Genomic DNA, 62,067 nt, shown 5'->3' with positions numbered 1-62,067 from the left:
GAAAACAACACGGTTGTGTGGGGCTCCGCCCACAAAGTCACGTCATTCATTCATAGAGCTCTGTGTATCAAACTACAAATCCCAGCATTCCTTGGGGCTGTCAGCTTGTAGTTTATAATGTATATTAAAAAAGAATAGCGCACACATGCAAAAGAAAAGGCTCTCAAATATGGAGACAATCCATAAATAAAAATGGGGGTTTAGTCCCACCATATGGCCATATCGTGCTCAAGCCCACCACTGCGTCAAAGTACCCCATTATCAGTGGGTCCTACACTATCCATAAAAAAGGGGTGAATCCAGCCTCTCTAACCCTTGGAGACAACACTCCTTGCTGGGAGAGATGTGATAATGGAGTACTTTGACGCAGTGGTGGGCTTGAGCACGATATGGCCATATGGTGGGACTAAATCCCCATTTTTATTTATGGATTGTCTCCATATTTATTTGATAGTCATTTCTTTTGCATGGTTGCGCTATTCTTTTTTAATATACATGTTGCTTGGTCCATAGCTGCACCGGCTTTAGATATACATGTTCAGGGTTTGCTCCCCCAATTTTTTGCTTGTTTATTATGATCACAGCGCTGTGGTAGCTCATCGATTCACCCGGTCAGAAATGATCTACTTCCTCGTACAAAGTACAAGCAGATACACTGACAGCTCTGCTGATCACCGATTCAATGCTTTCCAGGTTTTCCGCAAAAACAAATGCACTTTTTTTTTTTTACCTGCAAATAAAAAAGTGCATTTATTTTTTAAAGTGAACTTATCCTTTAACCTCTTCCTGCCAGCTGTACGTATGTATGCGGCCTCTCCGCAGGTGGGCTTTAACACCGAGCAGCGGCACATATGGGGCCTTATGTAAACATTTCACCCCCCCCCCACGTGCCTAGACACATCTGCCCCCCCCAACAACACATAACACCCCCCCTGACCCCAATCCCCCCACACACCTACCTCCTAGAAACACACCCCCATTGCCCCAATCCTCCCACACAACCACCGCCCCCCCCCCCCCCTGACCCCCATATACATCTACCTAGATACACATCCTCAATTCCCCCCCCCAATCCATCTACCTAGACATGCCCCAAACATCTACCCAGACACCCCCACTCCAACCCCAATCCCCCCGCATCTACCTAGACACCCCCAATCCCCCCGCATCTACCTAGACACAATCCCACAACGCCCCCCCCCCCTCTGCTCCCAATCCCCCCCCCCAACCCAACTACCTATACACACCGCCCCCCCCCCCCTCACCCCTCTAGACACCCATGCAATCCCGCACAGACCAGCCCCCACACACCCCCCCGCCCTGCTGCCAATCCCCCATCTACCTAGACACACCCCCATACCGCCCCTAATCCCCCCACCTCTGCCGCCAATTCGCACACGATCTATAATGGAGCACGTGACCGCACACCCCCTGTAATCAATGATCAGGCTGAGCTCCGATAAGAGTAGAATATTCTATGTGAGGTAGAGGGGGAGGTAGGCCGCACTATCACCCCCGTGCGGGGCCCTCAGGCTGTCCCGATACAACACGTCTCTCCATACAACCTTTGTATGAGGCCTCAACTCCGAGCCCCGGCCCACCGACCTACCTACCGGCAGCAGAGCGCCTCTCCTCCGTCACACCGTCTATCCTCGCAGCCCGGGCTTCTCCGCGGCAAACACCGTCCGTATTGCACGCGCCAACACCACAGGGCTACTCCGCCCAGCGCACCCGCGCACGTTACGTCTGACGTTGCAAGCGAGTGCGCGCACATGGGATGCACGCATGGGGCGCGCTGACGTCGCGCTTGTTTATGCACGTTAGGAGGCGGACGTGGACGGAGTGGAGTTCATGTTGGAGGGTGCCGGAGCCGCCCCTCGGGGCCCTGCGGGCGTTCTTCTGGGCTGAGCGCGCTCCACTGCAGCGGGTGAGATGCTCGGGGGGTTAACGTGAGTGCGGGACCCGGGCCGCAGTGTCCTGGGGGCTTTCCCTCAATACTATTGGCTGGACGCTGAGCCAATGGCTGCTACGTGTGACCCCAGCATCAACAGTTTCGTGTTCTCCTGACTGACATGACCCCCACCTATCAGATAAAGCTCCACCCCTTCTGTGTGCATGACCCCCCCCCCCCCATGCTGCTTATTACACTCCCTTTGTGTACATTACGTCACCTCTTCTGTTTACATACCCCCCCCCCCTATACACCATACCCCCCACAGCTTATCACCCCCTCTATTTACATATCCCTCCCCTATACATCTTATCACCCCACTTTGTTTACATACCCCACCCCTATACATCATACCCCCTCCCCCTACAGGTTATCACCCCCTCTATTTACATACACTCTCCCCAATACATCTTATAACCCCACTTTGTTTACATACCCCCCTACAGCTTATCACCCCCCTTTTTTACATACCCCCCTATACATCTTATCACCCCCACTTTGTTTACATACCCCCCCTATACATCTTATCACCCCCACTTTGTTTACATACCCCCGCCCCTTTACATATTATCACCCCCACTTTGTTTACATACCCCCCTACAGCTTATCACCCCCTCTTTTACATACCCCCTATACATATCACCCCCACTTTGTTTACATACCCTCCCCCCTACAGCTTATCACCCCCTCTATTTACGTACCCCCTCCCCTTTATATCTTATCACCCCCACTTTCTTTACATACCCCCCTACAGCTTATCACCCCCCTTTTTTACATACCCCCCTATACATCTTATCACCCCCACTTTGTTTACATACCCCCCCCCTACAGCTTATCACCCCCCTCTATTTACATACCCCCTCCCCTTTATATCTTATCACCCCCACTTTGTTTACATACCCTCCCCCCTACAGCTTATCACCCCCCTCTTTTACATACCCCCTATACATATCACCCCCACTTTGTTTACATACCCTCCCCCCTACAGCTTATCACCCCCCTCTATTTACGTACCCCCTCCCCTTTATATCTTATCACCCCCACTTTCTTTACATACCCCCCTACAGCTTATCACCCCCCTCTATTTACATACCCCCTCCCCTATACATCTTATCACCCCACTTTGTATAAAATACCCTCCCCCCTACAGCTTATCATCCCCCTCTATTTACATACCTGCCTCCCCTATACATCTTATGACCCCACTTTGTTTACATACCTTCCCCCCACAGCTTATCACCCCCTCCATTTACATATCCCTCCTCCCCTATACAGCTTATCACCCCCACTTTGTCTAGACACCCCCACCTACAGCTTATGACACCCACTTTGTTTACATACTCCCCATGTAGCCTATCAGCCTATCTCCCCACTTTATTTACATCCCCCACACACACACAGCTTATCACCTCTTCTATTTGCATAGCTCCTCCTATACAGATTTTCCCCCCTGTTTTGTTTACATACCCCCCCCCCCACCTACAGTTTGACATCCGCTTTGTTTACAAACCTCTTTCTCAAACAGCTTATTACCCCCACTTTGTTTACTTACCCCCCCTTCCTTATAACCTATCACCCCCACTTTGTTTACATACACCTCCTATACAACTTACCATCCCCATCTACAGCTTATCACCCCTACTCTGTTTACGTTATCCCCATGCAGCCTATCTCCCCACTTTGTTTACATACCCTCCCACAGCTTATCGCCTCTCCTATTTACATAGTCCCCCATAAAGCTTGTTACCACCACTTTGTTTACATACCCACCCACTTACAGATTATCACCCCCTTTATTTACATTCCCCCTCCCCTATACATCTTATCACCCCACTTTGTATAAAATACTTTCCCCCTACAGCTTATCACCCCCCTCTATTTACATACCTGCCTCCCCTATACATCTTATGACCCCACTTTGTTTACATACCTTCCCCCCACAGCTTATCACCCCCTCCATTTACATATCCCTCCTCCCCTATACAGCTTATCACCCCCACTTTGTCTAGACACCCCCACCTACAGCTTATGACACCCACTTTGTTTACATACTCCCCATGTAGCCTATCAGCCTATCTCCCCACTTTATTTACATCCCCCACACACACACAGCTTATCACCTCTTCTATTTGCATAGCTCCTCCTATACAGATTTTCCCCCCTGTTTTGTTTACATACCCCCCCCCCCCACCTACAGTTTGACATCCGCTTTGTTTACAAACCTCTTTCTCACACAGCTTATTACCCCCACTTTGTTTACACACACCCCCTTCCTTATAACCTATCACCCCCACTTTGTTTACATACACCTCCTATACAACTTACCATCCCCATCTACAGCTTATCACCCCTACTCTGTTTACGTACCCCCCATGCAGCCTATCTCCCCACTTTGTATACATACCCTCCCACAGCTTATCGCCTCTCCTATTTACATAGTCCCCCATAAAGCTTGTTACCACCACTTTGTTTACATACCCACCCACTTACAGCTTATCACCCCCTTTATTTACATTCCCCCTCCCCTATACATCTTATCACCCCACTTTGTTTACATACCCCTTATACAGCATATCACCCCCACTTTGTTTACATACCCCTTATACAGCATATCACCCCCACTTTGTTTACATACCCCTTATACAGCATATCACCCCCACTTTGTTTACATACCCCTTATACAGCATATCACCCCCACTTTGTTTACATACCCCCAACCAAAACAACTTATCCCCCCCCCCATTGTTTACATACCTGACCATACAACGTTTTTCTCCACTTTGTTTACATACCCTCATGCAAATTACCACTCCCACTTTGTTTATATCATCCTCAAATTCAGTTTATCACCCCCTCCTGTTTACAAGACTCTTCCCCCATATGGATTATAACCCCTCTTTTGTTTTAACCCCCCTCCCCCGATAAAGCCTATTAACCCTCTTCTGTTCACCTACCTATTTTTGCCTATAGAACCGCTCACACCTTGTTTACACATCAGCTGACCCTTCATATGCAGCTTCTCATCCCTGTTTTCTTTTTGCCGTCTTTTAAGCCCATAGACAGGTTATCACCCTTCTTCTGTTTACATTATCCTCTCATACAGTTTATCACCCCCCCTCCCTCCCCCATGAAAAAAAACTGCCGCCTTTACAACATTTCCCTCTTCTCTTATCCCCCTATAGAGTTTTTTTCCCCCTTGCTACTTGTTAACTGGTGCCTCCCAATTATCTTATCATTCCCTGTTTATTTGTCAACTGGTCCCCATATCACTATCACCCCTGATTACCGGTCACTTGACCCCAGGTCTATTTACTTTCCTACTTCCCTCTATACAGCGTATTACACCCTGTTATGGCTTATACCTACCTGTCACCGCCTCCAGAAATGCTCCCCAGCATGTTGGTTATGTCACCCCAGTGTTGTGCATAAAAATAAAAAAACAATATACAAAAAAAAATGTCTCCTGGACAGGAAAATACAAAACATTATAATGGGGACAGAGATGGTAATACCCGTGCTCAGACTATGCGCACTAAACTGAATGTTTACATATTCTAATCAAAAGTAGTAAAAGCACTTTAAAACAACCTCTCATTCACCTCCGTAGCTATAGGCATTTGGATGGAATTGGTCTTCAAAATACTCAGCATTGATTTTGGAATCCCAGCGCCTTTCTCATTACATTCTATGGTAGCAGAATTTTGGACAGCCTGCTAACCCTTCAATGTAAACACACAGCGGGTGTTTTTAAGCACCCCAATACAAGCATGTTACCCCCTTCCTGTCCAGGTCATTTTCTTCACTTTTTAGTGTTGATAGTTTGACTGGCAAGTACACAGTCATGCAACTCTGTATCCAAATTATATTTATATCATTTTTTTTTTTAGATAGATCTCTCTTTTTGTGTCATTTAAAAACCACTTGGTTCTTTTATTTTTTACTATTACAAAAAACAAAGGCCCAAAAATTGTGAAAAAAAAAGTGTTCCCTGTTTGTTTTTAAAACGTATAAAAAAAATGCTGTGCCAGTATAAACACTTAAAAATGACCCCTTTTTGGAAATGAGACACCCCAAGGTGATCTGCGCTATTTATGGCTTAAATATATTTGGAAATGAAGAAACAAGCTGGTATTGAAGTGGTTAAAGTTGTTGTAAAGGCAAAAAACCTTCAGTGTGCAGCTCCCCCGCTCATCCCCCCTAATACATACCTAAGCCCAATCTCCATCCAGCAATGTGCACAGGAGCCGAGGCTCTCCCAAGTCTCTCACTCCTCATTGGCTGAGATGCAGGAGCCAATTACAACCAGTGAGGGGGGGATGGGCGAGGCTGAGCAGCACTCTTTGTGCCTTATGGGACACAGAGAGCCAGCTCAGGAGCGAGCACACATGAGCGCCCCTATAACAAGCATTTTGCTATGGGGGAATTAGGCAAGGGGAGGGGCCCAAAGCACCGTCAGGGGACCCGAGAAGAGGAGGATCGGGGCTGCTCTGTGCAAAAAACACTGCACAGAGCAGGTAACTATGACATGTTTGTTATTTCATTTTTATATATATATATATATATATATATATATATATAAAAAATAACAAACCTGTTATACTTACCTGCTCTGTGTAATGGTTTTGCACAGAGTAGCCCCGATCCTCCTCTTCTCGGGTCTCCTGCCAGCGCTCCTAGCTCTTCCCACTTCACCAGTGCCCCCAATAGCAAGCCACTTGCCACAGGGGGCACTGGTGTGTGCTCGCTCCTGAGCCCTGCTCTATAAGACAGATAGAGCCGCGGCCCAGCCCATACCTGCTCTCTCCTCACTGGCTGTGATAGACAGCAGTGTGAGCCAATGTCTCAGCTAATAAGGAGAGGGAGACCTGGGACAGCCGAGGCTCTTGTGCACATCGCTGGATCGAGATGGGGCTCAGGTGAGTATTAGAGGAGTTGTGGGGGGAGCAGCCCACAAGCTTTTTTTTTTAACTAGAATGCATAAATGTAAAAAAAAACCTTCAACCTTTACAACCACTTTAAGTCACCCACTGAAGCCAAGTGCAAGTCTGACAGTAAGGCTTGGCCCCACTCCCTCGTCACAAGATTTGATTGGCTGCAGGGGAGCCAATGGCTCCTGCTCCTCTCAGCAAAGCCTGTGAGAGTGGGGAGAAGAGGAGAGAGCCACTGCATATAGGAGCATCACTGGATGGAACATCGGCCCTTTACCACGTGATAATCAGTGTCTAATGACAGCTGATCACGGAAGTAAACACAAGCTGGTTTTTAGCCTTTCTTTCCTCGCGCTGTCAGAAGAAAGAGAACCAATAACTGGCTTGTGTTAACAGGACATCGGCACTGATAATCAGGTAATTATTATTAGTGTAGTCCCAACAGTGCCCACCAGTGCTGCCTTATCAGTACCTCCTCATCAGTGCCACCTATCAGTGCCCATCAGTACCTCCTCATCAGCGCCCACCAGTGCTGCCTCATCAGTGACACCTATCAGTGCCCACCAGTGCTGCCTCATCAGTGACACCTATCAGTGCCCACCAGTGCTGCCTCATCAGTGCCCACCAGTGCTGCCTCATCAGTGCCACCTATCAGTGCCCATCAGTACCTCCTCATCAGCGCCCACCAGTGCTGCCTCATCAGTGACGCCTATCAGTGCCCACCAGTGCTGCCTCATCAGTGCCCACCAGTGCTGCCTCATCAGTGACGCCTATCAGTGCCCACCAGTGCTGCCTCATCAGTGCCCACCAGTGCTGCCTCATCAGTGCCTACCAGTGCTGCCTCATCAGTACCTCCTCATCAGTGCCCACCAGTGCTGCCTCATCAGTGCCCATTAGTGCTGCCTCATCAGTGCCAGCTATCAGTGCAGCCTCATCAGCACATATCAGTGAAGTAGAAAAATTACTAGTTTGCAAAATTTTATAACAAACTATAAATATTTTTTGTTTTTTTTTTTGTTTTTAAATATTCAGACTTTTCTTGTTTTTTGAGCAAAAAATAAAAAAACCCAGTGCAGTGGTGATTAAACACCACCAAAAGAAAGCTCTATTGGTGTGGAAAAAATAATAAAAATTTCATATGGGTACAATGTTGCATGACCGTGCAATTTTCAAAGTGCAACAGCACTAAAAGCTGAAAATTGGCCTGGGCAGGAAGGGGGTAAAAGTGCCCAGCAGGCAAGCCTTTAAAATTACGCAATGCATGCAAAGACATTTAGAGTAAATTCCAGAAAAGTCTGGCTTAATTAAATATAAAAAATATAGAACGCAAAAACGTTATCTTTTGTGACCAGCTTTAGGCTTTCTCTACAAGTGTTATATATAAAACTTCCCTAATATGACCCCTGTGCTTCCCTGATGCTTAAAGTATATGTAAACCCTCATAACCCATATAGTTTAAAATAGAAAAGAAAGGTAACATATTTGTGGATAGATATAAAAAAAACATTATAAATACAATCTCCTTTTTTATAAGTGATCACATTCCCTCTGTTCTCAGCTACATAGAGAGGCGAGGGTGGAGAAAAATCAGCACACTGGTGTTCCCAGTGAAAGGCTCTGCAAGGGGGAGAGGTGTGTCAGCAAACGCTTGATCATTGGAGGTGAGCAAGCTGAGTTCCCATCATAGCTAGATAACTGACCGTGCTGTCCTCCCGTGTCTAGTGTGGTCATAATATGATAGGAGAGCAAGGGGACTGGCAGGAACACCAAGGATTTCACACAAAGGAAGCAATACAAAGAGAACAGGATGCTTTTTTTATACAAGTACATGGTACAGCAGGCACATATCAGGAATATGAAATGTTGGGTTGACCTATTCTTTAAATACAGCAGATCTTAGGCTAGGTTCACACCAGGTGCAGTGGGACTGCATTGGGTGGCTATTCCAACGAAGTGCCACTGTAAGACAAGACAAAACGCGTGTGGCCCGTTCACACCACTGTGTTGTGGTGGTGTATCGGAAGTGTGCACTGAAAATAAAAGTACTGCGTGCATGCCAGCCAAAAGAACTTCAGTCCCGGTTCACATTTGTGCAATGCGGGAACGCTGCGAATATGCAGTGTGATCCCGCATCGCATCCGCACCCCTGGAAGTTCACACTGCCATATGCGATACGCAGGAGGTGTCAATTAAAAGTTAACGACACCCCCAGTTGCAATCGAATATCACAGTGCGATCTGCAAGTTCGCACAGAATCGGATCGCAATAGTGTGAACCACTGTGCGATCCGATTCTACTGCGGATAAAAAAAGGGTCATGTGCGAGTTTAGTGCAGATGCGGCATGAATTTAGCCATACAAAGTGTATGGCTGAAATTTGCACCGCACATGAGATTGCATGTAATTTAGGAGCAGTGCACTCCGAATTACATGCGATCTCCGTGATCACACCAGCGATCCGATTCCTTTGCGAACTGTCAGATTGCACTGCGATATGATCTAGGGGTGTCGTTAACTTTGAATTGACATCCCCAGCGCAGCGTGTCACACATGGCAGTGTGAACTGCCTGTGCTGCGGATGCGGGAACACGCAGTATATTCGCAGCGTTCCCGCATCGCATAAATGTGAATGGCACTTATGCGATGCGGGAACGCTGTGAATATACAGCGTATTGGGCATCGCATCCGCAGCACAGGCAGTTCACACTGCCATATGCGATACGCTGGGGGTGTCAATTCAAAGTTAACGACACCCCCAGATCAGATCGCATATCGAAGTGCGATCTGAGAGTTCGCACAGAATCGGATCGCACTAGTGTGAACCACCATGCGATCCGATTCTGCTGCGGACCAAAAAAGGGTTGTTTGCGTGTTCAGTGCGATTGCAGTGCGAATTCAGCCTTACAAACTGTATGGCTGAATTTGCACCGCACAGACATTGCATGTAATTTTAGGAGCAGTGCACTCCGAATTACATGCGATCTCCGTGATCACATAAATGTGAACCAGCACTAAAGGCTAGTATAAACTATAAGAATCAGGCAAACAAATTTGTAGAATTTTAGTACGATTTTCATATAGTGTATACACAACTTTTGACAGCCAATCCTGAATTTTCGTACAAAAATTCTCGAAGGGACAAACTCCAAAACTTTTCTCGTATAGGGAAAAAACGAAAGATTTTGGTTTAATGTGTCCGGTTTTCATACAAATTTTGTACAAGAAAAATCAGAAAAGAAAGACTGCGCAAAATCAAAAACAACAAAAAAAAAGCCTTTGTCGTATGAGAGTTTTCGTACAAATTTTCGTTAATCGGTTTCCGATTTGCTGTGAAACAACGAGGAAAATTGGACGATCGCCCGATTTTCTTATAGTGTGTACCCCACTTTAGAGTCAGACTTGTCCCAGTGCTGCAGGATGGTCCACGGCAGGGGTCTTCAAACTATGGCCCTCCAGCTGTTCAGGAACTACAATTCCCATCATGCCTAGTCATGTCTATGAATGTCAGAGTTTTACAATGCCTCATGGGACTTGTAGTTCTGCAACAGCTGGAGGGCCATAGTTTGGGAATCCCTGGTCCACGGTAAAGTGTGTCATTTGACTATTGGGTCGGGGGAAGTGGTCACATAGGGGGCTATACAGTATCAAATTAAAGTTATATTTTGTAGTGGACTTACAATAAAATGATAGTTCAGAAGGTAAAACAATAAAGGGGTCTGTGATTAGTATGGCTGTACTGGTATTAGAGTTTAGAGATTCCACAGAGTGTAATGGGCCATACACACTATACAATTTTCTGAAGACTTTTTCCTTTAGATTTACCAAAACCATATAATATGAGGTCAAACCTAAACACTTTCAATTTGTATGCAATCTGGCAGGCCCTTGTACTACATAGAAAAGGTAAATCTGAAGGAAATCTAACCACAAAAGTTGGATAGTGTGTATCCAGCTTAAAAGCCCATTGGGACTGTCACTTTTTACTGGGTCTTCATATCAACACAGAAATGTTGCCCTATTTATGCCTGCAGAGCTTACAATCTGCAAGTGAAAATTCTTGTTGTGGATGAAAATGATGGGAGCTCCAGGCAAAACATAAAATCCAGACCGGGCCAAGAAGTAGGCATAAGAGGCGGCCGTCTTGGGCTATTCCGCAGATGGGTGCACAGAGGGCAGGACCTGCAATCTACACTGCTTAAGTAGTCTACAGCTCAGGAGGAGGAGTTAAGTAATACAGTGGTTAAAGAAAAGAATGACCCCTTTATAATTATCACATTTTGTTGCTCTGCTGCCTGAAATGAAGAAAGACTCTGTTTTTGTTTTATCCAGCCGTTTTTACTCCGTGCAACTTATAACATCTAAGTGAAAGATACAACACCAACATGTCATACCATTTTTTTTTTTTTTTTGAGTACGAGTATTGATACTTTTTTTTTTTTTTAGTACTGGCCGATACCATTTACCATTACCTACCACAACTGTTTTGTGTATACTTTAGCTGTCAGCAATGGTACAAAGCATTGAAGAGTTATTTACAAATGAAATACGTTTATTTTTTTTAAATGTTGTGCTTTTTAATGTGAAACATGTAAGTATATGGTAAAGGTATAAAAATATCAACAAACAAAGCAAACAAAAAAAAAAAAAAGTTTAAATTATTGAGGCCCCGTTCACACTGGGGCGACGCTACTTTGCCGGGCGACCTCATAGGTCGCAGCGCGCTGCTCGCCCCGCGACCTCGGAGCGGCCGGCACGGACTTCATAACATAACATCCGGACCCTTTTTCTAAGTCGGAGCGACTTGTGTCGCTCCTATTAGAACGGGTCCGCAGCTTCCCTATGGAAGGCGACCTGTCAGGCGACCAGGTCGCCTGACAGGTCGCCCCAGTGTGAACGGGGGCTAATAGTTTATAAAAATAGAAGTAAACAAAAAAAATCAGCAGGAAAATATTAATTAAATGGGGGAGAATAAAGGAGTTCATTAGGGCTGATTAATTAATGAGGGGTAAAACAGAGGAACATTTAATAATGTCTGCTTAACAACTTTCTGGCAGCAGATTTTCCGCACGAATTTGGTGATATTTTGCCCCATCCATTTTTCCTTTTATCCTGAAAACTGCTCCAGTCCCTGCTGCAGAGAAACACCCCCATAATAGGGTATTACCACCCCCATAACAGGGTATTACCACCCCCATGTTGTACTGTAGGAATTGTGTTATTTGGATGGTGAGCTGTATTGGATTTCCACTAGACATGTTGTTTGGCGTTGAGGCCAAATAATTAAATTTTAGTCTCATCTGACCATAACACCTTTTTCCATGCGGCCTCAGAATCTTCGAGGTGCGTTTAACCTCTTCGCCCCCATGCTATAGCCGAAAGACGGATGTACATCTTCCCGTGCTTGCGCGCCCCCTTTGTCCATAAGACTCTCGGCCCTTTACCACCTGATCCGCTGTCAAGTTGATTACATGATATAAATAGAAGCTGGTTATTAAAAAAAAAGCAGATTACCGGCTTGTGTAAATGGGACAACGGTCCCGCACATGAAGAGTCACTGCCGCCTCATCAGTGCTCACTGGTGCCCATAAGTACTGCTAGGCAGTGCCCACCAGTGCCACCTATCAGTGTCCACCAGTGCTGCCAATCAGTGCCTCATCATCACTGCCACCTATTAGTGCCCCTCAGTGCCGCCTATTAGTGCAGCCTTATCAGTGCCACCTGTCAGTGTCGCATTATCAGTGCCTATCATAGCCCATCAGTGCAGCCTCATCATCGGACATCAATAAAGGAGAAAAATTGCAAAATTTTTATGACTAACTTTGAAAAATGTTTTGTTTTGTTTTTTTTCTTTAAAAATGTTTGGTCTTTTTATGTTTGGTTAGCAAAAAATAAAAACCCCAGTAGTGATTAAATACCACCAAAAGAAAGCTCTATTTGTGTGAATAAAATGATATAAATTTCACAGTGTATGGGTACAGTGTAGCATGACCGCACAATTGTCATTAAAAGAGTGACAGCACTGAAAGCTGAAAATTGGCCTGGGCAGGAAGGGGGTTTAAGTGCCCAGTTTGAGCCCAGATGAGACATAAATGTAATTATTTGGCCTCAACACAAAACAATATGTCTAGTGGAACTCCAATACAGCTCACCCTTTCAAATAACACCATTCCTTTACACGGAGGGGTAATATCCTCCTGTTATGGGGGTGTTTCTCTGCAGCAGAGACTGGAGCACTTGTCAGGATAGAAGAAAAATTAATGGGACAAAATACCATCAAATTCTTGAGGAAAATCTGCTGCCCTCTGGCAGAAAGGTGTCAATGGGAAGAAGGTTTACCTTCCAGCATGACTATGACCCCAGAGCACAGAGCAAAAAAAAACACACACACAATGGTTGAAGGAGAAAAAGGTGAATGTCCTTGCTTGGCCTAGTCAGAGCTCAGACTTAAACCCCACTGAAAATCTGTGGAATGACTTGAAGACTGCAGTCCACAAACTGTCACCATCAAATTTAACTGAACTTGAGCAGTTCTGCATAGAAGAGTGTGCGAATATTGTAAAGTTTATATGTGCAAAGTTAGTAGAGACATCCGAACAGACTAAAGGCTGTAATTAAAGCAAAATGTGGTCCAACAAAATATTAAAATAAGGGGGATTATCCTTTTTCCAACTCATTGATTTTGTTTTTGAATTTTTTCTTTTTTTTCTGACATGTTGGTGGTGTATCTTTCATTTGGATGTTATAAGTTGCACTAAGTACAGCTGGATAAAACATAAACTGTGTCTATCTTCATTTCAGGCTGCAAAGCAACAAAATGTCATTATTTTAAAGGGGGGGATTCTTTTCTATACCCACTGTATGTATTCATTGGGGGAGATTTACTAAAACTGGAGCTCTCAGAATCTGGTGCAGCTGTGCATAGTAACCGTTGTGCTTCTAACTTCAACTTGTGACAGCTAGCATTTCCGGCATGCCGGGAATATAACTGCTTTTTTGAAACTGTTAATCAATGGGTTTACTTCCACTTTAAGCTTTAGCAATAAAACCTGGAAGCTGACTGGTTTCTATGCAGAGCTGTACCAGATTTTCTCTTTCCTTCATTGACAGACACAGCTCCTGATCCTCATAACCATTGGGCTATACTGCCCCCTACAGGAGTAGGACACTTGGCAGAAAAATAATTTGATAAAATAATGGGCAGTCCCAGGGGGTATACACCCTCTCTATGCTATAGGTACTCAGTTTTTTCTGCCTAGTCAGGAGTAAGGACCTAGTTCCTTTCTGGGATCTCTGGTCCTGGCAAATTTTTTCCTTTTAGATATAAATTTTTTTCTCCTGTTTTTTTTTTTTTCTGTGAGATCTACAATTATCTGCCAGACTGGGCAACGAGCTTGATAATCTAGATCCAGTGGTCACCCCAGTCTGGCCAGCGAGAGCGCGCAGACCTCAGCTCCGCACTAGGTCGGCCGTGATATAGCCCTACTGGACAGGGGCTGGCCTGCGAGTTAAATGTCTCGCAGTGTTCCTCCTGGCCGACAGCCCCCCATTTTGATGGTGAGGGATTCTGTCTGGAGCGGTGCCTATCTGGTTCCTGGTATGGTGAGTAGCTATCCCCTCTCTCCCCCTGAAGGGTTTTGGGGTGGACGTGGGCCCCTCCTTGGGAGGGTTGGACCCCCCGGGTTCCTCTCTTCCTAGTCAGACACCCCCTTCCATCTGTCCGCCATCCTGCCCCCCCCCCTCCACTTATGCTGGGGCTGTGTGGGTGGTCTGGTCCACCTCCCTGGGTGGGGGCAGGGCGCTATGCTTGCGATGAGGGCTTGGGGGGGGTGTGCGACCGGATGATCGGCTGTGTGGGGGGGGGTTGTACCTGGTGGGGGCTCCTGCCAGGGCCCCCTGTCCAGCCTGGGCCTGTTCTGGAGGCTTAGGGATCCCTCCTGGGTCCCTGGGAGCCTTGTGGTGCCATGCGGGGCCACCATTTTGCTGTAGCCTGTGTGTGTCAATGCATGGCGGCCATGTTTGAGTAGTCCAGCGACCATTTTGCAGTGGTTTGCCATTGGAAATAGCGACAAGTCATGACAGTGGAGCCCTGTGGGTGGCGATTTTGGCGGTGGGAGCCCCTCCTCATCCCGTGGTGCTGACTCCTGGATCTTTTCACCTCCTGATTACCGCTCCTGGAGTGCAGATTATCATGGTGGCTACAGGTGCCTGCTTCTGCTGGGGGGTGAGTCTGGTGGGGTTCTCTCCCTCTCTGCTGAGAACCGATTGGTGCTTTGTGTCCGGCGACCGGGTGGTGCTGCCATGGGGGTCGGGGTTGACACTCTTTGTGGTCTCCCCCTGGTGAGTCTTTGGAGCACATCTCCCCACCTGACCCCCTCTCTGAGGCTGCGGGGCCCTCCGGGTCCCAACCATCCATCGATGCACTGATGGCTGTCCTGGAGTCCTTTGTGTTGGGGATGGAGGTGGCTTTCGGGTGACGGGTTAGCAAAAAGCACCCCCGACTTCCCCTGCCTCATCTGTCTCATCAGATCCTGAATCTGATTCGGCCGCCGTGGATTTGGGTCACCCTGTTGGGTCTGCGACCTCGCTCCCAGAATCCTCCGATAGTGAGGATGATTCCTTCACATCTGCAACCATGCACGAAAAGGTGCTGGAGGAAGCACTGATTGTATCTGTGCGTGAGACCTTGAAGATGGAGGCTGCAGCTGCAACGGAGGCGCAGATTCCCTTTGGCACTCACAAGCCATCCAGAGCGGCATAGGTGTTCCCTTTCCCCGCCTATTTTGACAGAATTATAGCTGAAGATTGAGGACAACCAAAGCGTTCTCTTGGGGTCTCTAAGCGGTTTACTAGGCGTTACCCCTATGAGGAGTCCCTTCTTAAGAAGTGGACTGTTCCACCAGTGGTGGACCATCCAGTTTCCAGATTGAACAAGGCAACCATGATTCCGGTTGAAGAGTCCCTGGCCTTTAAGGATCCGGCTGACAGGAAGGCGGAGGCTGTGGCCCTCAATATGTACACTCTGGCTGGTTTGGCACTGAGGCCAGTATTCACCACGGCCCTGGTGTTGCAAACTCTGACTGAGTGGGTAAGCTTTTACGCTGTGACCTGGAGGGAGAACAGCTCCCCCCTGCCTTTGCTGAGCTGGCGGACCAGCTGCAGTTTATCTGTGATGCCTCTTTGGATGTGGCTCCCCTAGTGGCTTGGCTCTCTGTTTCGGCAGTGGTACTTTGGCGTGTCTTTTGGCTCAAATGCTGGTCTGCAGACCAGACTTCTAAAAAGGCCTTGACTGATCTCCCCTTTCAAGGGGATCGCCTGTTTGGGGCTACCCTGGATGACATCATTAACCTCCTCCCACCCGGCCACTGCATATAAACGGGCGGGTGGGAGCTTCCTCCTTCTGAGTGGACATTCTTGAATGTCTTTCAGAAGGAGGGATATTGCACAGCTGCGTGCCTGCGCATCTGCGCGATCACGTTGTGCCTGTGTCGCCTGGACACTGCGCAACACTGCTAGACAGAAAGGCTCTGTGATTGGCCCTCCTCATCACATGACAGCTGGATCCAATCACAGCCATCATGTAATGTCAACACAGCCATTGTAACGGCGATCGGCTCTGCTTCTCTTCACACAGAGCCTTTTAGTGAGGAGAAGGAGAGAGGATCTGTGCTGCCAGCCAGGGATCAGTGAGTTTTAAACTCTTTTACTGCTTTTTACTCACTAATCACCCAGCTAGTGTCCCCAAAACAATGTCCCTAACACAGTGTCCCCAACACAGTGAAAACACCTGTCACACATCTGTCCCAGTAAAATAACCTGTCTGTGATTATCTGGCACATCTGTCCATGATAATCTGGCGCACATCATCTGCCACATCTGCCAGTGATCATCTGCCACACCTGTCTGTAATCATCTGCCACATCTGTCCATGATCATCTGCTGCATCTGTCCGTGATCATCAGGTGCACATCATCTGCCACACCTGTCCGTGATCATCTGCCACACCTGTCCGTGATCATCTGCCACACCTGTCCGTGATCATCTGCCACACATCATCTGCCACATCTGTTCGTGATTTGCCACATCTGTCCATGATCTGCCACATCTGTCCCAGTCACCATCTGATACATCCGTCCATGATCTGCCACATCTATCCCAGTGAACATCTGCCACATCCAAGTGATCAACATCTGTTACAGGGCCTTCAAAAATGTGATAGGTACTCAAGAAATTAAATGTGTAATTTATGCCTTTAGAACGCCTGACAGTGCTACTTGGATGTTGGGCCTCTGTATGTGGCCAGGCTGTGGAAAATTCTCACACATGTGGTATTGCCATACTCAGGAGTAGCAGTATATATTTTGGGGTGTAATTACAAGTTTATGCCAATATTAAGAAATGACTTAATATGACAATTTTGTGAGGGGGAAAAAAAAAAAAATCTTTATTACCCAAACTATTGTAGACTATAACTTTCACACAAACCTATTCTACACTTATTAGGATTTTTTTTATAATCAAAGACATGTAGCAGAATACATTCTGGCCTAAATTCATGACGAAATTTGATTTTATTGGATTTCTTTTGAAACAGATAGTAGAAAATATTGTTTTTTTTTTTTTTTAATTTTTGCTCTTTTTTTCGCTTATATCACAAAAAAAAAAAACCCAGCAGTGAATAAATACCTTCATAAGAATGCTCTATTTGTGTGAACAAAATGATAAAAATTTCATTTGGGTACAGTGTAGCATGACTGAGTAATTGTCATTTAACCTGTGAGAGCATTGCAAGCTGAAAATTGGTCTGGGAAGGAAGGGGGTGAAAGTGCCCAGTATTGAGGTGGTTAAAGGTCTAACGGGGGGGAGGATTTATATCCCTCAGGGTCGACTGACAAGGGCTTGGAGTCTTTCAGGGTCTCCAATGAGGATCCAGAGGATCCAATGAACCTGGTCTGGCAAGCCGAGTGCGGGCTTCTCCAGACATGTGGACAAGGTTCCTTCAGCATGAAGGTGCACCCTCACCCGTTTCAGGAGTGGGGGGATGTCTTTGTTCGTTTCCGGACCCATGGACTTCCCTGGTACACAACAAGTGGGTCCCTAAAGTCATTTGGTCCGGCTACAAGATTAAGTTTCATTCTTGTCCCCCGACAAGGTTCTGCTTTGTTCGGGTGCAGAAGTTCAGGGTGGAGTCCATTCGCACAGTGGTGGCATCCCTGCATCAGGGAGATTTTCTTGCCTCTATCGATATCAAGGATGCTTACCTTCACATTCCAATATGTGCCAGTCACCAGTGCTTCCTCGGCTTTGCCGTGGGAGAGGAGCATTATCAGTTCGTGGTGTTATCTTTTGGTCTCACCTCTGCTTCTCGGGTCTTCACAGAAGTGTTAGCCCCAGTGCTAGCTTTGTTACGCCAACAGGGGATTGCGGTACTGGGCTACTTGGATGACCTCCTTCTGCGAGCAGAGTCCCCTACTGCTCAGTGGAAAACATTATACGAACTCTGAGGATTTTGGCTGGATTCTGAATTTTCAGAAGGCTGCTCTGGTTCCGTCTACAAAGCTGAACTATCTGGGTCTGACTCTGGACTCGGGCTTAGCCAGTGTGCTCCTTCCTCTGGACAAACTCCGGAAATTGCAGGCTTCAATTAGTCTCCTGCTGTCCAGCAGATTGTCGTCCCTCCGGACTTGCATGCAAGTGCTGGGCCTGATGGTGTCTACCTTCGAGGCGGTTCCGTTTGCACAGTTCCATACGAGGTCCCTGCAAAGGGAGATTCTGGCCAAATGGGACAAGACTCTGCAGTGTCTCTGCTTAGGGGATCAGAACGGTCTGTTCCAGCTCTCTCCGCTGTACACATTCCAGGGGTGGAAAACTGGCAGGCAGATTACCTCAGTCGGCAGGCATTGAACCAAGGGGAGGGGTCCCTTCATCCTGAGGTGTTTCATCAGTTGTGTCTCCGGTGGGGCATCCCCGAGGTGGATCTGTTGGTGTCTCGGCTCAAAAGAAAGGTGCAGAGGTTTGTGGCTCGGGCACGGGATCCTCTGGCGGACACCGCAGACACGCTGATGACCCAGTCGGGGACAGTATCGTCTGATTTACGCCTTCCCTCTTCTCAAGCTTCTGCCAAGACTTCGACGCAGGATTGAGATAGAAGGGATTCCAGTCATCTTAGTGGCTCTGGACTGGCCTCGCCGGGCTTGGTAAACTGATCTGGTGCGGCTGGTCGCCGACATTCCTTGGAAGCGTCTTTTCAGGAAGAATCTGCTGTCACAATCTGCCATCCTGCTTTACAGTCGCTGGCTTTGACGGCTTCCCTTTTGAGCGTCAGGTGCTGATGGATAGAGGTTTATCTGAGTCTGTGATTCCAATGCTGTTAAAAGCTAGGAGATTCACTTCTAGGAAGATCTATCATCGTAGGTGGAAGACGTAGATTGCATGGTGTGGGTCTTCCTTCTCGGTGGCTCGGATCTTGACCTTCTTTTAACGAAGGGGGGGGGGAGTTAAATAGAGATGGGCCTTGAGTACCAACAAGGGCCAGGTGTCGGCTTTGGCAGTCTTCTTCCAATGACCCTTGGCCACACACTCCCTGGTGCGTACCTTTCTTCAGGGTGTCCGGCATTTGGTTCCTCCAGTGCGGTCTCCGTTACCGCCTTGGGACCTCAATTTGGTGCTTTCGGACCTCCAGAAGCCTCCCTTTGAGAATCTTTGGGAGATTCCCTTGGTTATGCTGTCTCAGAAGGGGGCTTTTTTGGTGGCTATCACCTTTGCGCGCAGGGTGTCAGAACTGGCGGCGTTATCCTGTCAGTCACCTTACCTGGTGATTCTTCGTCCCTGTCCGTCGTTTCTTCCAAATGTTGTCTCTGACTTTCATTTGAATGAAGACATTGTGTTGCCTTCCCTGTGTCCCAGGCCGAAACATCAGAAGGAAATTGCCTTGCATGCCTTGGATGTGGTCTGGGCAATTAGGGTGTACCTGGCAGCTATAAATCTTTTAGGAAGTAAGACTTACTATTTGTGCTCATGGATGGGCCTTGGAAATGGTTGCCTGCTTCCTCTGCGAGCATTTTCAGATGGATCCAACACATGGTTATTCAGGCCTATTTCATCAGGGGTCAGGTACCTCCTTTCCCTGTCAAGGGGCACTCTACTCGGGCACGGAGTGCTTCCTGGGCCCTCCGTCATCAGGCGTCAGTGACGCAGGTTTGCAAGGCGGCCACCTGGTCGTCGATGCACACTTTCACAAAGTTCTATAAAGTGGATATGTTGGCATCTGTGGATGTTTCTTTTGGCCGCAAGGTTTTGCAGGCTGTTTAGAGGACTTGATCCTCTTTGAGGGTATTTTTTTTTTTTTTTAGGTGGGCTCCAGTTATTTTGGTTGAGCTCATGTTGCCTGGGTGGCTACTGTTTAGCCTTGGGAATTTTTTATCTGTTTATCACTGCTTTGTGATGTCCAAATGGTTATGAAGATCAGGAGCTGTGTCTGTCAATGAACGAAAGAGAAAATGGGATTTTTGACTTACCGAAAAATCTATTTCTTTAATGTTCATAAAAGGACTCAGCACCCACCCCTATGTGGAGTTGTAATTTTTCTGACACTGCTTGTAACAAAACTGAGTAAGCAGAGAGAGGGAGTATACCCCCTGGGACTGCCCATAGGTGTAGCAAGATTATTTTTCTGCCTAGTGTCCTACTCCTGTAGGGGGCAGTATAACCCAATGGTTATGAAGATCAGGAGGTGTGTCCATCAATCAACATCAGAGAAATGAATTTTACAGTCCAATTACAGTCCCAAAAAATCCCATTTTGCACACTCCGGTTTTAGTAAATTACCCCCGTTATGTGTGGGTAATTTTAGACAGGCCATAGATTATGCGATTTTCTGTGGTTACTGGAAAGAAATTTGGTTGATTCCCCCTCATAAACACTGAATCCTTCCCGCTATTGTGTTCTCCTTGTGGGGCGGGGAGCCATCCCTGCCAGGATAACACAATGATTCTTTCTAGCGGTTATAGCTGCTGGCAATAATGGCATGCCGGAAATCCAACCTGCTGGTCGTACCCAAATCGATGTATGGATAGACTTGGGTACAATCAGCCTGCCAATACATGGATCAAATCATAGCTGGTCCCTGCAGAACAAGCCGAGATTCAATCCATCCGTGGCCAGCTTTAGTGGATGCATTGTTTAAAAGTACAATAATGCGCCACAAACATTAGGATCTCTCTGGAAAAACTGGCCTTAGACAATGGACTGTATTACCCTTAGATACAGTAAGTTCCATGAAAAGCCCCCCACATTGATACCAGGCACTTCTTTTTGCTCAGAAGTAACTTGTAGGTAGCCAAACTATTTTAAACTGGAGGCACACCTAAGCAGTGCCAGGCCAACTGAGTTAGAGCCTTAGAGAACCTTGTGAATCTTCTCATTAACCACTTCACCACCTTCCTCCTTTAGCTGTTTACAGATTATAGTTTTTTTTTTTTTTTTCAGTGAAGGAATGTAAAACAAGGGGGCTGCTCTTGCTAAACTCTACTAAAAAAGAAGGTTGATTGCTGTCTCCAGCTTCAGTAATATTGAAGTTAAATACAAAGATTGTGGGGAAAAGGAGGTAAAATAGCGCTGTCAGGCTGATAAATAGGTAATATAAATATATCTTATAAGTGCACTGGTGATAAAGTGAATAAAAATCAAGATATATAAAACTTAATATGGTGAGTCCTTAAAAAGTGTAAATATGTATAAAACAAAATTAGTAAAAATATTTTTATATATATTATCGTGGTAAATAGGTGAATAAGAAAATTAAGATGTAAGTAAAAAATTATTGAAAATCAATTCAGTGTGTGATCTTAAAGGTGTATATATGACTTCATATAAAATACATTAAATAAATAAAGTGATGTTTTAAATATCCTCCATAAATAATTAAGGTGCTAATTAATCAAATATATAAAGTGCTAGTGGGCCAAACAATAAATAGCTTTGTATAAATCTGTACACAATCAATTCATAAATAGTGTCCCAGCAATTTAAATAACATAAATAAATAAATAAATATAAAGAGAATATATAGAAAAATTGTCCATATAAATAGCCAGATATTAAATGGTGCTGCAAATGTAATTGAGTCCCAGGATGGGAAATGAAGCAGGGATTTTAACAAGAAAAAATGGATTCCAGGAGTTCCAAACTGATGGGGGTGCTCAATACAAGAATAAGTGCTCCCCTCCTATTACTCCCGCACTCACCAGATGGTGGTACCCCCACAGGGGTAATCAGCGTTTGGGGTGACTCTCAAAGGGTCCCTCCGAAGGCTGACTAGTAATCCACTTAATCCCGACTTCATATGCCGTATTTTTCTCCAGGGGGAAAAATGATGAGAAATCCCTCCGCTTAAAGTACTCCAATATATTTGAGAGATCCGGATGAGGAAAAGAAGAAAGGGGCTCCAATAGTGAAGTATTGCAAAAAATAGGTGCTTTATTCATATAAATTTACAATACTCACATTCATTAACAGAAAAACGGTGCATGTATGTCCTAGGGACCGCAACACCCTCGTGTAGCGGTAGTTCCGGGACGCGGTGCGTTCCACCGGCCGGATGTGCGTCTCAGTCAACAGGAAGCGGAACTGACGTAACCACGCTCTACGCGTTTCGTCATCAATGACGTCATCAGGAGCAGCGTATGGTCACGTCAGGTCCGCCCAGTGTTATACTTCCTGGTTGCCGGGCAACGTTAATTGCGAACTCCATGGCCGCCAATAGGAAAAACCCTTTTCGGCGCGTCATGAGTTGCCGGGCAAGGACATACTTAACATTTAAAAAGGATAAAACGGACATAAATTCTATTGGTTAAAAAATCAAGCATCATCTGTTACTAAGTGGAATTGAGATGTCTAGCAATAGTGAAAGAAGATACGGTATATAAATACTAACAAAACTGTTATATATTTAAAAAGGCATGGTGGAATGTAAGCGATAAATAAATATTAAAAATATATATAAAAAATTAAAATAAAAACAACTTCATTTTTAATTATTAATTGGAGATAGCTTAACGATAAGTAAATGGATACTAGAAATAAATATAATTGGACTAGAGTCCATTAAAGGTGCATCCGTGCAGTTTTAAGGTAATAAAACAAAAATATATAAAAATCATTAAATTCAATTAACGGGAAGCATATTTTCTAAAAAAACATCTTATAAATTACCATAACTAGTATGCTTTAAATATATTTTTATAGGAGACGCGTTTATATCGCATCTATACAGTGGGAACTACATTTAATCATCTTTATATATAAATCTGGACCAACTACAAAAATCATTTATTATACTACAACTTTTACATAAATAGTGGATGTGATGTTTTAAATAATGCGTATTAACTTTAATTTCTTCCTAATTTTAAATGTCCTAATTTACATAGATATATTATACTTTAATTGGCATGTAGGATGATGAACATAATTAATAGGAAAAATAATATGGAATTAATAATGTGCTTTTATACAAAGCTATTTATTGTTTGGCCCACTAGCACTTTATATATTTGATTAATTAGCACCTTAATTATTTATGGAGGATATTTAAAACATCACTTTATTTATTTAATGTATTTTATATGAAGTCATATATACACCTTTAAGATCACACACTGAATTGATTTTCAATAATTTTTTACTTACATCTTAATTTTCTTATTCACCTATTTACCACGATAATATATATAAAAATATTTTTACTAATTTTGTTTTATACATATTTACACTTTTTAAGGACTCACCATATTAAGTTTTATATATCTTGATTTTTATTCACTTTATCACCAGTGCACTTATAAGATATATTTATATTACCTATTTATCAGCCTGACAGCGCCATTTTACCTCCTTTTCCCCACATTCACTAAATATAGGTACCTATATTTTTGAGGTAGGCTGCAGTCATTTATTTACTTAATTTCCTCCAATAGCGCGGAAACTTTTCCCTATATTTATTGACACCCCTTAAAAGGTGTTTTTTCTGCTGCTATGGAGATTTTTAGCTATATAGGAAATAGAGAAATTAATATAGAAGATGTATTCAATCAAGAGAGGGCCACCACCAATCATGATCTCAATAGTCTATTTAGACAACTCAGACACGATCTTGAAAAGCAATTAAGAGTATGGTGGGATATCTCCACATTAGAGATGTATATAAAAGAAAAAATGACCCCACGCAAACTAAGATGGGAATTACATCCTAATGATGGTATAACTGACCAAGGACTCATGGAAGATTGGTTTAAACTGTTTAATAGATGTGAATCAGAACTCCTCAGACAAATTATCGGGAGGAGGAAACATAAATTAAAGGAGGTTGAAACTAACATTACTCGTTTGAAAACACTCCTTACCCCCTTCTCAACCACCAATGAATACAATGAAAAAGAAAGAGAACTATCCCTAATCATATCTAAATATGATAAGGATTTACAATTAAAGAAACAAAAGAAATTTAACAGGGATATTCTCGATTATAAGAACGATAAAGTATATAAATGGCAGGATTCCATAAGAGATGAGGCTATGGAAATACCAGCACCCAATACTCCGATACACACATCAAGAGAGACCACACCAGATGAAGATGAACAAGAGGAAGAAGTCGAAACTCCTACTCCTAGTTTAGCTAGGAATTTTTCATTCAGGCCAACAAGAGAAAATATACAGATGGAAGAAGAGACACCAAGGAGAACGGACAACTATGAACTCCCACCAAGAAGCCCCCGAAACATCAGACCTAGAAGACCACCACCTTCGAGATATGAATCCCCCAGATATCCAATTAACATCTCAAATCGTTTCTCTCCATTAATGGATAACAGGAGAGTCTATCCCCCACGGGAATTCAGAAGGAATGATAGATTCCAAGACCATAGGAACAACAGTTTTTTTCAGGGAATGAACCGAGGGAGACCCCCCAGACAGGGAAGATGGTTCAACCCTCCGAGAGGAGGAGGATGGGGAGGACCCCCAAGACCAATGCACTTCCAAAGACCAATGGACTACGACCAAAATACTACCTATCAGAGGAACTGGAGGAACCCCTACGGATATCAACAGACTACTGGGAGGCCATACACATGGAACAACCGATGGGACGAAGGAAACGGAGGAGAGGTAAACGGGGCGGGAGGAAGAAAAAGAAGGAGAGAGTTTTAAATACGGGAATTTTTAATCTAAGTGGAATTGATTTTACACCAGAAGAATTAGCGGTTTTAGATTTAGGACTGAAATATGCCCCCAATAAAAACCTGGATAAGTTTGAGGCATATATAGACCTTCAAAAATTCTTAAGGAAATTGAATGTAAAGAAGTTTTTTAATTTAAAAGGACATTCCAAATCTACAAAGGATACCCATTTTAGACACACGGAACTAAGGAATAAATCTACTTTTAATCCGAAAACACCAAACAATGAATGCATTCAGGCTTTTAAAAAGATGGTAGAATATGATTTGAAAAATCTCAAAATACGTAATAATAAAGAAAATAAGATATGGGAAACTATTGAGAGCATTGAAAAGAAGAAAGAAGTTGTAATACGCCCAGCCGACAAGGGTGGAGGTCTGGTAATTTTAAACAAACGTGACTATGAAGAAGAAATGAAAAATCTTTTAAGTGTTCCAGATACATATAAAAAGCTGAAGAAAAATCCCAGGAAAGAATATCGTAAGAAACTAGAGATGTATATCAAAAAAGGCCAAGATCTAGGAATACTCACTGAAAAGGAAGCCAGGTACCTGCTACCAAAATCAGCAAAAACCCCAGTAATCTACCACCTTCCGAAAATACATAAAAGGGTGGATAAACCCCCAGGAAGACCTATTATTAGTGGGATTGGATCTCTCTTCTCTAGACTAGGAGAATACCTAGATAAATTTCTGCAGCCCCTGGTATGCAAAGGTAAATCTTACCTGAAAGATAGCACGCAGCTATTAACAGAGTTACAACAAGTAAAAATCGGGGAGTCATGTATTCTGGCAACAATTGATGCAAATTCATTATATACAAGTATAGACCAAAAGGATGGTCTGGACAGTGTCAGAAAGGCGCTACATGAAGAGACTGACCTTAAACATGTCCAAATAAATTATATTTTAGAAGGCCTACAACTAGCCATGGCAAAAAATTATTTCTGGTACGACAAGACCTTCTACGTACAGACAAAAGGCGTTGCCATGGGGGCTAGGTATGCCCCCAGTGTTGCTAACATCTTCATGAATATGTTAGAGGAAAGAATGATATATAATAAGAACCCACCAGAGTTGTTATGTTACCGTCGCTACATTGATGACCTGATTATGGTATGGGATGGACCATTGGAGACTTTGGAATTGTTTATACATCAATTAAATGGCAACCCGTATGGAATTAATTTTACTGCAAATTTTAATACAGAAAAAATTGAATTTTTAGATCTGGAGATTTTTAAAGTTAGGGATGATGTACATACAAAAACTTTTTTTAAGCCAACGGACAAGAACGGATACATTCCCACGGCTAGCTGTCATCACCCAAAATGGATCCAGAATATACCGAAAGGGCAGTATATGAGGATCAGACGGAACTGCACAGAAGATTATGAGATACAAGCAGAAAAGCTCACCAAAAGATTTGAGGAGAAAGGATATAATAAAACAGTATTAGAAACAACTAAAAATAAAATCAGAGATTTACCCAGGGAGAACTTACTAAGAAAAAAGGACAAGAATAAAGATGAGGATTTTAACTGTGCTTTTATTACCGGTTTTAATAAACAATATAGGTCAGTGGAGAAGATTTTTAAGAAATACTGGCCCATTTTAAAATCTGATAAAGTTTTAACGAAGATTTTACCAAAAAAACCGAGGTTTATTTACCGAAAAGCACCTACTTTAAGAAATAAACTTGTACATAACGCGGTAGATCCACCTAAACAAGTTAGAATATTCCCTGAATTGAAGGGGTTTGTTCGATGTCGGAAATGCCTAGCTTGCAAAAATAACCCTGCACAAAAGAAAAAAACCACACATTTTAAGTCTACGGTAAACAGAAGAACTTTCCAAATAAGGGACCTAATCACGTGCCATACCACACACGTCACTTACGTGATTGAATGTCCGTGTAAATTACAGTATGTGGGCAGAACCACAAGGCCTCTATTAGTGAGAATCAGGGAACATATAGGAAACATAAAAAGAGGTTTCCCGAAACATAGTTTGTCAAGGCACTTCCGTGATGTACATGGAAAAAACCCAAAGGGTCTTGTCTTTTATGCTATCGACTCCATTAAAGAACATTGGAGGGGGGAGAACAAAACTCGTAAGATCTCACAGAATGAGACACGCTGGATATACCAGCTTGAGTCCCTCCAGCCGGGGGGACTCAACTTGGATATAGACTTAAACTGCTTTATATCAGATACATAAGCCTATAGTAAGACCCTTTTTTTACTCTTCGTATCTCATAGCTCCCTTAACCATATACATATGTTAGATATGCACTTTTTACCCTCCCTCAAATTTAGGAAGCACATTATTAATTTCATATTATTTTTCCTATTAATTATGTTCATCATCCTACATGCCAATTAAAGTATAATATATCTATGTAAATTAGGACATTTAAAATTAGGAAGAAATTAAAGTTAATACGCATTATTTAAAACATCACATCCACTATTTATGTAAAAGTTGTAGTATAATAAATGATTTTTGTAGTTGGTCCAGATTTATATATAAAGATGATTAAATGTAGTTCCCACTGTATAGATGCGATATAAACGCGTCTCCTATAAAAATATATTTAAAGCATACTAGTTATGGTAATTTATAAGATGTTTTTTTAGAAAATATGCTTCCCGTTAATTGAATTTAATGATTTTTATATATTTTTGTTTTATTACCTTAAAACTGCACGGATGCACCTTTAATGGACTCTAGTCCAATTATATTTATTTCTAGTATCCATTTACTTATCGTTAAGCTATCTCCAATTAATAATTAAAAATGAAGTTGTTTTTATTTTAATTTTTTATATATATTTTTAATATTTATTTATCGCTTACATTCCACCATGCCTTTTTAAATATATAACAGTTTTGTTAGTATTTATATACCGTATCTTCTTTCACTATTGCTAGACATCTCAATTCCACTTAGTAACAGATGATGCTTGATTTTTTAACCAATAGAATTTATGTCCGTTTTATCCTTTTTAAATGTTAAGTATGTCCTTGCCCGGCAACTCATGACGCGCCGAAAAGGGTTTTTCCTATTGGCGGCCATGGAGTTCGCAATTAACGTTGCCCGGCAACCAGGAAGTATAACACTGGGCGGACCTGACGTGACCATACGCTGCTCCTGATGACGTCATTGATGACGAAACGCGTAGAGCGTGGTTACGTCAGTTCCGCTTCCTGTTGACTGAGACGCACATCCGGCCGGTGGAACGCACCGCGTCCCGGAACTACCGCTACACGAGGGTGTTGCGGTCCCTAGGACATACATGCACCGTTTTTCTGTTAATGAATGTGAGTATTGTAAATTTATATGAATAAAGCACCTATTTTTTGCAATACTTCACTATTGGAGCCCCTTTCTTCTTTTCCTCATCCGGATCTCTCAAATATATTGGAGTACTTTAAGCGGAGGGATTTCTCATCATTTTTCCCCCTGGAGAAAAATACGGCATATGAAGTCGGGATTAAGTGGATTACTAGTCAGCCTTCGGAGGGACCCTTTGAGAGTCACCCCAAACGCTGATTACCCCTGTGGGGGTACCACCATCTGGTGAGTGCGGGAGTAATAGGAGGGGAGCACTTATTCTTGTATTGAGCACCCCCATCAGTTTGGAACTCCTGGAATCCATTTTTTCTTGTTAAAATCCCTGCTTCATTTCCCATCCTGGGACTCAATTACATTTGCAGCACCATTTAATATCTGGCTATTTATATGGACAATTTTTCTATATATTCTCTTTATATTTATTTATTTATTTATGTTATTTAAATTGCTGGGACACTATTTATGAATTGATTGTGTACAGATTTATACAAAGCTATTTATTGTTTGGCCCACTAGCACTTTATATATTTGATTAATTAGCACCTTAATTATTTATGGAGGATATTTAAAACATCACTTTATTTATTTAATGTATTTTATATGAAGTCATATATACACCTTTAAGATCACACACTGAATTGATTTTCAATAATTTTTTACTTACATCTTAATTTTCTTATTCACCTATTTACCACGATAATATATATAAAAATATTTTTACTAATTTTGTTTTATACATATTTACACTTTTTAAGGACTCACCATATTAAGTTTTATATATCTTGATTTTTATTCACTTTATCACCAGTGCACTTATAAGATATATTTATATTACCTATTTATCAGCCTGACAGCGCCATTTTACCTCCTTTTCCCCACATTCACTAAATATAGGTACCTATATTTTTGAGGTAGGCTGCAGTCATTTATTTACTTAATTTCCTCCAATAGCGCGGAAACTTTTCCCTATAAATACAAAGATTGGTTTCTGATCAATAAAGCCTCGTACACACGCATTTTCGTCCATTTTTTGTTGCATGCTAGTCTCATATCGAAAGGGAAGAGGTTACTTTCATACGAAAATTCTCGTACGACAGAATTCAACTTCAGAAGTTATGTCGTGTTGAATTGTTTTGTATGTATTTGTTTCTGAGCATGCATAGTCTTGCTTTTATGATTTTTTTTCAGACAAAACTGTACTAATGAAACGAAAATTGGACGTTGGGTTCATGTACCTTAAAAACTTTATAGCCTGCACAACCAGTCTTTGTCGTACAAAAATTTAGTTATTGGCTGTCAAAAGCACTATACAGTACTAACGATCTGAAAATCGGCAGATCTTTCATCGGTCAAAATGTTCCTTCCGATTTTCTTATCGTGTGTACGGGCCTTAACTCCAAGACATTGGGTCAGTGGGACAGCCAGAACCATTTTTTGGAGGCAGATCAGCAACGGCAGCCTCCATACTTCCTCTGTACAGGTCTTCTTTAGTTTATTTCTCTGGATTGGACAGATTGGACTGGTGTTGGTAAATCATGTCTGATGGTGGAAGCCCAGGGACACTTTCCATTGGGTAGTTCTCCCATGATTAATGCACTCTCTCTGTTTAGGATGAAGACATTGTTTCAGGAAATCAAAGCTTCTATCAAAAACAACGTTGATCAGGAACGCTCATTCTGGAGGCCAGTGCTTCCTTGGGGAGGCGTGTTCACCATAAAAGCTGGCCGTAAAGCCATCTCTTGTATGCCCCTGTATGTGGAGATTACCTTGAAGAACACTTGCACGATTGATGGCTTTTTGATGCTTCTTTATGTTATCCTGCGTGAAAACAACACATTCCCCCGGGAGCTGTCCCACTACCTGGGCAGAGAGTTTGTAGATTGTTTCCTCCATCTGATGGACACCTGCAGCTTCACCTCCGTCAAACTGCTGTGGATATGGGACAAGATGGAGAAGAGGCAGTACAAATCTGGCATACATAAAGCTTCTCTGGAGATTGACTTGTTTGGGAACGAACATGAGAATTTCACCAGAAACCTTGAGCGTTTGATGGCCACAATACAGGAGAGTTACTGCTCCAACTCGCAGTGCCCCATCCGTGTTCAGGAGACTCATATGGAGACTATTCTTATCAAGTAAGTAAAACACTTCAAGCGGTGAACACAAAAATGATTTTGAGGGCAACACAACTTACAAGACAAAGCCAATGAATAAATAGGTTTTAACCCTAGAGACAGTATGGCAGGGGTGTTCAACCACACTAAATGTGTGGCCTTCGGAGCCCTCTGATGTGGCCCACGACCTCAAACCAGGGAAGCGCATGCCCAGCGTCAGCAACTTGTTGATCATGATCTGGGCATGCTGACCTGCCATCCCTGAGCATCAGAGTGCTGGCAGCGGAGGGAGCAGGAGCCACATATGCTCCCACTGTAGTGCCGGCTTCTGTCCCAGGTGGGGTCATACCAAATGCACTTTGCCTAGGACCTTTCTATCAGTCTGGGGAGTGATGCCTGCAGAAGCTGTAAGAGGAAAAGAAGGTCAGTGTATTAAAAATCACATACAATGCGCTTTTGCAGTGGGCATTTTAGCTCCTATAAAAGGGTTAACAATAATTAGGCTGCTTTCACACTGATCTGCGGGCACAGAGCACCTGTAGCTTTCCTGCAGGTTAACTGCACTGAGCCATAGACTTCTTATATATTCTGCAGGTTTGGTGTGCTTTCTGAAAGTGCACCACACCCACAAGATATAATAGAAGTCTATGGCAAAGCTCAGCTAACCTGCAGGAAAGTCGCAGGTGCACTGCACTGCACCCGCGGTATGGGTAAACTGCAGCACATCAATGTGAAAGCAGCTTTGAGGGGGGTTCAGGACAGTAAGGGCTTTTTTTTTGTTTGTGGTTTGGCCGGCGGTAAGACCCCATAGTTGAGATGTGCAATCAATTTCAGAGGGCATGTGACAGATGACAAGGAGGTTCCCTTCTCACCCCCTTTTATAAACCCCAAAAAACCCACACCACAGTGCTGCAACGACTTGCATTGCATGCAGTTGCAGTGCAGCCCAATTCTGTTGAATGGGTCACTTTCAGTGGCCAGTACCGTCCAGGGGATAGTTTTTACCTTGCCGTGAATTAAAGCTGTATGTGTACAACCCCGTCCATTGCCATTGCAGCTTACGCAGGGGCAGTTGAGTGACAGTAAAAATGCAGCTCAACTGGACTATATATAAAGCATGTGACTTTCACCAAGTATTCTCTGATGAAGAATTAATCATTCATTCACTGTCATGTAAAACACATGTACCTATCTAATTCTCCACAGAGGATGTTTGGTGAAAGTCTCATTCTCCGCTTTATAAATAGACGCCTTAGTCAGGTATATATCATAACCTACAAAGATCTAAACCACAGGTGGTAAACTATACTGTATCTATATCATAATATGCAAGAAACGGAGGCCACACTCTAAGCTTCCAGTGATAATATTTCATTGATCTGGTGAACACTCTCCACCCACCTAAGTTATTTCTGCCAATGTATTTCATTCAACAGTGAGCTTAATCATCAATTCTATGTGAAGAGTGATATCTGGATCAATAAAGCTTTATCGCTGCGGGTTTGGCATATGGCCTCCAGTTTGGTATATTGAGGTTTTGAATCAGCTGAGGAGAAAGCCTGCAGCCAGAATCCTCTGTCGATTTTTTTTTTTTTCTCTTCAAGACAGGAAGTTGGGAAAAATCTACAAATTGGACACAGCATCAAAAACATATTTCTCTTTCAATCATTGATGGACACAGCTCCAGAATCTTCTTGACCATTGGGTTATATTGCCCCTTACAGGAGTAGGACGCTAGGTGGGAAAAAAGCTTGACCACGCCTATGGGGCAGTCCCAGGGGATATACTCCCACTTCCTGCTATAGGCAGTCAGTTTTTTTCTGCCTAGTCAGGAGTAAGGACCTAGTTCCTTGCTGGGATCTTTGGTCCTAGCATTTTTTTCCTTTTTCAACTGACTTTTTTCCTCCTTTTATTATTTTCTGTTCCTGTGAGAACTACAATCAACTGCTGGGCGACGGACTTGATATTCTAGATCCAGTCCAGCCAGCGAGCGCTACCCAACCTCAGCTTCTGCGCTAGGTCGGGTGTGACATAGCCCCACTGGACAGGGGCTGGCCGGTGAGTTAAAAGTCTCGCGAGGACGCACATGACCTGGTTACGGCCTATGGCCCGCACCACCCCCATTCCGATGGTGCGGTGGTCTGCCTGAAGTGTTGCCTACCTGGTTCCATGGTGTGGTAAGTAGTGTCCCCCCTCTCCCCTGGTGGTCTTTCGGGGTGGACGTGGGCCCCTCCCTGGAATGGTCGCACCCCCAGGTTCTCCTCCATTCCCCCCAGCCCCTCTAAACAGTAACTGTGGGTCTTTTGGCCCCTCAACCCACCCGCGGGTACGCTCCTCATGATGCAGGATCCGGCCAAAAATGTTACTCGCCGCTGACCGAGCTGCAGTCCAAGCTGACCGAGCAGCTGTCCGGAACCTATGTGAGACGACTGGATCCTGCCAAAAATTTAGGCCGCGGCTTTGCGGCCTACCCGTCGGTGAGAGCTGCTGACCGGAAATCTGTGCAATTGCGGCTGGGCCTCCACAAAAATTTAGGCCATGGCTTTCGGCCTACTCTGCAATATGGTCAGCTTGGCACCTCCCTTGATCTGGGAACTTAATTTTTAGTGCTGTCTTGCCGCCATTATTGTGTGGGCGAGGGTAACCTGCCTGCTCATCTGCGTGACGGCAGGCAGCCCCCCTTTAAGTTGGCTATGTCCTATTTTGTCCTATATGGAGGGCTCGGACAGCAACCCCTTTGTTTTCTTTTTTTGTGGGGTCTCATGGGTGGTCCATTTGTGGAACTTGGCTGGCGCTCCCTTGCAAGATCGCAGTCGACGGCCTCCCTTGATTATTATGTTTCAGAGTGAGCTTGGTTTGTAGCCACCCTACTGGGTCTGTGTCCACACACTTCAAGTGCTCTGATAGGAGGATGGTCCTCTTATACTGCAGTTGCGCATGTAAAGGCGTTGGTGGCTGCACTAATTGTGTCAGTGTGGGCATTTTTAAAAAATGGAGGATGCAGCTGCTGCGTTGGAGGTGCCGGTCCTTTTTTGGCACCCGCAGCTCCTCATAAGTGGCAAAGGTATTCCTTTTTCCTGCCTACTTTGACAAAATTGTTGCGAGTCAGTAGGGTGGTCCTAAATGTGATATGGCAGGGCCTAAGCGTTTCGATAGATGGTATCCCCTTGAGGAGTCTCTTGGATATGTGGATGTCCCACCTGTGGTGGACTCTCAGGTTCCCAAGGCCGAATAAATCCACTTATTTACAAGTTCACGGTGGAGGAGTCTCCTGCCTTTATAAGATCCCTTTGACAGGAAAGCCAAGACATGGTCTGCCACATGTTACTTGCGCCAGGATCTGGAGGGGGAACAGCTTCCCCCTGCCTTTGCGGAGCTGGCAGACGGGTTGGTCCAGGGGTTTCAGTTCGTCTGTAATGCCTCCTTGGATGCGGCTCCCTTAATCTCTAGTCTGTCCGTGACAGCAGTGGTCCTTCGACGCATGATATGGCTGAAATGCTCGTCTGTGGACCAGACTTTCCATAAGGCTTTATCTGATCTTCCCTTTGTGGGGAATCGCCTGTATAGATCCTCCCTGGATGATATCATTAAGGGTCTTTCAGGGGGAAGAGTACTCTTCTTCCACAGGCTGCCAGGGGCATAGATTCTCATCGCAGTCGTGGGCCTTTTCTCTCTTGGCTCATAAGCATTTTTTTTTTTTCGTTCCTCAGGATCTCAAGATCAAGGGATCTAAGTCTGTCAGGGCCTCCACCAGAGGTTCCAAGAGGACCTGGTCTGGTATGCCAAGAGCGGGTCCTTCCAGACCTGCAGACAAGCCCTCTTCTGCCTAAAGTGGTGCTCTGACCCGTATCTGGGGTGGGGGGACATCTTCGCTTCTTTCTGGACCCGTGGACCTCCCTGATTCAAGACAAGTGGGTCCACGAGATGATTCGGTCCAGCTACAACAACGAGTTTCAGTCTTATCCTCCAGAGAGGTTCTTTCCTTCAAACCTACATTTATCCCCAGACTGCCTGTGAGGACTCTTCTGGGCGGTGCAAGACTTTCTACTACAAGGGGTGATTGTTCCGGTTTCAGAATTGGAACGTTTTTTTCATGGGTTTTCTTCAAACCTGTTTACAGTTCCCAGGAAGGAAGGCACAGTGCATCCAATCTTGGACCTCAAAGTTCGAGTCTGAACCGCTTTGTGCAGGTACAGATGTTCCGAATGGAGTCCATTTGTACAGTAGTGGCATCCCTACATCAAGGGGATCTTCTACCTCTATCGACATCAAGGCCGCTTACCTTCCTATTCTGATATGTCGGTCATCTGCGCTTCCTCCGCTTTGCCGTGGGCAATTATCAGTATGTGGTATTACCCCTTGGTCTCGCATCATCTCCTCGGGTTTTCACAAAGTGCTGGCCCCGGGGTTGGCATTGTTGCGCCAGCGTGGGTTTGCGGTACTGGAGTACCTGGATGTTCATCTTCTGCGAGCAGAGTCTCCAACTGTTCTGACAGACAACCAGGAGATTACTGTGTGGACTCTGCAGGAGTTCGGTTGGAAATTTAAATTTCCAGGAATCGGCACTGGTTCCGTCCACCAGATAGTGGACCAAGCGTCCACTATCTGGGTCTGCTCTAGACTGCTGCTCCATAAGCTGCAGGATGCCATTCGGCATCTGTTTTCCAGCAGTCGGTTGTCTCTCAGCACTTGCATGTGAATGCTGGGTCCAATGGTGTCTACCTTTTGAGGCGGCTCCGTTTGCACAGTTCCACATGAGACCTCTACAAAAGAGAGATTCTTGTCATGTGGGACAAGATTCCACAGTCTCTAGACATTCTAAACCTGTTGAGCCGGGGTACGAGAGGGTCCCTAATTCGGTGGCTTTGCTCTCCGGCGTTTCGACAAACATTTTCCTTCCCCTGTACTGGGCGGTGGTCTCCACAGATGCCAGTCTGTCCGGGTGGGGTGGGGTTGCGTTTTTGGCACGGATTGTGCTCAGGGTGTCTAGACTGTGGAAGAATCCAGACTACCGATCAATATACTGGATATTTCCTCCGGAGGTATTTCATCAGTTGTGTCTCTGGTGGGGAACTCCTGAGGTGATCCTGTTGTCCCCTCATCTTAACAGGGAGGTGCTTAGGTTTGTGGCACGGTCTCGGGATTCTCTGGCCGACGCCACAGTGGTGGATCCTTGGGGCCAGAATCGTCTGATATTCGCTTTTCTTCCTCTAGAACTTCTGCCAAGTCTCCTGCGTAGGATGGAGGCAGAAGGGATTCCGGCCATCTTAGTGGCTCCAGACTGGCCTCGCCGGTCTTGGTATGCAGATCTGATACAGTTGGTTGCCGATGTTCCTTGGAGACTTCCTCTCAGAGGAGATCTGTTGGCCCAAGGGTCAATCTTCCATCTTGCTTACAGTCGCTAGTCCTAACGGCATGGCTGTCAAAAGCCAAGTTCTGAAGGATAGATTGTTGTCTGAATCAGTGATTCCCACACTGCTGAAAGCTAGCGAATCTACTTCTAAGTAGATTTACCATCGCGTTTGAAGAGCGTACTTTGCTTGGTGTGAATCTCTTGGGGTTTACCCCCATGCCTTTTTTGGTGGCTCAGAGTTTGGCTTTCCTCCAAGGAGGTGTTGAGCAGCATCTGGTCGTGGGTACCATCAAGGTCCAGGTTTGGCCTTGGCGGTTTTCTTTTAACGTCCTTTGGCTATGTATCTTTGGTTTGCACTTTTATTCAGGGGGTTGCCACTTGGCTCTCCTAGTACGGTCTCCATTGCCCCGTGGGATCTCAGCTTGGTGCTGTCGGTTCTTCAGTAACCACCTTTCAAAAATATTCACGAGATTCCTTTGCTTACATTGTCCCAGCATGTAGCCTTCTTGGTGTCTTTTTCTTGTGCACGTAGTGTCGGAGCTGGGAGCTTTGTCTTGTCGTTTACCTTACTTGGTGGTTCACAGAGATAAAGTGGTGCTTCGGCCTTGTCTGTCGTTTCTTCCTAAGGTTGTTTCTGGTTTCCATCTGAATGAAGACATGGTGTTGCCTTCCCTATGTCCTAAGCCTAGGCATCCTAAGGAGATTGCCTGGCATTCTCTGGGTGTAGATTGGGCGTTCAGGGTGTACCTGGTGGCAACCGACTCGTTTAGGAAATCAGACTCGCTATTTGTCCTCACAGATGGACCTCGCAAAGGGTTTGTCCGCGTCTGCCGTGACCATTTCCATATGGATCAGACAGGCGGTAGTGTAGGCCTATTCAATTAAGGGTCAGGTTCTCCTTTCCCTGTTAAGGTGCATTTTACGCGGGCGCTTAGTGCCTCCTGGGCCTTCCGTCATCAGGCGTCAGTGATGCAGGTTTGCAAGGCGGCCACTTGGTCGTCTGTGCACACTTTCACAAAATTTTTACAAAGTGGATGTGCTGGCATCTGCGGATGCTGCTTTGGCCACAAGGTTTTGCTGGCTGGTGTTGGAGAGGACTAGTCCTCTTTGAGGTTGTATGTTTCAGGTGGGCTCCAGTTGATTCTGGTTGAGCTCCATGTTACCTGGTTGGCTAGGTTTAGCCTTTGGGAATTTTTTTCTGCTGTGTTTTATCCCTCATGTTTGACACTGCTTTGGGACGTCTCAATGGTCAGGAAGATTCTGGAGCTGTGTCCGTCAATGAATGAACGAGAAAATTTTGATTTTTTTCTTACCGTAAAATCCTTTTCTCTGATGTTCATTGACGGACACAGCACCCGCCCCTCTATTGAGTTGGGTTATATTTCTTCTGACACTGCTTGCAACAAAACTGAGTGCCTGTAGCAGGAAGTGGGAGTATATCCCTTCGGACTGCCCCATAGGCATGGTAAAGCTTTTTCCTGCCTAGTGTCCTACTCCTGTAGGGGGCAGCATAACCCAATGGTCAAGAAGATTCTGGAGCTGTGGCTGTCAATGTACATCAGAGAAAAGGATTTTACGGTAAGACAAAAATCCAATTTTTTGCAGCAGGGAAGGTTTAGAAGTTTTGTCAAATTCTCCCTACTCTCTGGGTCTATCTGAATGGTGCCCATGCTGAGCAGCCAACCTCCTGTGTTGAGAATGCAGCATGCCAGTCAATCTGCACGAGACCTGGAAGCTAGTGTAGATTATTGGTGTTGCATTGTCTACTTCCGTGATTTCCAGCTTTCAGGAGCATCAGCCAGGTATGGTATATTATTGGCCCACGCTGGACCACTGTATAAAATATCCATACCTAGAATTTCTCCTCAAAGTCACTGGGTCAGATTTTAAGCCATCTTACACTGATGCATTTTGTAAGGTCTCTACTGGAGGCCCAGGGGCAGATCTAGGTGCTGGAGGGATTGTATCATCTTGCTGGCCCAGAATCTTTGAGTCCCCCGTAAAGTGGGTGACCAAGTAAAGGGAATACTGCCTCGGCTGCTGTCAGCCGACTAAGGAGAGAGAATGATATTAGTCAAGTTTCCATATGTGAGCGATGAGTCTGACTTTGCTGTTTTTTCTTAATTACAGCCCCCCTCATGACATACCTCATGGAGACCTCATTCAGATGGCAGTGGATGAACTGTTCTGCTCTAGGATTGAAATGTGCGAACAGAAAGGGTAAGAAACCCATTATAAGATTGTGGCATTGGTAACACTCTCATACTGCAAGGCTGGACTTTTCTGCACTGTCATATACTTTATTGTAAAGTGTAGCAACCACACATATCTGATCGTTTTCATCATTTAAAGTGATACTAAAGTCTTGTTTTTATTGTTTAAAAATAACAAACATGTTATACTTACCAGGTCTTTGCAGTGGGTTTTCACAGAGCAGCCCAGGTCGTCCTCTTCTCGGGTCTCCTGCCGGCGCTCTTGGCCCCTCCCTCCTGCTGAGTGCCCCCACAGCAAGCAGCTTGCTATGGGGGCACCCGAGCGGAGCTGCTGCTCTGTGTGTCCATTCAGACACGGAGCCATGGCTTGGCCCCGCCCCCCTCTCCCCATTGGCTCACTGACTTTGACAGCAGTGGGAGCCAATGGCGCCCGCTTTGTTTCAGCCGATCAAGATGGGGCTCAGGTAAGTATGAGGGGGGCTGCTGCACACAGATTTTTTTTTTTTATCTTAATGCATAGAATGTTGAAATCCAGTTGCTTTGAGTTACTGTGTAATTTTCACTATGTTATAAAGGGAAAGTGAACATAATTAAAATTAATTGAGCATTTTATTTTCCTCCTATCCCTGCCCTGCATATCACATTTGACAGATCTCCAGTACACACACACACTGCCCTTCAAACTGCCCAAGCGTCGCTAGGCTTAGGTAATGTCGATCTTCATGCAGAGATCTAGTGTCCTCTGTAAACTTGCTCATGTCTTACTAGACCTCATAGATAATATTGGCTGTACCCAGGCTGGAGCATGATTACTCTTATTCTCTATTGTGTCTCCCAGGTATGTGCAAACATATAGAGGATGCTGAAGTGCAAATAAACACTCCTGGGCCCTTGGTAGACCAGGGTAGTTAAATTACCAGCAGTCTGTATATGAAATCTTATATTAATACATTTGAAAGGAAGGGTGGGATACAGTTAAAAATGATGTCATTGACCTAAAATAAGCCTTAAAGTGGTTGTAAGGTTAGGTTTTTTTACCTTCATAAATTTTATGCATGAAGGAGTGCTGCTTCCCCGGCAGCCTCCCCTAATACTCACCTAACCCCAATCCAGCCATGTGCATGAGAGCCAAGGCTGTCTCTCACTTCTCATTGGCTTAGAGGCAGTAGCGGAAACATTTGGCTCCCGCTGCTGTCAATCACAGCCATTGAGGAGGGAGCAGGCCGAGCCACGCTCTGTGTCTTATAGACACACAGATGTGACTCGAGAGCAAGCCCACATGAGTGCCCCAAGAGCAAGCAGCTTGCTGTGGTGGACATTTGGTGGGGGGGGAGGAGCCAGGAGCATCGGTGGAGGACCTGAGAAAATGGGAATCGGGGCTGCTCTGTGCAAAACCACTGTACAGAGCAGTTAATTATAACATGTTAGTTATTTAAAAAAAAAAAAAAATTATATAACCTAATAGCAGGCACCAATAGTAGGCTTCAAATGTAGCGTCCCCTGTAATCTGGTCCTTTGGGTCTTGTGAGCCTACCAAATCGTTATCAGTGCTACATACAAATACTAACTTTGAGTGCCGGTTGCTAAAGTTCACATTTAAATGAAAAATGAGGGGTGTCATGCCAATGTGCCAAGATAAAATCTATCTGGGAATAAGTATATAGCGTGCTCTGGACACATATGACCAGCTTTCTGAGGATGAAAGATTCATGTGAGTACATTTGTGTTGCCTGCAATTGCAAAGCTATGCTACATGGCTCATTTTATGTTTGTGGCAGGTAACACTTTAAATAATACTATTTTAATTGTAAATTACTGTGCGTTCTGTCAGTGCCTGTCTTGTTTTTGCACAGGATGGTGACAGATATCAACTGTCTGTCTTGTCTAGGTGTGGATGCTTGAGGGAATTTTCTCAGAGGGTTTTCTGTTACGGACCCCCTCCATTTGTTATATTGAACATGGAACAGTGGAAGTCAGAAGACCTGGCCTATGTACCTTATTATTTGGATTTATCTGATCACAAGTGAGTACAAAGTAACTGTACATCTCTTAATAATAGAATGGATTGCATATTTACAACATAACAGATGCTTTGACATGTACTAACATGCTGAGCATACAAAAAGGTGAAACTGACATTGGAAAGATTTGTACAGGAGGTTCCCAGGAATATATATCCCAGAACACGATATAGGGGACTGTAGGTTTGTTCTTAAATTGAATTTTGTTTGCCTAGGCAATCCAAGCAGAAGTTCTCCTCTCCCCCTCCCTCTCTGCAGTCTTCTGGGACACGTCACAGGTCCCAGAAGAATGCCAAGACCATTCAGGAGGCGCATCGCAACTTGCCAGCTGCGACACACGATTTTTGTGCCGCAATCGAAAGTGCTTGATCCAACATGATGGATTTTAGCTAAAAAAAAAAAAAAATAATTGGCACAATCAAATGAGCTATTTTCTTTTTTCGCTTGACAGAACTTTTGAAATTCAACTGGTCTATGGCCTGCCTTGGAGCTTTGGGGATAGACACTACAGATATATATGTGCTTTGTTCAAATTTCATGACTGAGGTTTACAACCACTTTAACCGGTTTGCGACTGCTCATAGTATATTTACTGCGGCAGTCAGCCCCGGCCAGGCAGAGTGACGTAGGTCTACGTCGCTCGCCTGTCACTCCTTTTAGAGCCAATAGCGGGCGAGCGCGCGCCCGCTGAGGCTCGTTCACAGAGGAGTGCAGGCGTGTGACCGGCGGACCCGATGTCCGACGGTCACACTACGATCGCCGGTACAGCGGGAGAAAGACAGAGCGGCTTATGTAAACAAGCCGCCTGTCATTCTCCCCTGTGTAAAAATGGAGATCAGACGGTTCTACTATGTAGAACCATTGATCTTTGTTTTTACACTAGGAGACCTGTCCCCCTACAGTTAGAATCACGCCCCTAGGACACACTTAACCCCTCCCTGTCCAATACAGTTAACCCCTTCCCTGCCAGTGTCATTTTTGCAGTAACAGTGCATATATATAGCACTGATTACTGCAGTAATGTCACTGGTACCCCCAAAAGTGTCAAAAATGTCAGTCAAGGGTCCGATCTGTCCGCCGCAATGTCGCAGTACCGCAAAAAAAATCGCAGATCGCCGCCATTACTCGTTAAAAAAAAAACACCAAAAATGACAAAAATCTTTCCCTTTGTTAGTAAACGTGATAACTTTTGCGCAAACCAATCAAAATACTCTTTTTGCGATTTTTTTTTTACCAAACATATGTAGCGTAAAACAATTTGGCCGAAAATGTTAAAAAATTTTGATTTTTACATTTTTTTGGGGGGGAATTTCATATAAAACAAAGTGAAAAATATTGTTATTTTTGCAAAAATTACGCTTTTTTTTTGTTTATAGCGCATGATCAAAAAATCGCACAGGTGATCAAATACCACCAAAAGAAAGCTCTGTTTGTGGGAAAAAAAGGACGTAAAATTCGTTTAGGTACAGCGTTGCACGACCACGCAATTGTCCGTCAAAGTCACGCAGTAAAAAATCGCAAAAAACCCCCTGGTCAGGAAGGGGGTAAAATCTTCCGGGGCTTAAGTGGTTAAAGCTTATCCAAACCCAAAAAACATAAATGTAATATTTTGCAGCTTACCAGTTCTTAGATGTGATGGTTGCATTAGTTTTCACTTTTTAGGCTAAGAACATTTTCAGAAAGTACATAAAAACCTGCTGATCTTTGCAGAAATTCAGTGTCCCAAACATTGCTATCTTTCTTGTGTAAAATACTAATCCCATTCTCCTTCCTCTTTATGTAATGGAGATGAACAAAACTGTTTTCATGGATGCAGTGGAGTATTGAGTGCAGACATGAAAGGACAGAAAGTTGTTCACAGAATTACCAGGTGAAAATAAAGGGGGAAATAAAGCTTAAAGAATAAAACAAATGATGCCACCACATCTAAGGACTGATAAACTACAATTTAAATTTTTATATTTATTGCAAAAGGCACCCTCAAAGTGACCCTCAACTGTAGAAATATGGAGAAGAACAAGGCGCCCCTAAGTGCAGTATAGACCATTTATTGGAGCAAAAAAAGCTTAAAACAACTTACAAGAAGTTTTAAACTGAAGATCAAAAACAGCAAGAATTCAGAAAAGCTGAAGTATTGTCCTTAACTGCAAACTTATCATACCTACTTGTACTTGCACATGAGTAAGTAATTCAAAGAGGTGGCTTTACTAAAGGCAAATAGACTGTTCACTTTGCAAGTGCAGTTGCACTCATTTTCCCCAGAGCTTAGTAATTGTGGTGAAGCTTCACTTTCCAGTGAATACCCAATCAGGTGCAAGCAAAAAAAAAAAAAAAACAATTTTAACTTGCACTTAATTGGGTGATGGAAATCAATAGAGCTTTACCAGATTCACTTAACTCCCAGGAAAATGAGTGCAACCGCACAGTCTACTTGCCTTTGGAAAATCCACTCCAAAGTATTGAAGCCAAAGGGCTATGGTGAACCTGACCTAACAAATGTCATGTGACCTGCTTTCAGATACCTGCTGGAAGGTGCCACTCTCTTCAACAAAGAGGAGCATCACTACTCCGCAGCCTTCCAGATTGACGGTTATTGGATGCATTACGACGGCCTGAGGAACGTCAACCTAATACTATTAAATAAACCCCCTGAGCTTCTCTTGTTGTCCTCTCTGGTATACGTAAGAGCTGCAGAAAAATAACCCAGCACGTGTGATTGTGGTATTGTTCAAATCAGTTGTGTACCTTTTTTTTTTTTTTTTTGAACACGGATGGTAAAAAGGAAATTTTAGAAGAAAAATAATTTAATATACTTAAGTATAGTAACTACAGGTTTCTATCATGTTGGTGCTGATACATTTGAGTTTGAATATTTATACGAAACTGTTTGCGCCTCCAACAAAGTGTGCAATAATCAGTTAAAAAAAAAAGTGTATATTTTTTCTAGCATTGGATAGACTAGAGAAGGGTTACAACCTTTGCCAGGTTTTTTTGTTGCTGTGTCCCCACTGGGAAGATTCACCTTCTCCCCTTCTTTTTGTCCTGGTGACATTTTTGATATTTTGACTTTTTTGGAGTGCTTTTCTTTTCGTAAATGAAGGGAAATCTCCCCCACAGGGCACAGATAGGAAAATAAACCAACAAGTTCTAAAACTTCCCTATGCTATCCAAAGGGAAAAAAAAAAAGTTTGACTAAAGATAGAATTTTAAGGAGAATTCTAACACTAAGGGCAGGAATGAAGTCGGGGTGTTGGTGCAATCAGTACTCACAAATTCAACTTCAGTGATTACAGCATCTTCCTTCTCCGAGCTCTTTATAGCAGCTATTCATTCTTCACAGAGCCATAAATGTAGTGGAAATTGTTCATGCAGGGCAAAGAAAGAAGTTAAGGCCCCATTCACACTAGTGCGACTTGTCCCGCGATTTTGGACCGCAAAATCGCATGACAAGTCGTTTTCCATTATTTTCAATGAGCCCCATTCATATCAGTGCGTTTTGAAGTCGCACCGACTTCAAAGTAGTTCCTGCACTACTTTGCCACAATTTTAATGCGTTTTGAGGCATATAGTCTTGCCATTGCTTTCAAAATCGCGCCGCAAAATCACGGTAAAATTGCGTCGCATAAGTGTGAAAGGGGCCTTACTTAACAGTCCCCATCCCCACTTGCACATACACATGTTGATTTAATTCCCCTTCTATTCTTTGGACAGAGCACATGATCACTTTAAAGCTCACTTCACACTGCCGTGACCTGAAAGTTGTGCCACTTTACTAGGTGACTTTGAAGCATTTCAGGGAATGCCTGGGTAATCTTCCTGTAATGTCAGATCCAAATCACATCAATTAAGATGAGGATCTGACTTGGAGATGATTTCCGTTAAACTCTATGGGCACAAGTCAGATAGAAGTCACCTTGAAGTATTGCAGGAACCTTTTCTAAAGTCGGAGAGACTTCAGTAGCGCTAATTAAAACAGCTCTCATTGACTAAAATGAGATTTCACATGTCACACGACTTGGGCTCTCACAAGCCTGATCCCAAGTTGTAGCAGTGTGAACCGAGCCTGACTCAAGACTGACCCTAACACTTACCCTTCCCTCTTAGCATATCTGTTGTTAAAATTTACTCTTGCCAAGAATCAGTAAAACACAGACCAACATTTCCAAATCAGTCAATTTAAAGTGTTACTAAACCCAGGAGCCTGCATTCACTATATCTGGTCTACACAGAACATGAAAATGCTATTTTCTTTTGTAAATATAAACTGCTTAATACCTTTTCTCATCAGCAGTATATAGCAGTCTTGTGATGTCTGTCGGTGTCTGGATAAAGCTTGTAGGAGGAGTTTTCATACTGCTCTCACTGTCCTATAAGACTGCAGGACCCCTGACCTTCTGTCTGGACAGTGCTGATTGGCTCTGTGCTGATCACACGCACTCTCCTAATAAAAAAAAACCTCTCTAAATACACACCAAACAGAACATATGTAGCCTGTCCCCTGGCTCTGTAACAATCTGGTTATTTTTTGGAGACAATGGAAGAAGGAGATGATCAGAGGAGACAGGATCAAATAGCCTTTTTACAAAATGCAGGGGGTTAACCCTTTAGGCTCCACGGTGTGTATAACAAGCTTGCTTTACTGCAGACTGGTTTTACTGTTGTGGGTTTAGTAGCACTTAAGAAAGCTGCTTCTGTGCACCTAAAAATGATTGTTTATTGTGAGCATTTCATGTCATTACAGACTGCAAAGAGTCTATTGTTCGGGTGGCCATACATTATACAATTTTCTTGTACCATTTTCCTCTAGATTTACCAAAACCATATGAGATAAAGGCCAGACACTTTCGATTTGTATGCAATCAGGCAGACCCTTGTACTACATATTATAAGGTAAATAAAGGAAATTGAGTAAGAAAATTGTATAATGTATGACCAGCTTTACTCAAACAGGCCCAAGCAGGTTGACTTGCAGCGTGATGATGAGGAGGGCACAGCGCTGTGCAGAGGAAGCAGAGCCTTCATGTGCAATAAATTATGCTGCCCTGTGCGTGTATATATGTATATGTGTGTGTGTGTGTGTATATATATATATATATATATATATATAGATATGTTTGTGTGTGTATATATATATATATATATATATATATAGATAGATAGATAGATAGATATGTTTGTGTGTATATATAGATATATATAGGTATGTATGTGTATATATATATATATATATATATATATATATATATATATATATATGTATGTATGTGTGTGTGTATATATAGATAGATATATCTATCTATATATACACACACAGTAAATATTCTCCCTCCCCCTCCACATTTTAATTAGATTGATGACATGAAGATTATCAGTTATATGAGTAAATTAAAATAGCACATACAGCAAATTATTATGAGTTTTGTAGTTCAGCGGACTACTTTGCATTACATTTCAGATGAGACTCCCCTGACAACTCTCACCCTCCTTACCCACTGCATTGCAGATTATGTCAGAGTTGCTTTTTAAAGTGCACTTGTATTGCACACACTTTATACACACTTTTGTTGCAGTGGGGTCCCGCCTTCCTTCCCAAACGCATTGCCATATATTTATTGATGACTGCGTGTTCAGCACACATTTTTTGGCAGGTTTAGAATTCAAAATGCACTTCATCGAAATCAAGTGTTTTGTCCATGCTGGTCAAAGTAACAAGTTCACTTTAATCCTCCTTACCTTTCACTCACCTATCCTTCACTCCACTGCTTTATTGGGCTGCTGGGAGCAGGAAAAGCCACTGTGGGTTAACTGCGACTTGATCAAGTTTTAGCTAAAGTATTGCAATTGACTCCCCTATGTGACAGCGATGGTGATTGGCCCATAGCTATTACATAAAGTGTATTATCTTCTCTCCTGGCAGCTGAATGAAGGCAAAGCAAGTACACTACATTACCAAAAGTATTGGAACGCCTGCTTCTACACACACATCAACTTTAATGGGATCCCAGTCTTAGTCCGTAGGGTTCAATATTGAGTTGGCCCACTTATTGCAGCTATAACAGCTTCAAAAGAATAAATCCTGCGAGCAACCTTGAGGTCCTACCTAGATCAATAGGCTATCTGCTGCAGACACTCCACTTCTCATAACCGTGTAAAAACCTTAAGTAAATAAACAGTGCTGCGTGGATATATAATCATAAATTGCACTACATATATCAGATCCGTGTGTAATATGCAATATTAAAATGCTAAATAGTGCCAATAAATATATATAAATAAAGGTAAGTATATAAAAGTGAAAAAGATGTAAAAAAAAGTCCAGTGTGAAATAATAAATAAACGTGCTGAAATTTCGCATAAACGTGCTAATATTTCACACTGGACTTTTTTACATCTTTTTCACTTTTATATACTTACCTTTATTTATATATATTTATTGGCACTATTTAGCACTTTAATATTGCACACGGATCTGATATATGTAGTGCAATTTATGATTATATATCCGCGCAACATTGTTTATTTACTTAAGCTATAACAGCTTGAACTCTTCTGGGAAGGCTGTCCCCAAGGTTTAGGAGTGTGTCTATGGGAATGTTTGACCATTCTTCCAGAAGCGCATTTGTGAGGTCAGACACTGACGTTGGATGAGAAGGCCTGGCTCACAGTCTCCACTCTAATTCATCCCAAAGGTGTTCTATCAGGTTGAGGTCAGGACTCTGTTCAGGCCAGTCACTCATCCATGTCTTTATTGACTTTCTTTGTGCACTTTAGATGCAGGCACTGTTTGTGGCACATTTTTCCGGGTAGCCTGCATGTGTACGGCCATCTTAAGACTTTCCTTCAATCTTAGTAGTTGAGCAGAGCTGAAAGGAAGCAAAACAAAGATAGTTATGTCCTGCTGGGGTGTGGAAGGGGGGAATAAAGTGAAAACACAGATTCACTTGAACTGTTACCACTTTTCAGGGGAGAATCCTGTAAGTAGATCACAGAATCTACAGTAGGCTCTCTGCATCATAGGAGTGCTCAAAATATTTTTAGTAATAGGATTTCCAAGTGTCAGGGTTTACACACATTTTAATTGAGACACATTGAGGACACACTAACAATGAGCCTAACAATGACACACTAACAATGAGCCTATCTTTTTTGCTTCCATTTCGCTGTTACATTTCCCATTGAAAGTATTTTTTCATGTCTGTTTGAGAAGTGCAAAAATACTTGTTGATCCTGCCATAAATCTAGTTAGCTCATACCTTCATGTCTGTTACATGTTAGCATTGTTTCCAGCTCTCTGGACTATTGAACCCCCCATGTTATGAAGAAGAGGTGTTCTGCAGTCTTGTCATAAGGTGACAATGCTGCTCCTTTATAGATAAAGTGCAGTGAGGGAGCATTGTCTCCCTAGGATGTTTGTTACTGGTAGGATTAACAAGTTTTTTTTTTAAAAAAAAGCATTACAAAAAAATAAAAGTAATGCAGCCACCACACCTAATGACTGGTAATTTGGGGGGTTTATATGTACGTTAGGCACGTATTATCCCAAAGACACTCTTTGAAGAGTGATGCCAGTTTTTTTTGCTCATGTCAAAGGATGAAGGTTTGCAACACTGACCTGTTTGCATGATAACAAGCAGAGAGAGCACAGGAACACACCATGCTTTCCTGCATGATTGCCATCCGGGTGTTCCCCAAACTTGCGTGCAATCTTTTACACTATGGAACCACAATCCTGTTTTCCTATCTATCGATAAATATATAATTTAGCTAACAGAGCTAGGGACAACATTAGAAAATACAATGGCACACTGACCTATATATATATATATATATATATATACTATAGATATATATATATATATATATATATATATATATATATATATATATATATATATATATATCATTTCAGATCAGAAAATCCAATGCATCTTTGCAACAATAACTACAATAAATAATGTTATTTTTAAAGGAAACCTGCAGTACAGTAGCTGTCATTGCCTATGAAAATACCAGATCCCTGGCTGACATGGAGATCCATACATACAAGTATGTATGGATCTGCATTGGCAGCATCTGCATTTTTCTACATGCAGATCAATTGACTTCAAAATTGATAACATGCAGATGACATTCCTGGTCTGCATGCTTGTCTCAGGACAGTAAATGAAAGTATTGAAGCCTTTTTTGTATTTCTCTCAGTACGGTTGTGACCATGTTTCATGTAGGGTATTTATCTTTTCTTTTAAAATTTCCAATGTGTTTACATTATTGGTTCTCAGTCAACACTGGGCTTATTTTTCTACTACTCTACCTACGATAATGTCTGTAATGAATACGTTCTTTCACTGCCTCTGGCTTTATTAAGGGCTTGCTGCTTGTTCACACTTGGCATCCAAGAAGAATATTTGGACTATGGTAGTTCTGCAATGTATAATATAAATGTATAATTTTCTTGGCAAAGATGATTAGGTTGGAGAAAAAAATCTATGCAATTCTTTGTACACTTTTTATTTACAAAAATAAATTTATAAGAAAAATGTTGTCTTGGTTATTTTTTCTTATTTAAAAACAGTGGTGTCAAACTCAATTTCATCGGCATTATGGTTGCCCTCAAAGGGCCGGTTGTATCTATAAGACTATGAATGCAGGGTTCAGGAGTGTGCTACGTACAGAGTGCGGAGTTCCGGAGTGCGCTACGTACAGAATGCAGGGTTCAGGAGTGCGCTACATACAGAGTTCAGGAGTGGGCTACATACAGAGTGCAGAGTTCAGGAGTGCGCTACGTACAGAATGCAGGGTTCAGGAGTGCGCTACATACAGAGTTCAGGAGTGGGCTACATACAGAGTGCAGAGTTCAGGAGTGTGCTATGTACAGAATGCAGGGTTCAGGAGTGCGCTACATACAGAGTTCAGGAGTGGGCTACATACGGAGTGCAGAGTTCAGGAGTGGGCTACATACAGAGTGCAGAGTTCAGGAGTGTGCTACGTACAGAATGCAGGGTTCAGGAGTGCGCTACGTACAGAATGCAGAGTTCAGGAGTGTGCTACATACACAGTACAGAGTTGAGGAGAATAGCTCTGCTATTTTCTCTTTCATTTATTAATGGATAAAAACAGGTATATGCTGCGCTAGATCAAAATAAGAACAGTGTTTTAATATTACCAGCGGCTGGCATAAAAAAGTTGTTGTACCTCAACCCAATAAAATGAAAACAGAAGTATGCAGCGCTTGATGGAAAACACAAAAAAAAACAAGCAATCAATGATAGATATACAATATTTTCCACAATATATCAGAGTATACTGAAAAAACAGAAAAAGAAGAGTCCGTGGAGAGGAAAAAAGTCCAACAGGAAGCTCAGGTGATATGCTGAAAAGATGTGACCTCCACCAAACACCAAAAGTCGTGGCCTCTTACCAGACTTATACGATCCCCATAACAGAGATCATATAACGCTTGCAACAAGGGCTCCTCACACTCCACAGCACTCCTCAATATCTGTACATGTCCAGGGTCACCTCCAGCAGAAAATATGCCTCAGTACCATCAAATAAGATCCTCTCGTGGGAACAATCATATAGTCATGCCACATGTAGGAAAAAGAACCTCACATAGTGTAATACGTTCAAAGTAATACTTTAATGAAGAGAAGATTTTACACTCACATGTGGATCACAACATACAGGCATCTGGGCAAAGTCTTGCGGGGATCTCCGAATGGATAGTGCGGTAGCTGCAGCCCGGTCTCCTGCGTTGTGTGACAGGACACTGAAGGGTATGCACAGAGCGGACGATCACCGGTCCCCTACCGGTTTCGTCAAAGTATGACGTCATCAGGGGGCGTGGTCGAGGACCGCCGGTCACCCCATTAAAAAGCTACGGGAGTCGGAAGGGGAGGAGCGGCGTCTATTCCATCCAATCGCCTCCCCCACCGCTAGCACCAACCGCACATCATTATGGACAAAGGAAGCGAACCTCAGATGACCCGGAAGTGAGTCCGGGACCAATCACAGAACGCCTCCAAAAGGTACCAATGAAAACCAGTCATTACCTGACCACTAACCAATCGTAGCCTCCAAGCAAGCAGGTGGCGACCTCCAATTGAAAAAAAGAGAGAGAAAAAACAGGAGAAACAGACGCCGACCTGCAGCGCCAAAAGGGAGACTACTCAGGGAAAATAAATTGCATCAAATGGTTGAAATACAGGAGTCAATGAATATAGTCAGAGCCCCTATAGCACTTGAACATATCCATTCATGTATATTTAAACTGTAAATAGATAACAATTATACATATTAATTTAATTAAAAAAAAACAATTAAAAAAAAAAATGTTTTAATATGTATAATTGTTATCCATTTACAGTTTAAATATACACGAATGGATATGTTCAAGTGCTATAGGGGCTCTGACTATATTCATTGACTCTATTTCAACCATTTGATGCAATTTATTTTCCCTGAGTAGTCTCCCTTATGGCGCTGCAGATCGGCGTCTGTTTCTCCTGTTTTTTTGTGTGGTTGGACAGTGGTCACCACAAATGCCAGTCTGTCCGGGTGGGGAGGTATCCTGGGACTGAGCTTTGCTCAGGGTTGTTGGACGCGGGAAGAGTCAAGATTACCGATCAATGTCTTGGAACTTCGGGCAGTCAGGCTGTGCCTGGATCACTGGACGATTCGTCTCCGGGGGCTACTGGTACAGATCCATTTTGACAATACCACGGCGGTGGCCTATGTCCATCTCTAGGGCACAACAAAGAATGTAATGGCAGCCCTGGAAGAAGCCGGCATCCTTCGGTGGGCAGAGCGCTTCGTTCTGGCCGTCTCCACAGTACATTTGCCAGAAATGGGAAACTGGCAGGTGGACTATCTCAGTCAACAGGCATTGAAACGAGGGGAGTGGTCCTTTCACCCGGACATGTTTCATCAGATATGTCTTTGGTGGGGCTCCCCCGAGGTCGATCTGTTGGCGTCCCGGTTCAACAGACAGGTACCGAGGTTTGTGGCAAGGTCACATGATCCTCTGGCATATGCCACAGATGCACTGGTGGCCCTGTGGGGCCAGTAACGTCTGATTTACGCTTTTCATCCTCTCAAGCTTCTGCTGCGGCTTTTACGCAGAATCCAGGCCAAAGGGATTCTGGAAATTCTATTGGCCCTGAACTGGCCTCGCCGGTCTTGGTATGCCGACCTGGTGCGTTTGGTCGCCGGCGTCCCTTGGAGATTGCCTTTCAGGGAGTATCTGCTGTCCCAAGGACAGTGGTTAGTGCTTCTGGGCCTTCCGTCATCAGGCGTCATGTCAAGGTCTTACCTTCTTGCTGTTCTCCTTCGTTTGACATGTGCTGGCGGCCATCTTGGTTTCTGGGTTTCTTGTAGCCTCCCACTCTGCGGCTTCTCCTTCCCACTGGGAGGAGCTGGATGCCTAGCTCATATATATAGGAGGTCTGTGGCTTCAGTTCCTTGCTTGGTCCTCCTGTGTTCACATGCTTCTAAGACTGCTGCTGCTTCTGGTTCCTGATCCTGGCTTCGTCTGATTACCCTGCTGGTTCCTGATCCTGGCTTCGTCTGACTACCCTGCTGGTTCCTGATCCTGGCTTCGTCTGACTACCCTCCTGGCTCCTGACCTCTGGCTTCGCAAAGACTCTGCTTCGGTTTTGCCATCCTTTTGGACTTTTGCTTTACAGCTTGATTTTCAATAAAGCCTTCTTATTTTCACTTATATGTTGTTGTAAGTCTGGTTCATGGTTCCGTGACATTAGGACCAAGCCATGAATTCCGACGGTACAGGGCCATCCTCGCTACCCACGCTGGTTGCCAGACTTGATCAGCAGGATCACCTGTTGGGTCAGTTCGCCGTGGCGTTGCAAATCCTGCTTGAACGCACGGCTCATTTCGCTCCCGTTGCCGATGGGGCGGTTGTCGCTCCTGGGCCCGCTCCTACTGCCGCTCCGGTTGTTGCGCCAGAGTCTACCCCGACACCTGTTGTTGCGCCTGCGGTGTTTCGGGGTATGACCGGTTCTGCCCCCCTTCCACAGCGCTTTGGGGGAGAGCCAACTCAGTGCCGAGGTTTCCTTAACCAGGTGGGCATTTATTTAGAGTTGCTGCCACATGCCTTTCCTACTGAGAGATCAAAGGTGGGCTTCTTAATTTCGCTGCTCTCGGACAAGGCCTTGGCCTGGGCCAGCCCTTTATGGGAGAACAACAATCCGGTGGTTGCCGAGTTTTCCGGTTTTGTTGCTTCTCTTCGGAGGGTATTCGATGTGCCGGCTCGTGCTGCCTCTGCTGCGAAGCTCCTTATGTCCATCAGACAGGGTTCACGATCCGTAGCTGAATACGCCATTGAGTTTCGTACCCTGGCAGCAGAGGTGTGCTGGAATAATGAGGCTCTGGTCGCTGCTTTCTCTCATGGTCTCTCGGATGCCTTGAAGGATGAGGTTGCAGCTAAGGACCTACCAGTGGAGCTCGAGTCTCTTATTTCTTTCCTGATTTTGATTGACACCAGACTCAGGGAGAGACCTTCCTTTAAGGAGAGTCTGCGGAGGCCTCCTAACAGATTGGCGCCTACCTTTGCTGTCCCACCCGTGCCTCCCTCTCCTCCCACGCCTCCTGGGGATGACTTGGCTGGGGATGAACCCATGCAGCTGGGCTTTGCTCGCCTGTCCGAGGGGGAGAGGGTACTCCGGAGACGCGAGGGCCGATGCATGTACTGTGGTCTTGGTGGGCATTTTCGGTTGGCATGTCCGAACCGTCCGGGAAACGCTCACACCTGAGATCCTGTCGGGGGCAGATCTTGGGTGGAGTCTCCTCGTCTCCGGTTTCCCGTGTTGACAAACCACTGATCACTGTTGTCCTCTCCTGGGTCGGGGGCTCAGTGACGACCCAGGCGTTGGTGGACTCTGGTGCTGGTGGTTTGTTCATTGATAGTGTGTTCGCTGCCGCCAATTCCATTCCTCTGCAGGCCCGAGGTTCTCCACTGGCTCTTGAGGCGATAGACGGCAGACCCCTTCTGCCGCCACACGTGACTCATGAGACCCTTCCAGTGGGGATAGCCATTGGTGCCGTTCACAGAGAGTCGGTCTGCTTCCAGGTTATTTCGTCTCCACACTACTCGGTGGTCTTGGGGTACCCCTGGCTCTAGAAGCAGCATCCGACTTTCGATTGGAGATCGGCCGAGATCCTCTCGTGGTCACCACAGTGTGGGGCTAGTTGCATCCATGGGCCTGTCAAGTTGCTGTGTACTTCCTCGGACTCTCTGTTGCCTCCTGAATACGAGGAGTACCGGGATGTATTCGATAAGGTTGCCCTACCTCCGCACCGCCCATACGATTGTGCCATCGAGTTACAACTTGGTGCCGTTCCTCCTCGTGGCAAGGTCTATCCACTGTCGGTAGCGGAGAATGAGGCCATGGAGGAGTACGTGAAGGAGGCGCTTTCACGCGGACACATTCGCAAATCCTCGTCCCCGGCAGGGGCTGGATTTTTCTTTGTGAAAAAGAAGGGCGGTGAGTTGAGGCCTTGCATCGATTACAGGGGTCTCAATCGCATCACGATCAAGAACGCTTACCCGATACCCTTGATTTCCGAGCTGTTCGATCGCCTTAAAGGGGCCACGGTCTTTACCAAACTCGACCTGAGGGCGGCATATAACCTCGTAAGGATCAAGGCGGGCGATGAGTGGAAGACCGCGTTTAACACCAGGACCGGTCATTATGAATCCTTGGTTATGCCCTTTGGGTTGTGCAATGCGCCCGCAGTCTTTCAGGAATTCATCAACGATGTTTTCCGTGACCTGTTGCAGCAGTGTGTGGTGGTCTATTTGGATGACATCTTGGTATATTCTGAATCCATGGAGACCCACATTCTGGATGTCAGACGAGTGTTGCAACGGTTACGAGAGAACAAGCTGTTCGGTAAGCTTGAGAAATGCGAATTTCACTGATCCCAGGTAACCTTCTTAGGTTACATCATTTCCGCTGAGGGGTTCTCCATGGATCCTGAGAAGGTTTCGGCTGTCTTACAGTGGCCCCAGCCCAGTGGTCTTCGCTCCCTGCAGCGCTTTTTGGGCTTCGCCAATTATTATCGGAAGTTCATCAGGGACTTTTCCATGCTAGCCAAGCCTCTCACGGATCTGACCAGGAAGGGCAGTAATTCCCAGGTCTGGCCGCTCGAGGCCATCCGAGCTTTTGAGGCTCTAAAGTCCGCCTTTGTGTCGGCTCCGATTCTGTCGCATCCCAACCCTGGGTTGCCCTTTGTCCTCGAGGTGGACGCGTCTGAGACGGGAGTAGGCGCCCTTCTGTCTCAGCGTAGAACACCAGAGGGTCCTCTGCTTCCTTGTGGGTTTTACTCCCGGAAACTGTCTTCCGCGGAGTGCAACTATCAGATTGGTGACAGGGAGTTATTGGCCATCGTGCAGGCCCTTAAAGAATGGAGGCACTTGCTCGAGGGTTCGGTGGTTCCGGTCCTCATCCTGACGGACCACAAGAATCTGACCTACCTTTCTGAGGCCAAGAGATTGACACCACGTCAGGCCAGATGGGCTCTGTTCTTGTCACGTTTTAATTACGTGGTCTCCTACCTACCCGGTTCCAAGAACATCAGGGCGGATGCCTTATCACGGCAGTACTCCGACCTGTCCAGGGAGGAGTCGATTCCGACTTCGGTCATACCTCCGAATCAGATCCTGGCCGCCATTCGCACCAGCCTGACCTCTCCCCTGGGTGAGCAGATTTTGGCGGCTCAATCTGGTGCTCCCTCTGGGAGACCCAACGGCAGATGTTTTGTGCCTGAGGAGTTGCGCACTCGGTTGTTGCGAACCTACCATAACTCCAAGACCGCGGGGCATCCTGGAAAGAATCAGCTGTCCTGGGCTGTTTCACGTCTGTTCTGGTGGCCTTCCCTACGTTCCGACATCGCCGCATATGTAGCGGCATGCTCCGTTTGTGCCCAGAGTAAGTCCCCTCGGCACCTTCCGTTGGGTCTTCTGCAACCCATAGCCACCGGGGAGCGCCCATGGTCACACCTGGGGATGGATTTCATTGTGGACCTCCCTGCATCCCGAGGCCATACGGTCATTCTCATGATTGTGGATCGGTTTTCCAAAATGTGCCACTGTGTTCCTCTCAAGAAGTTACCCTCTGCACAGGAGTTGGCCACGATTTTTGCCAGGGAGGTTTTCCGGTTGCACGGTTTGCCCAAGGAGATTGTGTCGGATCGGGGGAGTCAGTTTGTGTCCAGGTTCTGGCGCGCCTTTTGCTCCCAGTTGGGGATTCATCTCTCCTTCTCCTCGGCCTTCCACCCTCAGTCCAATGGGGCCGCAGAACGATCCAATCAGGCCTTGGAGCAATTCCTTCGTTGCTATGTCTCCGATCACCAAGACAATTGGGTTGACCTCCTGCCTTGGGCTGAGTTTGCCAGGAACACGGCGGTGAACTCTTCCTCTGGGACGTCTCCCTTCATGGCCAATTATGGGTTCCAACCTGCCGTGTTACCGGAGGTATTCTCTCCCCAGGATATTCCGGCTGTGGAGGATCACCTTTCCGTTCTACGTGCTTCTTGGGTACAGATCCAGAAGTCCCTTGAGGTCTCTGCGCAGCGCCAGAGACTCCAGGCTGATCGCAGACGAGCGCCTGCTCCTTCCTACCAGGCCGGAGACCGTGTATGGTTGTCCACCCGCAAACTCAACCTTCGAGTGCCCACTCCCAAGCTGGCGCCTCGCTTTGTTGGTCCCTTCCGAGTGCTTCGCAGGGTAAACCCGGTAGCCTATGCCCTTGCGCTTCCTCCTGGCATGTGGATCTCCAACGTGTTTCATGTCTCCCTGTTGAAGCCACTGGTGTGTAATCGTTTCGGTTCCTCGGCCTCGTCCGGTCCAAGTGGGCAATCGTGAGGAGTATGAGGTGAGCAATATCCTGGACTCACGCCTGGTCCGCGGTCGGGTGCAGTTTTTGGTTCATTGGCGTGGTTATGGTCCAGAGGAGCGTTCCTGGGTTCCCTCCGCAGATGTCCATGCTCCTGCCTTGCTCCGTGCCTTCCACGCACGCTTCCCTCAGAAACCGTTCTTTTCTCCGCGGAGGAGGGGCCCTTGAGGGGGAGGTACTGTCATGGTCTTACCTTCTTGCTGTTCTCCTTCGTTTGACATGTGCTGGCGGCCATCTTGGTTTCTGGGTTTCTTGTAGCCTCCCACTCTGCGGCTTCTCCTTCCCACTGGGAGGAGCTGGATGCCTAGCTCATATATATAGGAGGTCTGTGGCTTCAGTTCCTTGCTTGGTCCTCCTGTGTTCACATGCTTCTAAGACTGCTGCTGCTTCTGGTTCCTGATCCTGGCTTCGTCTGATTACCCTGCTGGTTCCTGATCCTGGCTTCGTCTGACTACCCTGCTGGTTCCTGATCCTGGCTTCGTCTGACTACCCTGCTGGTTCCTGATCCCGGCTTAGTATGACTACCCTCCTGGCTCCTGACCTCTGGCTTCGCAAAGACTCTGCTTCGGTTTTGCCATCCGTTTGGACTTTTGCTTTACAGCTTGATTTTCAATAAAGCCTTCTTATTTTCACTTATCTGTTGTTGTACGTCTGGTTCATGGTTCCGTGACACGTCAGTGGTGCAGGTTTGCAAGGCGGCCACTTGGTCGTCAGTGCACACTTTTACTGATTCTACAAAGTGGATGTGTTGGCATATTTGGTTTGCAGGCTGCTGTTTAGAGGGCTTGTTCCCACTTTGGGGGTGTATTGTTCAGGTGGGCGCCAGTTGTTTTTTGTTGAGCTGTTTTTCCTGGTTGTGTCAGGGTGCCAGGAAACCAGACCACATGAAAATGCAAGTAAAATAAAGCAGTTTATTAGAAGAACAACAATAAACGCACAGCAAGAGTAAGGAGCGAAATCAGGAATAGCCATGGTCAAGTTCAGAGCTGGTAGCCATCCAAGCCGGGATCGAGTCTAGAAGTGGGTAGTCATCCAAGCTGGGATTGAGTCCAGAGGCAGGTCGTCTGCCGATTCCGATTCATTGATAGACACAGCACCCACCCTCTATGGAGTTGTAATACTTCTGACACCACTTGTTACTAAACTGAAGACCTATAGCGGAGAGGGGGAGTATACCACATGAGACTGCTCAGAGGCATAGCCAAGTCTTTTTTTTTATGCCTAGTGTACTACTCCTGTGTGGGGGGCAATATAACCCTATGGTTCTGAATGATGGAGAGCTCTGTCTGTCAATGGACTCCGAGAAATGGGTTTTACGGTAAGTACAATAATCCTATTTTTGCTTATGAATAGCCACCTAAGGCCCCTTTCAGATGGGGCAGACTCTTTCCAGCGGATCAGCCTGCGCTGAGCAGGCGGATGACAAGTCGGTGTCCGCTCCACTATGCAGAGCTGACACAGATACAGCACGCTCTTCTCTATAGGGGGGTCGGATGGAAATGGACTGCTTGTCTGTTTCCATCCAACTGTCATTCAAACCGATCCGCCGGACGAATGGGGAACGGATCCCCATTCGTCTGTGTTTAGCAGATTGGATTTGATGCCAGCGGGTGCTAACAGACACATATCCGCTGACATGGACCACTCTATAAAGAACAATGGGTGGTCCGATCGGGTCCGCCTGAATAACGGACAGGCAGACCCGATCGGTCCCCTGGTGTGAAAGAGGCCTAAGTCTAAATTAAACAGGATGCTGGAGAGCCCTTATACTGAAAACAGAGCAACAATTTCATAAATGTAAATATAAAGTAAAGCAGCGCTAAAGTGACATAAAAGCAATAAATATATAACACATGATTTGTATATATCAAATAGTGCAATAAAATTAGGGCATGAAAATCAATATAGTATGAATAAAATCAGGCACAATTGGTAAGTTAATAATATATTTATTGTTTTTATGTTACTTTAGCGCTGCTTTTCTTTGTATTTATTTCTGTTTGACTGGTATCACAGTTTTTAAAGTGGCTGCTATTATATTTTCATTGGGTGAGGATTTATTTTGTTTTATTTAATTTCATAAATGTACCTGAATAAACATCACACATCAGATTTTACTGTAGATTTATTAAACCGTTTTACATTTGCACCAAATCAATACAGTTACAACAAGAGTACATGGCATGAAATAAAAATAAGAAAACAAAATGAACATTAGGGGTCTCAAATTGGTGGCCCTCCAGCTGTTGCAGAACTGCAATTCCCATGAGGCATCGCAAGGCTGACAGTTTGAGACCCCTGAAAAATAAGGGAAGCTTTGTAAGCAAATAATTATTGATATATAATATATGTATAAAATGACCATCAGTGCTGACATTGTTATGGAGTAGAATAAGGATCCAACACTAGCAGAGGGGAGAAGATGTCTTCACCTAATCCAAGTTTAATATAAAGCAAGATGAATCCTTTTCTCATGGGGAAAGTAAATTGTATTAAATAGATAGTAATGAGGCAAGATCTTCTACCGTAGACCAGACCTAGGCACTTTGGGACTCCAGGGCCACATCCAGTCCTCAATGCCTCCACTGTTAGCATGCCTCTGTGAGCCTGTTAGTTCCCTCTATGACAGATGTCCATGTGGAGAGCTGCAAGAACTTCAAGGAGAGAGCCTGAGGAGCTGATCTGTACAATGAGGAGGATTGGTCCTGGTGGGAGAGTATTGCCTAGGAGACATCTTGATGCTTTCCCGCTACTCTACTACCCAACCACGTTCTTCCTATGTCAGAACAAGGTAATATATCCACCTCTTTTTAACCAAAAACATAACAATATCCATAAAACCTTGAAGTTCAAGACATAAATACAAGACAGAAACCAAAACAAATAAGTTCAGAAATTAAGTTATGTGTAATAAAATGGAATGACACAGAGAAAAAGTATTGAACAGGCTCACTGAAATTATTTTAATACTTCGTACAAAATCATTTGTTGGTAATGACAGCTTCAGGATGCCTCTTGTATGTTGCAGCGTCTTTAACTTCGCCCTCTCAATATTGGGATTGGCTGAGCTGCACGTCACTCATTCAGTACTTTGTAAGGATGCGGTGTGTTTTACCTCCGCCTCTGCAGTATTATAGTTGGCGGAGCTGTGTGTCACTCTTCCAATGACGTGGCGCACGTACTCCCGCTTCCGCTCTTCTGTCATTGGCGGAGATACATGCCGCTCATCCAACTCGTGGGGGATAAGAGGCGTGTGTTTTGCGTCTGGTAGTCACGCCCAGACAACGTGTTTTGATGACGAAACGCGTCGGCGACACCAGACGCAACGTCCACACGCCCCCTTACTGAGCCGGCCCTTTGCTTTCTATGCTGTTTGGATACACGCGGGACGCCGCGATTGGATCGCCAGCTGCTACATTTGCATGCCTGCTTGTATTGTGCTTATGTGGGTAGTTTTTTTTAATACATTTTTGCATATGTTTTACGGGATTTCGCTATGGTCCTTTGTTTATTCTCCTCCATACACCTACCTGATCATCATGGAGTGAATATGAGGAACTGACCCTTCTATGGCGTTATCCACTTATCCCTGGATTCTGTGAGGTTATTGTGAAACATCTCTTTGCTTGGTGAGGCTTTCTGATTAATTTGAGTAGCCATGGCGCTTTGGTAAGCTGCTTCCCTTACTTACGCACTGTGGTGTCCCCAATCTACACAAATCCCTGGGTGTCACAGAAAGGATTGCCATCACGTTAATTTCACTTGGACATTTACCACTATTTTGATTGCCTTTTGGGACTTTATTCACTATAATCTCTTCTGGCATTTTCCTTCCACCTGTTTGGTTGAAGATTCATTGTTATCATTTATTTTATGTTTTTTTATTAGCGCTACACTTTTTATAACTATGGAGAAATCAGTCGCATGCATTGCTCAAGTGTGATTTTGGTCCATTCTTCCATAAAGTCTTCAAATCCTGAAGGTTCCGTGGGCCTCTTCTATGAACTCTGATCTTTATTTAGTTCTTTCCATAGGTTTTTCTATTGGATTCAAGTCAGGTGATTGGCTGCGACATTCCAGCAGCTTTATCTTTCTTTGAAACCAATTGAGAGTTTACTTGACTTTGTGTTTGGGATCATTTCATACTAGGGAACTATTGATCGTACCTTCCTGTCCACAACAAACCAATTGAGAAAATCCATATTTATACAAGGATAAGCCCCCGGATGACAAGCACTGAATGTTGCATTGTGGGGAGGAAGATGTTACATCCTCCTCTTACCTGGCTATAAAATTTAAAGTGACACTAAATTCTTTTTTAACAAAAGTATGTATTCTTAACCCAAAAATCTATTTCCATTGCTCTTGGCCTTCTTTTTCTTTTTGCTGCTGTTCTTCCTGTTAGAGGGGGAGCTACATTCACCCTCCATGGTCCCAGTTTATGTATAAACGTAGCCCCCTTCACTTGCACACTTCCGAGATGGACTAGGGATTATGAACTATGGGATTTGTAGTGTGCATAGAGCAGTGCACTTGGTGGCAACTAACGTGCACTGCTTGTTACAAACACCAAGGTCAAACTTTGAAATTTTAGAAGCCAACTTTTCCTCTTACTGTCTCTGCTTCACAACCCCAGCATATTGCAGAGTCCCTGATCAAATATACACTATATTACCAAAAGTATTGGGACGCCTGCCTTTACACACACACATGAACTTTAATGGCATCCCTGTCTTAGTTCGTAGGGTTCAATATTGAGTTGGCCCACCCTTTGCAGCTATAACTTCAACTCTTCTGGGAAGGCTGTCTATAAGGTTTAGGAGTGTGTCTATAGGAATGTTTGACCATTCTTCCAGAAGCATATTTGTAAGGTCAGGCACTGATGTTGAACGAAAAGGCCTGGCTCCCAGTCTCCACTCTAATTCATCCCAAAGGTGTTCTATCAGGTTGATGGCAGGCCAGTCAATTTCCCCCACTCCAAACTTGCTCTTAAACTATCTTTATGTAGCTTGCTTTGTGCACTGGTCCAAATTATTTAGTGGAGGGGGAATTATGGTGTGGGGTTGCTTTTCAGGGGTTGGACTTGGCCCCTAGTTCCAGTGAAGGGAACTCTTAAAGCATCATCATACAAAGACATTTTGAACAATTTCATGCTCCCAACTTTGTGGGAAGAGTTTGGGGATGGCCCCTTCCTGTCCCAACATGACTATGCACCAGTGCACAAAGCAAGGTCCATAAAGACATGGATGAGCGAGTTTGGGGTGAACCCAATTAAACACCTTTGGGATGAATTAGAGTGGAGACTGAGAGCCAGGCCTTCTTGTCCAACATCAGTGCCTGACCTCACAAATGTTCTTCTAGGAGAATGGTCAAAGATTCCTTTAGACACTCCTAAACTTTGTGGACAGCCTTTTAGAAGAGTTAAAGCTGTTATAGGGCCAACTCAATATTAAACCCTATATACTGAGACTGGAATGCCATTAAAGTTCATGTGCGTGTAAAAGCAGGCGTCCCAATACTTTTGACAATATAGTGTACTGTATGAGCCATAATTAGTTTTGGTTGGTAAAGGATCAAGTACTTATTTTATTTACTGAACTGCAACTCAATTTATAACATTTGTATTGTGTTTTTCTGGATTTTTGGTTGATATTCTGTCTCAATCATTTAAAATACACCTATGATAACAATAATAGACCCTTCATTTCTTTGTAAGTGGGCAAACTTACAAAATCTGTAGGGGTTTAAATAATTATTTTCTACATGGTAATATTATACACTACAGACAAATGTAATATTCTGTGTATGGCTTTAAAGTGCTTGGAAGTAAAGATACTATGAAGGAAGACATTCTGAGGAGGGCACAGTTAGAGGGACAGGCCAGACGGACATTAGATGCACAAGACCTAATATTTTATGCTCTGCCAGGCAGAATGATGATATTCCTTTTTTTTTTTTTTTGCCCACTTAAGTTTTCAAAC

At 44.5% G+C, this 62,067-nt stretch overlaps 1 protein-coding gene across 1 annotated transcript; it reads left to right on the top strand.

Annotated features, from left to right (window-relative positions):
* The first annotated feature begins 1,802 nt into the window (after positions 1-1,802).
* DORIP1 (dopamine receptor interacting protein 1) lies at positions 1,803-42,930 on the top strand. The gene is made up of 5 exons (XM_082242491.1): positions 1,803-1,927; positions 30,082-30,606; positions 38,069-38,158; positions 40,040-40,174; positions 42,691-42,930. Exons 2-5 carry the CDS (start codon positions 30,083-30,085, stop codon positions 42,872-42,874), a joined length of 933 nt encoding a protein of 310 aa, XP_082098617.1. The 5' UTR covers positions 1,803-1,927; position 30,082; the 3' UTR covers positions 42,875-42,930.
* Positions 42,931-62,067: the final 19,137 nt, after the last annotated feature.

The sequence above is a fragment of the Pelophylax lessonae genome (genome assembly GCF_965119305.1).
Source record: "Pelophylax lessonae genome assembly, chromosome: 13".
Classification (NCBI taxonomy): Eukaryota; Metazoa; Chordata; class Amphibia; order Anura; family Ranidae; genus Pelophylax; species Pelophylax lessonae.
This window is presented reverse-complemented; position numbering and strand designations above follow the sequence as displayed.

Excerpts from the sequence above, each read along its gene's own strand:
- DORIP1 (XM_082242491.1), top strand. The coding sequence starts at position 30,083 with ATGAAGACATTGTTTCAGGAAATCAAAGCTTCTATCAAAAACAACGTT. Across the intron at positions 30,607-38,068 it reads ATGGAGACTATTCTTATCAA|CCCCCCTCATGACATACCTC; the intron begins GTAAGTAAAACA and ends TCTTAATTACAG. Across the intron at positions 38,159-40,039 it reads GAAATGTGCGAACAGAAAGG|GTGTGGATGCTTGAGGGAAT; the intron begins GTAAGAAACCCA and ends TGTCTTGTCTAG.